Raw genomic sequence first — 62,365 nt, 5'->3', positions numbered from 1 at the left:
TGACACGACCGAAGCCTACAAGGTTTTGCTCCCAAGACTACCTGGCTGCAGCCACTAGGGTCCTGTTGAGGTCCACGGGAGACAGGAACCTCAACAAGTGGCAGGAAGTGACCTCACACCTCTTTCTTGCTCTACCCCATGGAGGTTAAGTTTAGGGTTAGGGGTAGAGTTGGGTTGTCTAAAAGATAACATGTACACATGTGCGGCTCAAAGGGACTGTAGTGCCTTGGACTGCAAGGCAGAGACGTCACGTGACCTCCACAAGCGGCATGAAGTCACTTGCGCACTGTGACTTCCTGCCACTTGTTGAGGTTCCTGTCTCCCATGGACCTCAACAGGACCCTAGTGTCTGCAGACAGCTCTTTTAAACGCCTGTTAAAAAGAAGTGGAGTCAACATAACTTGGGATCTGTGAAAACGAAGATAAAATGACTTCACCTGCACTCCTAAGATATTTTTTCATTCAGTGTACCCCTTAAATTTCACAGGTTTGCCCTATCCATTCTGCCCTCCATAAGGCCTCAGATTGACTTTTGTATTCCCTAAATTCCCTGAATATTATGGACACAAATGTAAAGTTCCCTTTCTTACTGGCTGACTGGTGAGTTTTACTGGTGTGTTTTTTTGCCTGACAGCGTTTAATATGACCTCCAAGCCACACCCTCGGTTGGGTGTTCAAGAAACATTTCCCAGCAGCCCATGCTCTGGAGAGCTAGCGCCATTCGTGCACAGCTTCTATGCTCTCTGTGGGTGCATGGTGGTCAGACGAGCAGAGATCTCATTAAGCTACCTTTTATCTACACAGACCAGGAATTATGATTCAACCAAAATTGTATTTTATCTGACGTTTTTGAAACATTTAAATGTCTTTTAGGACCGAGAGACAGCTGTTTGTATAAGTGAATGAATACAGTCCAGTCAGCACATTGCGATAGAAACCCTAGCTCTAGGAATGAAACCATTTGTTTATAGAAAGTCCTGTTAATAATAATACTATATAATATGAAAAGATCAATCAGTTGAAGCTCCATAACATCCATCCAAGTCCATTTACATTGTTGCACTTTTATATTCTAGTCATCCATTTTACATTCTACTAATTTATCTCTCTACTTCAACAGCACAGTAATGTTCAAATCCTAGGTCAGCGATATTACAAAAACACAAAAGGATTTGATCCTGGATCAGTAACATTTTAATGAACCTATAGTAAGGAGTACGTGGACCAGATCCTAAGAGAGGGGAGAAACGGGAGAGGTAGAAGAACAAATTTGTTATGTTTTTTTTATCACTTGCTCTCCCTCTCTCAGTGAAAACAGAATATTAATGTTATTCTTCTATATGATATGCTGTTATTATTATTAATGTTATTCAATATGATGTATGTTTTGGCGTGGTCATTTGATGCAAGTTGGTTAATGATGAAAAAAAAGAGAAATGTTTGTAAATATTATTTATTCTCACTTGTACAATCCGGTTGTGGGACTCACAGAGCTACTAATGGCTAGGCTAATGTTAGTTGTTCCCCTGGAGGTATATGCCTATGGGTTGTCCCTCTCCTTTGTGCAGTTTCCCTTACGTCCTACTCACTAGAGCCATACACAGTCAAGTTTAGACCATCAGAGTCTACACTGGCAACCATGTTGACTATCTTTAACTGGTGGTTTTATATTACAGCTGGTCTTTATAGAATGTTGTCCATGTCACTGTGGTGATGTTATAGAGAAGATACTGTTCTACACACAACACAGAAACTGGAGTAATTGTGTCTCTACATGTCTCTGGTATAACTTTGACTAGAAACTCTGCCTATATGGTTGTAGTCTGTCTGTACTGGGTGTGTTTACAGGGTAAACCAGGCTTGGGATGATCTGATAAAAAGGTTTTGGGTTCAGTGGCATATGGAAGGGTCTGACTCTGGACCCCATGGAGGCACTAGAGCTGAATTCCGTTGTGCTACCCTTGGACATGAATTCTGAAAGATAAGGTGAACATTATCCAGAACGTTTTATTTAAAACTCCCGGTGATTGATATTTTTTTCTTTTGTAATTTACTCTTTTCTCTCTCTCCCTTTTTTTTAATTTATCTCTCTGTCTGCGGCTTGGTTTGGGAACCAGGCTGAGCATGTGTTGTCTGGTTTTAACCATTTCAGACTGGTTCTGTGGTGTGCATGAAGAACAACAGTGTTTTTATGGTTACTTCTCGTTTCAATTTCAGCAATGTGCCAAAAGCCTACAAACACAGTTGTACAACCATTGCTACTTTTATCATTTTTTTTTTACATACCAACACATATCAGTTTATAACCAGTTATAATTGTGAGAAAGAAGACAAATAATGCTGAAACATTCTCCAGAAAATTCAAATTATGAACCATATATTAATTTCCATTTCCATTAACATGACCTTTTCCCTCTGGCATTTATGAAGTATAGTCTAATGATCTAATGTAATATAATATAATCTGGATTGTGTGTAAAATTCAGAAGCTTTCTCTTACAGTTGAAATCCGTCATTACAAGTGGCATCGTTTAAATGTTTTTATTTGTCTCACATTTTCTAATCTGTGGTTTTTACATAATTTATAATTTTCAATCTAAAGTATGTGTTTATTACAGTTTGATCTTTATTATAATTATTTTGTTTTGAACGCGTTTGTTTGATCCAAATATGGGCGTGTTTCCTGAATATGCTATTTTCCAGTGTTGATTTGAACTTGTCTGGAGTATCTGGGTTATTGATGTTATTTTGTGTTGCGTAAAAACTGATTTGGAGAGAAACTGAGCCCAAACTTCATGGAAGGCTGAGAGGAAAACAACCCGCCATTTTTAAAAGTGTAAAAATCCTTGGTTGGATCATTTTTAACAGTGTAAAAAGTTTGTATGATAAAAAAACAGTAGTGTTAGTATGTTTATGACCATGTTACAGTGGAGACCATATTTCCTACTTGGTACGAATATGAAGAAATTAATGTTATACGGGACAAACGTGCATGAATAATGTCAATATTAATATTAATATGAACATATTAATGTTAATATGAATGTTAATGAGGCCATCTAGTATTTTGCTAGTGTTGGTATGTACAGTATAAGGATGATACTGTGCTCACATGGATCACAGGCAATCAGAGGATGTCATCATCACATAGTTGCACAATCAGACAACAGAAGAAAACGTCACCTAGGCCAGTGGTTCTCAAAGTGGGGTCCTGGGACCCCCAGTGGTCCTTGAGAGGGTCCAAGGGGTCCCCAGCAAAATTAGCTAATATAGAATCAAAATCGGTTCAACAACTTTAATGTTGTGAACTACTGAGCTTGTAGATTTGCTATTTTTGAAAACTGGTACATTACACATATCCTTTCAAATGGGGGTCCACAGCCAAATGCATATCATTCTTGGGGTCCTTACCTGAGAACCACTGACCTAATAGGGCAACCATGAGATTCTACACTACCAGTACCTATGTAACCCTAACTAATGGGCTGTTTACTACAGTAAACCCTACCCTGTGTGTGAGTGTGCAGTTCTCATGTAGACAAGGAAAGGGTGGTATTTTAGACACCCTGATGACTTATTACTCATAAACAGGAAATCTGATCTGATCACTGAAATCTGATCACAGAGTCAAGACAGCCTGTAATGAACATGATCTCTGTATCTTTCTTTTTTTTTCTTCTTGTGAATATGGGAGGTTATTATAATTTTTTATTATTGTTATTGTTTAGTGGCAGGCCACTGGTTCCATCCTATCGATGTCCATATTATGATGATGATACCCTGTACAAAAAAATGTTTATGATGTATAACATCAAATAAAAAGAACGAAATGAATTCCCATCTCTCTGTTACTTTGTCCTACTGCAGAGTCAAACAACACAAGTTTACACAATATATCATATTTGTGAAAATGTTTATCTCCTGTTACAGAAGTAGTGGGTTTGTCAAGAAAGACTCAAGACGTACACAGCAAGCATAACAACACAACAAGAACAATAATGCTGGATATGATATGACATTACACTAATGATAATTTAATATCATTAAACTGAAAGAAATACTAACAACAATAAGGAATGTGATAAAGAGAAAGCCCTAGTAAGTTCCTTACCCTACCGTTCTACATTAGACAGTTAGACAAATCAGAGTAAAACTCATGGTCATATAAATTTGGAGTAAAGATATACAAGATACTAGAAAAGAAAATTTCTAAGAAATTTTAAGTGTGCCTGCAACTCGCTAAGTGTGTGCAACCTTGTATAGCAGTTGGTGTTAACATTAGCATTTTTGCATTAACATTATTTGTTAGCATTAGCATTATCGTGTTAGCATTAGCATTTTTACTATTAGCATTTGTTAGCATGTGTTAGCATAGCATTAGCATGTGTTAGCATTTGTTAGCATTAGCATTTGTTAGCATTAGCATTTGTTAGCATTAGTATTTGTTAGCATGTGTTAACATTTGTTAGCATGTGTTAACATTAGCATTTGTTAGCATTAGCATTTGTTAGCATTAGCATGTGTTAGCATTAGCATTAGCATTTGTTAGAATAAGCATGTGTTAGCATTTGTTAGCATTAGCATTGTTAGCATTTGTTAGCATTAGCATGAATTAGCATTTGTTAGCATTAGCATTTGTTAGCATTAGCATTTTGTTAGCATTAACATTAGCATGTGTTAACATTAGCATTAACATTTTTAGCATTAGCATTAGCAGTTTTAGTATTAGCAGTTTTAGCATTAGCATGTGTTAGCATTAGCATTTGTTAGCATTAGCATTTGTTGTTAGCCGTTGGGACTGTGGGACCACCCACCAAGTTTGAGACAAGTACCGTGTTGGGAAGTGGAGACATGGCTGTTTAAAGCCCAGCCAATAGGAAGGCAGAGGGGGCGGGGCTTAAGCAATTACAGATAATTCCTATTTGCCATGTAAGTACACACAGTGAGTTTCGAGACGGTACCATGCTGCAAACTGGAGATATAGCTGTTTAAAGCTAAGCCAATAGGAAGATAGGGGCGGGGCTTACGAGGGGCGGGGCTTAAGTAATAAGTCCCTATTGGCCGTTTAAGTCCAGACACCAAGTTTCAAGACGGTACCATGCTGTGAACTGGAGTAGTGGCTGTTTAAAGCCCAGCAAATAGGAATACAGAGGGGGTGGGGCTTAATCAATTACAGCTCATCTCTATTGGCCGGAAAAAGAGCAAAGTTGTGTGTGCATTTTAAAGTTTAAATCACGTTGCTTGGCAAAGGTATGGCAGAGTTATGTGGCGCCAAAGTTTCTGGGTTTTTTACCGAGTCCCCCATTCAAAGTCAATGGGGGCGTAGTTTTTTACGAATTACGTTGCCATGGTAACGCGGATCGGAAAGAAAAGTAATAGCACACCATTCCCGGCCGAGCCGCACATTTTGATATATATATTGCGGCGGTGGCGTAAATCGTGCGGCAGTTATTACGTGACGAAATTTCCCCCATTCTAAGTCAATGGGGTTTTTGGGCGTCGTTTTTTGCGAATTACGTCGCCATGGTAACGCGGATCGGAAAGAAAAGTAATAGCACACCATTCCCGGCCGAGCCGCACGTTTTGATGTATATATTGCGGCTGTGGCGTAAATTGTGCGACAGTTATTACGTGCCGAAATTTGTGGCGACATGACTGACTTAAGTATGGCGGATTTCAATAAGTGTTTTGCCATTGCATTGCATGGCAGGCACACTTAATTAAGTGTGCCTGCCATGCAATGCAATGGCAAAACACTTATTGTAATCCGCCATACTTATATAAGGGTAATAATAATAATAACTAGAAAAGAAAATTTCAAAGAAATTTTAAGTGTGCCTGCAGCTCGCTAAGTGTGTGCAACCTTGTATGTGTTAACATTAGCATCTTTGTTAGCATTAGCATTTGTTAGCATTAGCATGTGTTAGCATTAGCAATATGGTTTCTTGTTTTTAAGAAATAGGCTCCTCCCACAAGTTCCGCAAGGCGATTACGTTGTCCCGTCGCTCCCGAGATCGTTTGTGTTTCGTTTTGAGAGGGTCGTTCCCCCTGAAAAACACGTTTTGGCATGAAACGGTTACGTTTTGCGCGTTTGTGGTGCCCCCTATGGGTCGAAGTGGAAATGCTTTTGGGTATATGTTCAGTATAGCGCCTCCCACTTGTGGTTAAAATTTGGTGTTGACTGGATGTTTCGTTTGTGATTTATGGCTACTTCTTACAAAACGGGCTCCTCCCGCTAACTTTGGAACCCTGTTACGGAAGAACGGTATGGACTATCAAAATATCGTTTAAATATGTTTATCGCATGAGTCCATAGATCGTGTGTATCGATTTTTGTGACATTTGGAGAAAATATGTAGGAAAAGGAGCAAAAAGTGTTTTGAAGAAAATTCAAAATGGCGGAAAATCTATCCTGACGCAAATGGGCGTGGCCTATATGAGGAGATGCGTCATGACCCAAGGAATCCAGGGAAAAAGGAATTTTAATTTTCCGACCCACGGTTCAAGAGTTACAGGCCGAAAGGTAAAGTGGACTGTTATAGCGCCACCATGAGGCCAACTGACGAAATTATTTTTTATTTAATCCTTGATATCATTATAAATCTCCTCTCCAAGTTTTGAAACTGTAGCCCCTATGGTTTGCGAGAAAAAAAATATTGAATGTGAGTTTTGCGATTCCCATTATAAGTCAATGGGTAAAATTAATTCACTAATAAATTAATATCAATTAAACGATACAACTTTTCTCTTAGAAAAGTAATAGCACACCATTCCCGGCCGAGCCGCACGTTTTGATGTATATATTGCGGCGGTGGCGTAAATTGTGCGGCAGTTATTAGCGCACCAAATTTGTGGGATCATCATTAACTACCCTAATTAAGTATGGCGGATTACAATAAGTGTTTTGCCATTGCATGGCAGGCACACTTAATTACACTCATTTCCCATGTTTGAAACAAGAATTTGATCAACATCTTTGTGGGGTCAGTCACGGGAATATTCATCACAAATGTGTTTTTTCTTTATTGTATTATTATACAATACAAATATGTGTTTTTGTGTAGGCCCTATGTGTGAACGAATTTGTCACACACCTGTTTCTTTAATGTTTTATGAAAATTAAAACCATCCACCACCCCTTCTGGCACGCCCAGCCGACAGCGTCCGGCCAGTTGATTGGACAAATAGCCGAAAGCCCCGCAAGTTAATGAGGTCGGCTGATGGTTGATCCTGGGTGACGTAACTCGGATTTCCCCTTTCATTTCCCGTCAAAAGAGAAGAGAAACGGGGTGAGACTAAACTCTACTCCATTTTATTGTCAGCGCACCGAGCGGGTAGAGTAGAAGCTCATTGGCTGTCAGCCTGCCAACCCAAATCCCCATTGGCCCTGACGGTCTTGACATGCGCACTCACTCCTCACGGGGACATTAGATCCCATTGTTTGTAGGGACGGCGCGGCCTGCCCATTACTTTAATAGTGCCCATGCCCACTCACTTCTTTGATTTCACACAATATTTAGAGAATGTTTAATTACAGTCAGATAACAGACATTTTTATTTATCCATGGCTTAATTGGTTATTTTTTAAGCAAGGGGTCCAAAGTCATGTCATTTAGTCCAAATATGTAATGTTATTGCTTGGTGAATTTGAGGATGATGCAATTGTTCCAATTAACTCTGAAAAGGGCAAATTCAACATTTTAGGTATAGGCCTATAGTGACAGTGTATATACCTAATTCAAGTTCAGCCATAGGGGGAGAGTGGGATTTGTAAATCAGTGGTTGTAATAACGACTTGTTTATTGGTCAGTGGTCACGTTGACGTTGTCCATCTCACCAATTAACTGACCAAGGTCCCAAACACTAAACAGTATAGATAGACCTACCAGTAATAAGATACTGCCACCTCTATACAAGTTAAAATGAAGAAAAAAGAAAAGAAAAATCTAAAATTGCACATTTTGAAAATAGCTTGCATTATATTAAGTTGAAAATAGCAGATCTACAAGCTCACAATGTATTGTGAGCTTGCAGTGTATTCATGGGTTCAATTTGTAGTCCTACAGCGGCCATGTTGAGGACCAACACAGGTCAGGTGTTTCACTTGTCTGATTGGCATAGAATAGACCGTTTGTCAGCCTTCTGATTGGTCCCTGAGACTCCCTGACTGGCCAACCAGAAAAAAACATTCACTTTTTGCTATCGGGGGTGGAGTTTGTGCAGTGGAGAATGTTAAATGTGGCTTTCAAAACTGTCCGCAGTGCGCGACACGGCGATCGCCCGGTACGGCCGCGATCTCGGCCGTGATCTCGCTCATCATAATGAATAAGCTTCAACAAACTAGTTCACATGGACCATATCAATGGTCTAAGAGTCACGATTGGGTACATATCTATCTATAAATGCGACAAATCTCTGTCTGTTTGTTTGTTTGTTTGTTTGTTTGTAATCCGCGTATCTCGAGAACCGTTCGTCCCACCGGCTTCAGATTCGGCACGCGCGTTCCCCGCCGCCGCGCGGAGTGCAGTGCCGGGCCTCGACCCGACCCGACTCGCGGTTTTCCGAAACCGGCGCGAAACGTTCGGAATCTCCTTATGCGGAGCTGATTGTTGACATCAGGCTGTTCCGGAGGAAATCGGCGCAAGCACTGAGTCATTGTGACATCACTTCATAAAAGGCTCTGACATTGGGGTTTGCATTAAAGGGTGGGGCATTCATGGGGTTTGCATTAAAGGGTGGGGCATTCATTCCCTATTTCAAATTCGGCACGTGCGTTCCCCACCGCAGCAGGTAGTGCAGTGCTCGGCCTCGACCCGACCCGACCCGATACACGATTTTCTGGAACCAGCACGAAAGGTTCGGATTCTGATGTCTGACATCAGGATTTTCCGGAACTGGCACTGTGTCTGCATAGATCTCCATATATGGGCATAAAATGGATGCAGACAGACAAATACAGATATCTCCATATATGGGCATAAATGGACACAGGCAAACAGATGGTCAAAGATCTCCATATATGGGCATAAAGTGGACGCAGACAGACAGATACAGATATCTCCATATATGGGCATAAATGGACACAGGCAAACAGATGGTCAAAACGGGTCCTATGACAACAGGTATAATGGGGTTTGCATTAAGTTTGTCTCCTCCTCCATCTGTTTGTCTGTGTCCCTTTATTCCCATTATGGAGATCTCTGTATCTGTCTGTGCCTCCGACTGTGTTGCAGACACAGTGCCGGTTCCCCCTTTAATGCAAACCCCATTATACCTGTTGTCATAGGACCCGTTTTGACCATCTGTTTGAAAAAGCGACAGAAATCTCATATATGGGCATAAAATGGACGCAGATAAACAGATATCTCCATATATGGCATATATGGGCATACAATGGATGCAGAACACAAAGATCTCCATATACGGGCATAAAAGGGACACAGACAGACAGATACAGAGATCTCCATATATGGGCATAAAATGGACGCAGATAGACAGATATCTCCATATATGGGCATATATGGGCATAAAATGGACCCAGAACTATAACTGCAGTGATCTCCATATATGGACATAAAATGGACACCGACAGACAGACAGATACAGATATCTCCATATATGGGCATAAATGGACACAGGCAGACAAATGGTCAAAACGGGTCCTATGAAAACAGGTATAATGGGGTTTGCATTAAAGGGCGGGGCATTCATTCCCTATTTACATTGTTCCGAGTTGGCCAGGTCGCCGACTAGACGCTGGGCCGCCCGAAGGGCGGCCCAGCTTCTAGTATTTTAAATGGGCAGAATTACGAAAAGCCAGCCTATTATGTGAGGTTAGGATTATAGTTCTGTCCTCTTCCTACCCAGGATGCAATGCGCGGTCTATTCTCTTTCTGATCCAGAGGATTAAACTAATTAAAACATTTATTTTCGGGGGGAAAACTACTGTTTTGCTATGTAATTACTGTACCCTTTTCTTCCCTTTTTATTAATATCACGTAGATGTGTTTTTTGTGGTACTTTATATAGCTGTAATGAGGCTATGAAGGGAAAAAAAATCCCATTCACTGCCACTATAAAAACAATCTGCCCAGGGTCAAATGTCCTATCATAGTAACAGGGCAGAATGGGGCGGGATTTGCAAAAGGGCTTATTAATGTTATCAATCAGAACACCTGTGTTGGTCCTCAATATGGCCGCTGTAGGACTACATATTTTCAAAATATGTAGAAAGTATAAGACTGTAGCCTATATATAACATCAGTAGCCTATGTAGCCTATGTCAATATAAAAAAAGAAATATGGCCTGCCCTGGCTGGAAGTGGAACCCCCTGTGGAACCCCTTCAAGGACTCCATAGGGGTCCCCGGACCCCACTTTGAGAACCATTTTCTGCTCCTCCTACATTTCAAAGTAACATAACCAACATCATGGCATGGCAGCGCCCATGCATAAATGCTTCTCCAGTAGCGTCAGTTCAGAAAAAGCTAAGGTATGGCAACATGACTAGTGTCAATTGCACAAGACACAGTGATGTTGCCATACCTTAGCAACAGGCATGATATAGTTCTAGAAGTAGGCTACATATAATATATAATTATATATAATATAATTATAATACTTGTTAAAGTGACCATTTTGTTACATGGCATTTGTAGTTATTTTACTGTAATTTACCAACATAATAACCCACACAGATACACAAAGAGACATTCATGGATTCATATTTAGAACGAACTTTTATCTTCCCCCCTGCAACCCTGCCATACCCAATTGACGCCCCTGCGCATCCAGCTTGTTTCATCATATAACCATCCCTCCGGGCTATGGGATCTAGGCACTGAATTCCTCGCCGTGTTGACAGTCTGTCCATGTTGTCTCTGGGTTTTACAGGCTCACATAGCTGCCGAACGGACTCTAACCTGTGGCTTTCATTTATGATTTTATTCAAGTGTTCCGTGACTTCCGACAGATTCTAGGTTTATTTTGTCTCTGCCTGGTATCTGGTTGTTTTCGAAAACAGCGTTGTTGTTGTGAGTAGTAAACATCCTATAGTCGTTGACTGAGGAGTAGTTTTGACTGAGCCTACTTTTAGTTTCTGGTCTGAGGAGAGATGTCAGCTTTCAGCTCAGAGCAGAACGCAGCGGAGCAGAGCAGAACCGAGCCGGGGAATGGGAGCGTGATGCCGGCGGCGGCCCAGAAGCTCGTGTTTGTCATCCTGGACTCAGGACCAGACACTGCCAACCTTATCAGGTCAGAACCTCGTTTATTGGCCTGTTCTAGTGGACTGCTTCTCAAACTTTTTCATGTCAAGGACCCCCAACTTGACACTTTATTAGCCCGCGGACCCCCATTTGAAAAGATACGCCAGGGGGGACCCTCATAAATAGGATTCTCAACCATTTTCTGACATGCATTTGTTCCATTTGTACACTTTCTGAAGTACAGACTCATAAGGGTCCATTTGGTTCCTATCTATGATTTAGCTGGGGAGCCCCTGCTCAAGGACCCCTGTGGGTCCCCGGACCCCACTTTGAGAACCACTGCTCTATTGGACCAGTCCATTACTGTTCTGTTAAGAGAGAGAGAGAAATCATCAGACATCAGAGCTTCTTCAGAGTCTGATGTCAAATATGGGTTAGATTGATAACTGCTATTGATAAATGCTATGATTATGATCCACTCCTGTAGAAAAACCAGTACCACACAGTACACAGTAAGTAGGTCTAGAGAATGTGATCCATGTACTTCCCTTTAATGTTGCTGATCTGTGATTTGTTATAGCTGATGATACAGCACTTTCTGAAAATGTATGTTTTTTATAGTTTCCATTGTGATTGTTGCTGTTGCTGTTGTTGTTGTTGTAAATTAAAACACATACTGTAGTTGTTCATGTGGAGACGGATTAGACAGACAAAGAGACATGCAGACATGAGGAGGTGAGTTGAGGTTGTGACATTAACACACACACACACACACACACACACACACACACACACACACACACAGTGTTGTTTTCATTTCAGTTTTTCCCATGAGAAATAGGGAGAGGGAGAAAGATGTGCCCAGTCTTGTCTGTCTCTCTCCACGAGTCCCCTGGGGCTCAGTTCATAAACTGTTATTAGCATCAAGCAGCAGCAGCCCAGACAGGTTCATTACTATGTAATAACAAGGTGCGTTGGTAGTAGATATCTTGCTGTAGATGTAAGTTGGGGTGGGCGATATGGTGATAAATATCGTTGAGACGATACAATGTCTCCACGATACAATGTCTCCACGATACAATGTCTCCATGATATGCCTTTTCAGAGATTGTATTGTAGCCTATTATATATCGTGATACAATATGGGAATGTCACAGTCTCCCCTTAACTCTTACGGGTCCATTTGGTTTAATTTGTATACTATCAGAGTTACATACTTGTAAGGGTCAATTAAGACCTCCCAAAAGGAACCCAGAGAGTCCCTGGACCCCACTTTGAGGACCACTGGTCTAAATTACTCATTTTTCTTTACGTTTTTTTTACCTTGTAGGTGTGTAGTGTTAAGTAACTTGAAAAATAACCATAAAAACCAACATGAAAAAGAATCGTGATAAGATTGTGTATCGTGATACCGCTTGGAAAAATATTGTGATATTGTATTTTTCCATATCGCCCACCCCTAGATGGAAGCCTTGTATGTCCAAATCTATTACTTTTCAGGAAAATGTAAAAAATGAACCTGTGTTCCAATGGACCTATAATGTAGTTATAATTTAGTCAAAAGCTCCTGTTAATGCTTTCCACTGGTTCAGTATTTATGAAACCCACAGACAAACTTAACCACTTTCACTTCAAGAAAGAAGAAGCTCACCAACCAGTTTGTGAGCTTGAACATTATTCTGCTCCGGCAAGTTTTGTGTGACACTGTTCGGGATGGGACGATATGAAAATGTCATATCACGATTATTGTGACAAAAGAAATCGCGATTTACGATATTATCGCGATAATCAAAATCCATTATCCTGGGGAGGATAGACGCGTTGTGAGCTTGTAGATTGGCTATTTTTTGGCAAAAACACTTGATAGAGAGTGGAAAAAAGACTGTATCAAGTACGTATAGGCTATTATAAGTACTTTTTTTTTACCAGAGTTTAAAAAGTGGTACCGGATATGCAGCTAAAAGGTGAATTGATCCCAGTGTATGACAGAGGACGATATCACAATAAATTAAATCTCCACGATACGATTATCGTGAGTGTTTTTTATCACGATAAATGATAATATATTGCTTATCGTGATGCTGATAGACCAACATGACATCACAGGATAGACCCACAAGACATCTCATCATTATTGTCAAATCAGAAAAGGGACATACGGTTACATAACAAGTATGTGATGGCCTGTCCATCTTGCATGGACATACCGGTACACACAATTCCATGTATTGAAGAGGCTAGCACTGCTCAGAAATAAAGAAATACATCAAAAGTTTAAATGTAGAGAAACAAGGTTTCTGCCCAGTATATTATACTGGATACTAGGATTCCAGGGAAGTAGACTAGACAGAATGCTAGGCAGGGCTGAATTATGAAGTTCTTAGGTGGTTTGGATAAGGCTGGGTTGTTTTGAGCAAGATTGTTTACTTTTGGAATTACATATGTTTCCACTGAGAGAAAGAGAAAGAGAGCGAGAGAGATGGAGAGACGGCAAGGAGTGAGTAATGGGTTCATTTGGGTTACTGTTTATTTGAAAGCCTGTTTGTGGCAACCTGTCTGTCCGTCTTCCAGTCTGTCTGTCTGCCTGTCTGTCTGTCTGTCTGTCTGTCTGTCTGTCTGTCTGTCTGTCTGGCAGCCTGCCTGTGACCCTATGAGGTCAGTAGAACATGATGTAACTGTCATATACTGTATGTCCCATTGTCCCAATCCGGGAACGCATTCGATAAAAAAAAAGAGAGAAAAAACATTATTTTCCCGCTTGTTTTTACTTCTGGATGCACAACCTCCTTTTTTCTGTAAAACAGGAAAGCAGGTTTGGCTGAATTGGCTCCTCCCCTTTCTTAGTCCACTTCCTCCTCGGTGCTGTGTTTATTCGTACCAACAACAAGATTTAATACATGTTTAAGGCCGTGGTACTGACAGAGTATATTTTCAGACTCTATTTTCGCCCGTGCCTTTCCCCTTATACCTAAACTTCTTTGTCTTGTTTTACTATAAAAAAAAAAAAACACACATTTATTTAAATTTTAAATAGTTCAAATAGCTGATCTACAAGCTCACAACATGTTGATGTAGATCGGCTATTTGAAGTATTTTAAAATGTTTTTCAAAATAGTAAAAAATGCAAAGAAGTTTAGGGATAAGGGGTAAGGCAAGGACGAAAAAAATAACTCTATAATATGTCCAAGTTCCTCCTTCCTTCTAAATTTCACTGGAAGGGCACAAGGAAAGGTATTATTCTAAGGTTATTTTGAAAGAGATGTGGAAATGGAATGCGTTGTGGTGTTCCATGTGGACCTTGTATCTCACACACACACACACACACACACACACACACACACACACACACACACACACACACACACACACACACACACACACACACACACACACACACACACACACACAGAGGTTGCTGCTTCCTGTAGACTTGAGGATGTGTGGTTGTGTGTGTGCGTGCATGCATGTAGACAGAAATGCTGACTTCATTCAGTTCTTTAACACAGAAAAACAAAATGTGTGCCAGGTGTGGTGTTAAGGATGTGTAATATACAGGTCTGACCAGCAGGTAGCAGCAGCGCATTTACATCCTCATGAACTTTGAGCTATTGACTGATTGATTGATTGAAGACATTATTAGAAGTTTGCATAAGAAAAGGTACAGTTTCATGACGGTACAGTTCACTGGTACACGGTCATCTAAAAGGAGATCCTAGTAAGCTTTTTGGCTTATTTACACAGGAGCCCTTTATGTATCTCATATAGACAGTCCAACGGTAAAATAATGTTTGGATCCTAGATCAGCTGAGGGTTGTCCAGCACTATGGCCCAAATGAGCCAATTGATTGCCATGGCAACCACAGCTTAAGCTTGATTTGGCAAATTCCCCTCACCCATCGAATTCCCCTCTCCTGACTGCCGTTTGATGACTCACTTAGTCCACTTTCCACAGTCAGTTTGCACTCTTCAGACATACTCCACAAATAGCAGATCAAGCTCACAGCATGTGGTCAATAAGAAATTATTGTATATAGGGTATAAGTGGTTAATCAAAGACCTATTGTATAATTTCTCTATAATTGACCTATTGTATAATTTGTCAATTAACCTGATAAAACTCTTCTCGGACAAAATCTATGTTAATTCCTCTGCTGATCTCTGTTGCCTCTCTTGAAATCTTCAGCAGTTACAATATAACCAGCCAACCAGCTAATGCAAGCAAGCTACACACAGTGACTCTCATCCATATTAATATGTAGTGATTAATTGACCGACTGAGTGCACAAAAGTGTTCGTCCTCAGCGACAGTTGTGCGGATGACTCTCACAGAATGCCTTGCTGACATACCTGTGTGTGTGTGTGTGTGTGTGTGTGTGTGTGTGTGTGTGTGTGTGTGTGTGTGTGTGTGTGTGTGTGTGTGTGTGTGTGTGTGTGTGTGTGTGTGTGTGTGTGTGTGTGTGTGTGTGTGTGTGTGTGTGTGTGTGTGTGTGTGCGTGCAGTTTGGAGCCATTGTTACCAGAGTCAGGAATCATAGCAGACATTGAAGTTGACAGTCTGCTGTCTGCCAGTCCTGACTGCTTCTATCAACTGAAAAGTCAACCGATCACCGTCAGGTAACACACGCACGGACGCACATGCCGCATGTGTCCCCCATCTTCACCTAATGCAGCCCGCAGGAATACTGATATATTATTTGTTTCAGCTGTTATAATTCCAAACGTGCTAACATGACCAGCTTTAATTACTTCTGTCTACTGTATTAGTATCTTGATGATTAGTAGCCAATGTCCAAGTTCATAAAGTAAGAAGTAACATAAGATCCTGTACATGCATTTGAAATTAAATAAAAAAATACTTTTCCAATTAAAAAAATAGCTAAAATAACAGATTGGCTATTTTTGCTATTTTCGACTGTATATGCATTGTGGCCCTCTGGAGTGTGTGTGAAAATATAGTGGCCCTCTCCAGCATCAAAGTTGCCCACCCCTGCTGTAGGTAGTATACATGTAGTATACGGTATAAGTGGGTGTAAATATACTGTTACTGTATATGGATATGAATGATAGTATGATTTATGTGTTGTCTTCATCAGCCCTGTAGAGACCTCCTCCTCTTTATCATCGTCATCTTCACTGCCAGCAGCCATGACCTCCAGGTAAGAATAGATAATACCAACAACTCATCTACAGTACATGATCCCAGGCTTGTAAGACTCTATGTATCAGAATACTGTCCATATAACCCTATAATGTATTTCTCCTTGTCTCTGCTCCTCTTCTCAGGGTGTTAATGAGACAGGAGTTGATGCGCCAGCAGACAAGGGAACAGGAGAGAAAGGAGGCGCAGCAACAACTGCTCCGTCCCTCTGCTGACTCCTCGTCTCCCATCTCTGTCTCCTCTTTCACCTCCTCCACTCCTCCCGCACAGGTCCCTGTGGAGATTCTCAAGGTAACTCACACATTAAAGTTAGCATCATCCTGCTCATCATCATCGTCATTATTGAATATTAAGATAATATAAGATGAACCTTTTGGATATGTGGGGACGTTCCGGATGGCACAGGGATAGCGTTTCTAGTACCACCACTGGAGACTAAAGGGTTTGTTTCCTCTGAGGTCCATACAAACGCACTTGGCTTTGTTAGCTGCAATAGTGACTCCTACAAGTTGGTCAGGGCGACTGTTTAGCGAGGTGTGGAACTAGAAGAAGAACATTGTGTTCCTCCACATGTGTTCCGTCCTCCCAGTGAAAATCCTCAATGGCATAAAAGAAGCTGCTTGTGGGGTTGTCTGTACTCTCCCTAAAACTACCTGTAGGAGTCAATGTCAATGTGTACTAACAGAACCAGTTCAATATCTTCGTTGTCGGGTGGAAACCTTGTATCTCAAATGTGTACGTTCTGTACCTGCTTCATCATACAAGGCTGTCCTACAAGTAGTAGTGTAAACGGCAGATCTACAAGCACACAACGCCTCGCACCGCGAGGCGTTGTGTGCTTGTAGATTGGCTGTTTTCACTAGTTTAAATCATTTTTAAAATGATAAATGCAAAACTAACGGTTTTGGACATACAAGGTTTTCACCCGACAACGACGATATATTTGTAGATAGAGCTGCTCTGTGGTCAGATACTGCCTCCCAAAAGCCGATTAATGTATCTTTTGATGTGAGTTTGATCATGTTGATACCTAACTGAGATATCCCTCTGTCTGTCTCTTCAAATGTCTGTCTCCCCCTCTGTCTGTCTGTCTCACCCCCCTCTCTCTCCCTGTGTGTGTCTCTCTTTCTGTCTTTCTCTCTAGGTCCAGTCTCATCTTGAGAATCCGACCAGATATCACATCCAACAGGCTCAGAGGCAGCAGGTCAAGCAGTACCTGTCTACCAACAAACTGTTCCAACAGGACAGCCTCTCCCCCCAGCAGTCTCTATCCACCCCTGACCTGCAAACAGGAAGTATTCCCTGCAGCCCATTGGCTGTCCTCAGCCTCGGATCAAAAGAGGAGGTATACGCACGCGCACACACGCTCACACACGCTCACACGCGCTCACACACGCTCACACACGCACATACACACACATACACACACACACATACACACACACTCATAATATGGAAGCTGCAGCTCCAATCTGTCTCCACACTGGTTCACTTCCTCTCTGAATGTCAGCACTTCTTCTTATCTGCATTTACACACTCACTCACACACACACACACACACACACACACACACACACACACACACACACACACACACACACACACACACACACACACACACGTCAGTGTCATTTATTCTTATGATCTTACAGCATTTGTTCATTCATACTTTAGGGCTCACTGTGTGTGTCTGTCTGTCTGTCTGTCTGTCTGTCTGTCTGTCTGTCTGTCTGTCTGTCTGTCTGTCTGTCTGTCTGTCTGTCTCCTTCTGTATTTCTGTATTTTTAAATTGAATGGAAGTGTAATCTCCTTCATCATTTAAACTCCTTCCTGCAATTTACAGTGGAAAACAAACATTTATCGTAAGGATTAAGGAGGACTTATTTAACAGAACAATGGTCAATGGCCCAGAATACAATGCTGCCTCAAGACAGGTTGTCATGGCGACCATGGTCAGAAAAGGCTTGTCTCCAGGTCAGTCAGCCAGTGGTTTCCTGGGAAATGCAGGAACCCACCGGCTGAAGTGTGAGTTGACCATGAAGTTGAGGGAAACCATAAAGCACTGCTTCTCAAACATTTTCAAGCGAAGAACCCCCTAAATGATATATGTTTGGCTGCGGATCCCCATCTGAAAAGGTCTTTTGCCAGGGACCCCCAGAAGAGAAGATTTATGTAAAAGAAATGATCAAAGTGATTAAAAATGTGCCAAACATTTTCGATATTTGTTCAAATCTTTCATAAATAGCAGAAGTGACCGTACTATGCAGTAGACATAGTCAGGAAAAAAGGATATTTTTTTTTTAAATAGCATACAGATAGTTAGATTAATGACTAACTTTGATTTAATCTGTGTTACAGTCAGATTCATTATTGAATCAGATTCATCTTAACATGCCTGAGTTAGACAGACAGATAAGTGATAATGACTGAAATTTGAGCCATATTAATGTCTCAAAGTAATCTGATTTAATAATAGCAAACTACAGTACCAGCACTTGTTTTCCTTAGCAACAGTTTACTTACTTACACTTCCAGTAAAATGAAGAAGAAGTGGTCAGCAAAAAGTAGGCAGGAAAACCAGTCAGCGACTGGTTTGCGTGTTGGAATCTGCTGAGCTGGCTTCTGCAGAGGAACTGAGTCAGGGGAGGAAAACACACACACACACACACACACACACACACACACACACACACACACACACACACACACACACAGTAACTCATGTTTCTGAGGAGTTGAGGGCAGTTGCACAGCAGGAGAGTGTTTTTTGCAGGTCTTTCAGTCCGAGTGTATCAAAAAGGCAACTGGGTTAAGCACCGTTGGTCCGACCAGTTTAACACTCACCAGGTTAGCATTCACCAGCGTCAGCAGGTTAGCATTTCACCAGGTTAGCATTCACCAGCGTCGGCAGGTTAGTGTTTCACAAGGTTAGCATTCACCAGCATTAGTTTTACTGAGGATAGCTTTAGGGTTAAGGTTAGGTTTAGGTGTATCTCCGTCTCCCCGACTTTCGTCACCTCCGTGCAGCCAATCTCAAGCTTGCCTTAACCCAGTTGCCTTTTTGATACACTCGGACTGAAAGACCTGCAAAAAAACACTCTCCCGTTGCACAGCTAGTACATGGAGGTCTGAAGACTATTACAGACAGGTGTACTATATTATAATTAATTATAAGTAAGGGATAATCCATGACTAGCTGTGCAAGTATAAGTGAATGAATGATGTGCACATTATTACATGTATGAATCAATTAATGAATTAAAAGATAATTGAATTAATTAATGTTTTGTCTAGTTTCCCCTGTCACCAAAATGTCTGATGTGTGACTGGCTGTTTTCAGATGGAGGAGGCGGTGATTGATGACATCATCAGTTTGGAGTCCAGCCTCAATGATGACTTCCTGAATATGATTGAAACTGGAATACATCAGTCAAACACTGTAATAATCTATATATTATATAACAGTGATATTTTGTGTGTGTGTGTGTGTGTGTGTGTGTGTGTGTGTGTGTGTGTGTGTGTGTGTGTGTGTGTGTGTGTGTGTGTGTGTGTGTGTGTGTGTGTGTGTGTGTGTCAACTTTACCTCGTCATGCATTATGGCTTAGGCCTACATATTAATACTATATTCACACACTGTTTGGTACCATAATACTGTGTAATATTTGTACAAAACACATCATTTATAATTAAATAACTTGCATGGATAACTGTGAGGATTATCACCGATTAAGCAATACCACACAAGACAGGAGTGTTGCACTTTATATCAGCTGTAATTCAGTCATAATTATGTGTACAGGGGTTGACACTAAGTTCTCAGTGGCTTGCCCATCGGGCAAGTACAGGTCATGTTCTACTTACCCAAAGGTCATGGCCCACTTGCCCGAAAAGTAAATCATCCATTATAAAATGATAAATAGAATTTGGATTACTGTTCAGTTAAACTTTTTTTTTTTTTTCTTTTACTTTCTGGAGCTATTTATGCGGTACCGACATAGCTATGAATATGACTATGGGTTATATTTGTATCACTCTGGCCAGATTCAGGTGTTTAGACAGATGTTGTTGTGTTTATAGACGGTTGCGTCCCCTCTCAAGTACTTGTTCGGTCGGGCAACCTGCCCGAAAGTTATATTTACCTGCCAGGGGCAGGTGGGCAACCCTTAGTGTCAATGCCTGTGTGAGTAACGAAGATACAGTATACACACACATGCCAGCTGCGAGTGTGTGTGTGCGCGTGCCTGTGTGTGTGTGTGTGTGTGTGTGTGTGTGTGTGTGTGTGTGTGTGTGTGTGTGTGTGTGTGTGCGTGTGCGTGCCTGTGTGTGTGTGTGTGTGCATGTGTTTTTCATAATTAAATCTCACAGCTGAAGACAACTGAGCAACACTGACACTGAACAACTCATAGATGTCAGTGTAAAAAAATAATTGCGTCCGTGAAAATAGATTGAATTATGTTGCTGTGCAGTATGTACCCCTCTATGTGTGATTTAACAGTGCAGTTGTCAGTTGTAGCCTGATGACAGTAAATTATTCAATCTTCATTCTTCATTGTTAGAAAAACAGGAGATTCACTTCCTGCTTCAGTTCAGCCAGCCTCTCTGGGTGGAGACACAGATAGGACACACACGCGCATGCACGCACGCACACACACACAGTGTGTGTGAGTGTGTGTGTCCGTGTGTGTGTCAGAGGGAGATAGCTAAGTTGGAGGGTTTTTTTGTGCTTTCTACAGCAACTTCTAGGGAGATTTCCTCATTTTGTTCAACAGTCTTTCAGACAGACAGACTCTGTCCATGCCTGTGGTTGTGAGTGTGTGTTTGTGTGAAGATGAGGTTCATTTTGTTACTGCACGATCAAAACAGGAGAAGGATGAAGAACTTAGAGGTAAAATGTAACTTTTATAATCCAGAATAGATCTTAGAATTGCATATTTAATTTCTTGTATTGTCTGTATATATACAGTATTGTCTGTATTGCCCATGCTGCTAGCCTGGGAACCTGACAAATATGTGAGTTCACGTTTGACATTTTCAAATTAGTCTGGTGATGTCAGGCCACCATGTTGCTGATCTAGTTTCTGAACCCTGTATTCCTTACTATTGGTTGATTGTAAATGTACTGCACTGGGATTTGATCCTTATACTCCTTAATATTTGGTTGATTGTTGCCGATCTAGGATGTGATCATCATGTTCTTTACTATTTGATGGTTAGAGCAATTGAGTGGGGTTGAGCAAATCGAAATCCCACCGGCCACCGCACTCACAAGCAGGACTTTGACCTTGGCAGGAACTACTGTGCTCTAAGCATGCTCCATGGGGATATGCAGTCAAATTTGGTTCCTAGGACAGGGATACACTAATAGCTGAACCTGTGGGCCACATTACAAAAATGGCAAGGGGCCATTTGATAAAACACGTTTGTGATACTTGATAACTTCTGTCTTTCACTGGCGCCTTTTTATTGTCGATATTAACTGCTGAAACTGTTTTCTGGCAAATTAAACATAGTGGTATTGAATTTACATGAGATGGTAAAATGAAAGCGAAAGCATCCGTCCATTTTGGGTTAAAGCAATGGTTCTCAAGGTGAATTCCAGGGACTCTGTGGGTTCCTTTATGGGGGTCTAAATTGACCCATACAAGTCTGTAACTCTTGACAGTGTACAAATGGAACCAAATGAACCCTAACAGGTTCATTTGGTTCCATTTGTACACTGTCAGAGTTAAGGGGAGACCTTGAAATGTGAAAGTTTGAGAAACACTGGGTTAAAGTGCCGATTCTCTCCCACCTTTCGGGGCTTGCTAAGGCTCATCTTTGCTGCTGCTCTGAATGGGGTCAGTCCGAGGTGACTTGACGTTCTACTCCATGTTTTCTGCTGTGTTGAATGAGTGCACACAGTTCTCCCTTCCTGGATGATTATTCATGTAATAGTAAGTAATGTTAGATAAGATGAGATAAGATAAGATAATAACTTTATTCTGTCTTTTTTTATTTTTATTGATTGATTGATTGGTGGGCCACTGTGCCAGTCAAAATTTTGCCACGGGCCGAAAGTTTGAGTATCACTGCCCTAGGAGATTGTACTCCAGTAGATTGTAATGATGCCGGTCGAGGATCACGTCCTTGAATTCCTTGCAATTGGTTGTTTGTTGATGTTGCTGATCTAGGATCTGAACATTATTCTACTGTTGGAGAAGGACAGTCAATTTGAATTGAGTTTAATTGAATTCACTGGCTGTTTTGTGCCAATGTTTGTGTGTCACACGTGTGACTGTTCTCATCCATTCTCACCTATCGGGGATGACAGTACAACAGTAGTCTGGGAATTAGAAGGTTCTCAGCTCAATCCTCGCTCCTCTTGGCACTTCGCTGAAGTGTTCTTGAGCAAGACACTGACCCTTAAGTCTACGTGCTCCCGAAGCGAAGGTTGGCAGCCAACATGGCTGCTGTCTGCTAGTGAAATGGGTAAATGCGAGGTGTAATTGATCAAGCGTTTTGAGCGGTTGGAAGACAAGAAAAGCTGTCCATTTATAATCTATTCAGTTGTTCTGGTCAGTCTGACTGCTTGAACGCTTGACTCATTCTGTGTTTCCGATTGGTTGTTTCAGCTGCCAGCCTCGGGGGCCCTGATGAACGTCTACAGCAATGCTGGCATGACCACGCCCACCATCACCGTTAGCAACAGCTGCCCTGCCGACCTGCACAATGTTAAGAGGGAGCTGACTGGTGGTGAGCATAACATTATACAGTAATCTCCCTACAGCAGGGGACTTAAACGTTTTCAGGCCAAGGACCCCTTAGTTGAGAGAGAGATTAAGCAGGGACCCCCACTACCTATTGTGTTGCAGATTAAAAATGTTCATAGATTTCTTAGACAGCTTAGACTTGTTTGACAGCACTGTCATCATGTTGGAGTAATGTGCATTTTCAAAGATGTAACCACTTGAACCGTCAAATACTTAGTCTGCTCTTCTTTTCCCTCTACAAACCTCTTTGCCAAAAATAGCTTATCTACAAGCTTACAACGCCTCGCAGGCTAATGCTCCATTCAGAGTAGGGATGCTAGGGTTCAAATGGTTAATGTAAAAAACATGATCCTATCACAAAGATTTGGCGGCCCCCCTGTAGTAACTCTGAGGACCCCACTAGGGGTCCCGGACCACCTGTTGAAGACCCTTGCATTGTACAGTAATCACCCTACAGAGACCATCACCACTGACCGTCTCTCCTACAGAGAGAAACAGCACTGTGTGATTTTAAACTGATGCAAGTATCCGACATTGTATTAATTCGTACAAACTAAAAAGTGAGCTCCACGGAGCACAGGTCTCCACCTGTTCGGATCGCCTAACCAGAGCTCGCAAACTTTGGAAGGCAGTCACAGCCACTTGAATTGGACCAGAAAAATCTAACTCATACATCTTGATCACATGACCCCGAAGATAATGTGTACCGGTTTGTGTGAGCTTTGGACAAAATCTGTAGGAGTTGTATTTTGAAGAAAACGCAAAATGGCGGAAAATGTAATCTGGCACAGGTAGCCAGGGCCTATATGGAGAGTGAGATTGTTATTGTATGAGCTGGGGTTCAAGAGTTATTGTCCAAAAGGTTAAGTGGGCTGTTGTACCACCATGAGGCCGATGTGATTGTGTATGTGTGCACAGTTTCACGGAAATTCACGAGTTATTTTGTTCAAAACGAGCCACTCCTGCAAACTTTGGAAGGCAATCTTGAAGGCCATTCTCTTCTCACTGAGCACTACAACTATAAAAGTATAGTTTTAAAACTCATCAAGTGAATGGCAGTGTTCACACTGACTATAAAAATAAAACAATACAATGGTGAATGATATACAGTAGTTGTCTTTATAGTTATCGTGAAAGCATTGTCTCTCGCCTTCTTGCTTTCTCTCTCTTTAAGTCCAATTCAAAATTTTATATGGAAGTTGCAACCATATTGTTAGGCGTCTAAGCACCACTTTCTTTTCGATTTAATGCCGGTTTGAACTTTGGCTGGCTGTTTGTCTGATGTATGTGAGACTTCAATCACAAACAAAAACACACCCTCCTCCCATTAGGGCCGGGTGATATGATGACCAAGACAAATCAGTTCAGTTGCCCATACAAAGTCCACCAGAATCCGCGTCGAACCCTTGACCAATACGATACCCTAGCTATAGATTAAGAAATAAACTGAATAAACAAAATTAGATCTGTAAAACGAGAGGGATATAAAACGGAAAAAGAAGAAAATAAAAAGGAAGAAAGAAAAATGATAACAGATGAAAAATAAATATATACACATACACCTCCTTGGAACATCATAATGGTAGGATGGAAGTAGTTATGGCTGAACCGACGGTGGGAAGTGTTTTCAGGTTGTTAAAATATGATTTTAGGTGTTGCCATCTGACATAGAAACTGAATTTGATGTTTGTGTTGTAGGCATGGACACCAAAGCTTTCATTAAAGACAGACAGAAGAAAGATAATCACAACCTGAGTGAGTAGAAACCTTACAGACTCAACAACACACAGCTATACAAACGTAACTACAGTACACACTACACAAAATTACACTAACCTCTACACAAATACATGCAACTATACACAACACTAGTCAAAGGCACCTACAGTAAGGTACTGTACTGTATCACAGTTATACAGTACCATTACCAGTACCATTACTACTACTATTTATACTAATGCATGCTGATGTAAAAGGTGGGAAATGTAACTCATATTCTTTTTTTTGTGAATGTGGGTTGTTTGTAGTTGAGAGGAGAAGAAGATTCAACATCAACGACAGAATTAAAGAACTGGGAGACCTGATCCCCAGAACTACTGAGCCGTAAGTCTCTGTCTGTCTGTCTGTCTGTCTGTCTGTCTGTCTGTCTCTTTGTCTTCAATGTAATGTATGGTAAACTATAATATGTATAATATATATAAAAGGTTTGAACTGTATACAATTCCAATGTCTGTCTCTGCAAACTATTTTATAATAATTTACTCTGACTGACTGACTGACAGTATCACACAGTACATATATTGTCCAAATAGAGAGTCAACCCCCCCCCCCCCCCCCCCCAAAGAATGAGGCAGTTAAGAGTTAAATTTATAGTGGTTCTGCTTTGGATGAACACATAGTTCTCTATAATGAAAACTGTTACCTATGCCGGTTTCATTCCTTATCTCGGAAAGAGACCTTGAACAATGAAAGCGCTCTTGTTTGCAAAGGAGTATGACTCTGTCTCCAGATAAAATGTTATTTTTAAACTTTTGATGAACTAAATCTCTTTTAAGTGACACATTCAAGGATGGGGCCTGTATAAAATAATTTAAAATATTTTTTTATCTGCACCTCTAACATTTGATTACACACGCACTCTTTAGCATACGGTTATACCACTCTTCTTTATGTATTAACTTTTATAGCAGTAAAGTTATTACTGTATATAAGGTGGTCTATCACATGTTCCACTTTTTACATTAACCATTGATTGTGTTCTTGCCTGCCATCTACTGGCTTAGAAACAAAATGGCCAGATTTACTTGCTGACCCCTGATTTACAAAACCTGTTGGCATTTCTCTCTCCTGCCTTATAATCACTCTGTTGAGTCATAAACAATTTGTCAATATGTCCCTTTCAACCAATTTACACAGTGTCTCAATACTGCCATTATAAGACAAAAAGTACTCTGTGTCTCAATACTGCCATTATAAGACAAAAAGTCGTATGACAAAATATAAATCAGGTTTAACAAATACTCTGTATTATGTGTCCCCTTTGACCTGCCTGATCTTTGTGTCGAGTTGCTTCTCTGTTTTTTCTTTACTGTCATATCTTTCTACTCATTCATCATAGTAAACGCTTCCTCAATCACAGTGCAACGCATACTGTCTTGAATTTCACAATCAATTTCTGAGCTCAGACTTACAGACTGAGTGTCATCTACCAAGACTAGGAAGGACTTATTTAAATTCATTTTGGATTAATTTTGCTCTTAATAATTCTTTTGGGAAAAATAAATGAATACAAAATTTTACAAAAATTAAAAAAGTAATTGAAAAAGGAAAAAAGGAAACGCACCCTCATGCATTAAGAGGGCAGTATGAGTCAGTAGAGCCAAGGATGGGTGGTTTGATGAATCTATCATAGTTAAAATTGAAGTTGGGTTTGTATAGGAAGGGTGGCGTGTCTGATAAAATGAATATCAAATATCTAAATACTGAATCGAGCGACTGCATTTTTTAAATGAAGAGTTGTCTCTCAGTAGGTAATCTCTCAAGACAGATTCAGCTCTTTTTCTTTTATCGCAGATGGGTTCCCAGATTGCTCAGTAGGTAACTCTGCTCTCGTGACACTGAGAAATTGATTAGTGATATTAAAGGCAGCATTTGTTCCACTGTGAATGACGAAGCATTCAAGTTCAAGCACACAACTGACCAAGATCAGGAAGTTCAATAGGGACACGGTAGGTTTCAAGGACAACAAGTCTATCCATGGAGAACCCACACTCTTTCTGTCACCAGACAAGAAACAGGTCCGGTTCAGTAACCATCTCATACACCACAGGCTCCAGTACATCTGAATATACATCAGACCGCGACCATGATTTTAAGATCATATTTTCCGTGAAAGTGAGATTCAGTAAAGGTGGGAGAGAAATGGCATGCAGCAAAGAGCCTCGGGTCAGATTCGAACCCGGGCCAGCTGCAGGAAAGCCTGGTTATAACCTTAATTATGTGGTATGTGCTCTTACCAGGTGAGCTACTGTACCAGCTCACCTGGTCATAACATTGTTGACTATCATGCAGGGGTCTCCATATATGGGTAACTGGTCAGATTTACATCACTGGCCAGATAGCCAAGAATTGGCGCGACCTCGCCCTTTTATGTCACCCTAAGGTGTCTTACTAGCAATTGAACTGTGTGTGTGTGTGTGTTTAGGGGGGACATGCGTTGGAACAAAGGCGTCATTTTGAAGGCGTCTGTTGATTACATCAGAAAACTGCAGAAAGAAGAAAACAAAAACAGAGAGATGGAGAACAAACAGAAGTCTCTGGAAGTCATGAACAGACAGCTGCTGCACAGAGTCCAGGTAAAGACACATACCGTACATACTGGACAGAGACATAGAGGCTGACACAGAGACAGTGGGACAGACATACTGTATCAAGACACAGACAGACACATTGAGCAATTTTACTCAGAATACAGGCAGACACAAAGTCAGAGAGAGACAGAAAAACAGCAAGGTACGTATTCCTCGGAATGCATGTAGACACACAAACATACAGAGGGCAGACAAATGGACACAGACAGGGAGATTATACAGAAGCCATTTGAGATTCTGCATGTTCTCTGTTTGGAGAAATATGGATATGAACAGTGTTGTAAAGTAACTACCGTAAGTACATTTACTTAAGTACTGTACAATTTTGAGGTATTTGTGCTTTAATTGAGGTATTTGTACTTTAATTTTTTTCCAAGTATTTCCTTTTATTTTACTTCCACTGCACTACATCTGGGATCCAAAAATTGTACTTTCACTCCACTACATTTATTTGAAAACTTTAGTTACTTTTCAGATATCAATTATAATATTATAAAATATACATAAACCACAATAGCCATATTTTATACCTTGGATATTTGAATATAGCCTTAGATCTGCTATTTTACTTTTACATTTAGTACTTTAAATACATTTTGATGCCAATACTTTTGTACTTTTACTCAAGTAATTTTTTTTTCTGGACATTTACTTGTAACAGAGTATTTCTATATTGCAGTATTGATACTTTTACTTAAGTAAAACATTTAGTACTTTTTTCACCACTGAATATGAATGATGATTTATATTTTATTTATCAATTGATTCCACAGCTTTCTAGTATTGATTATTGTCGTTCTGTCTTTCTCACAGGAACTAGAGTATCAGGTGCGCCTCCACAGTCTCTCCTCGTCCTCGTCTGACCTCCAGGCCTCCCCCTCTCCCCCCTTTGCCTCTTCCTGCCCGCCCCTCTCTTCCACCATCTCCATGGTGACCACGCCACTGGACCTGGAGGCCCTGGACGACCCCCAGGGGGAGCACAGCGTCTTCTCTCCTGGACTGCTGTCTGACATCGCTCTGGGAGGACTGGGAGACGAGCTGGGAGACATCCTGATGATGGAGGAAAGTGGCTTAAAAGACCCCATGCTGTCCACGACCAGCAGCATGGAAGAGGATCTGTGACGTCACAACCAGATTGTGATATGCAAGGAAACCTGTGCGAGGTAGACTGGGATCAATTAGCTTTTGCCAGTTTGCATACCCGGACTAGAGAGAATCAGATGGGATTCTCTCTAGTCCGTGTGGAAATGACCAGACGCATATTTGGAATAGGCAGGCCCTGGATCCAATAGCACTGGTTAAAATTCGGAAGAGAAACCAGGCTTTACAAAGGTACTGCAGAAAGCCTGGTGAAACAAGGTTACATGCGAGGAGAGGGGAAATGAGGAATGCACACATCCGTTTCTGATTACCATTATATTCACTGACATAACCATTGCATCGCTCCCTGCTACATTCATCACCGCAACACAAGATTTCACTGAAAAAAAGCTAATTTATGGTTTACAGTATATCAGTGACAGTTTGGAACTTGAAATTAGCATATATGTTAATACTTACACGATACGTAAGGCAATGCTGTACAATATACATTACACACTTTGTTAGTGAGGTTTGTTTATAGCACAACAAAGCGGGTTGTGGATGAAATAAACGTAATTTAGGTTAACGTTACATTAGGGAGCTTAAAATAACGGGCACTTACTCTTGTACTGTTTCTCTGCCATCTCACACACCATGCCAGATGAAAGGGCAGAGTAATATTAACCTCATGGCGTTCAGCTGATAGTCTTCTGTGAAGGCTGCTCTCATGACGTGTAACCTCACTCATAGCTCGTCCGAGATCCCTCCTCACTCCTCGAATCTCGCTCCTCTGAGCAGAAACAAGAACTTTGGGATGAACTGGTTCAAGCAAGGCTCAAGTAATGAGGAAATATAAATGAGAAACTTGAGATTTACCTATGGTTTTCAGTTGTAGGTCGAACTGTGACAAAATCACCTAGAGACACAGTCTGATTTGGGGGAGTGGCTCTGACATCATCAACCGCAGATGGAAGTCATCACCCAGAGAGTCTTGTTGAAGGATGGGCAGGGTTCTTTTTGTGCGCATTTGAACTCCTTGATTACAGGAAGTAATCAGGTTATTGATACATTTCCATGCTTTATAATTAGTAGGTTAGGAAGGCCATTAGAAAGTCAGGGTTGTTTGAAGAGGTCACAGAGAACATGATCTCTGTCTGACGTGTTTACTAATTTGCCAAAAGACCTGAATACATACCGTTAAGTAGAAATATTGATCTACGATTATCCCTTTCCCCTCATTAAGATAATGAAGGTAATTTTTTATAATCTGTACATTGCCTTAAAGCTGCATTGTGTGATATTTTGAAGCCATGAAAAATATTATTAGCTGAAAGTGAAAGTTGAAGGTTTCACAGAGACAACACTACAGACCAATACATGTAGATTCTGGTCTTCCATGTTTATTTTTTTTACAGTTCCTTTAACCTTTTCCCTATTTAGTCCTTTTGCAATTCCCACTTTCCCATGTCCCATGTCACTGCTTTGCCGACCACTCCTGGTTTGTTCGCCAGGGATTGGTTTGCATCCGATTTGATACACGTGAAGTCATCAGCTGGCTTCCCTTCCTCAAACAAAACGTGTTTGTTGGAATGCCCGGCCAAGCCGGAGGCACCATGGAGGATTCAAAGGCCTTGGCACCTCCATTGCTGCTCATCCCCTTCTATACCGCCATGGAGGATTAGACAATGCAAGCAGTAGTAACTACTGTAGGTTTGTCTCTGTTTGGTTATTCTTTTGGGCACATTCTAGCTCTGGTCCAGTGGGGTTAATATTATAACAGGCTATTATTATTCACCGAAGACAGTTTTACTGGCAATAGTCTTTCTCAATTCTCTTTTGTCTAAAATGTAGACTTTAGCAGTAATTATTCCATCACTACGTTTTCACTCTGTGTGTGTGCCTAATTTGAATGTGCCGAATCCGGCACTTTGGAATCTGCTGCAAGTCAGAAATCGGTGACAGTACAGTTCCTAAAAAGGGAAAAAGCAACACACAGCAACTAGTCTGTGAGGTGGACACTCAGGCGAAACTATCTGAAAGAAGGAAGTGTCCCGCACTCTAGTTCCACATGTAATTAAAGACTACAATTGTATATTGTTGAGACCTTGATAAAGGATATGGCTAAAACTGCAGGAGAACACATACCATTGCCAGTCAAAAACAATATTTACATTGTTGACTAATGAAAGTATATTGAACAAAGTCACTAAAGTACAGACAGTGAGAAATTCAATATACAACATACCATACTGGTATGACTCACAGCTTTGCCCATAGATTATACATAAACATAGTTTATGTAGTCTGTTTATCATTTCGTCTAGAATTTTACTTGAAAAACGTATGTGTTTACCAAAACTGAATGGTTACTAAGTTTTGGCTAGACATTTCAAATCAAGAGTAATCATACTTGTTTATCAGTACAGGCATATCACACAATGGAGTTTTAATCAGGATGTCCTCAAGTTAAGCATAATTCCTTTATCTTCATCACTTGCCTCGGCCAAGTGTCAGAACATGTATGTACGTACGTATGTATGTACTTTTGAAATGTATGATTTCTTTATTTCCCTTTTTTAAAGCTAAGAAAAATTACAATTTAAGGCTTTCAGTGTGTCACTGAAGAAAGTTTATGATCAGACATAATGATTATGTCTGCCATTATGTTAGGGCCAAATATTGTTTAAGATTTACTGTGAGATTTTGTTGCTTTTGTTCCATCTGTAGTGGATTTGTCCAATACTCAGCCTTCAACCTTCAAATCCTCTATACCTCTGGTATTTAGTCATTCTAAACCAGTGACTCCTGCAGCTCACATGAAGCTTCATAGAGGAAATAAAGCACAGACGTAGGAGACATTATACATTGATGGAAGAAAAAATTACAATCAACTATTATTTAGGAGTAGGCTTGTAGTACACCCAACCATGCAAGCTTACGTGACAAACTTTACAATCAACAGATATTAAACACAAGGAAAGTGATTTGATTCCAGATCAACATTCAACAACAGAAACACCGGACAGATACTAGACAGACAGACTGTCTAGTGTCTAGTATGTTGGTTGTGGTGTTTAAAAGGGAGCCAAGTCAGTGTAGACAAACATCTTCAACTTGTCTGTATATGTATCTACAGTATCTATCTATCTGTCTGTGATGCTGAATTCTAAGCTGTCGGTGTTTGTTCGTAAACATGTTCTGCGCCAATTGACAGAGTTTAAATAAGGGACTAACATAGCTACTGTAGTACCAGTCCTAATTTAATACAGGGTTTGTATTGTTGTTTATTTGTACAATTACGAATTGTATGTCTATAAACCATGAGGTGGAAGAAAAGCATTTATTGTCAGATATCTTTAGTGAAATATTAAAAACTGAAACATAGCTTATACATGTCACATCAAATATTAATTGTCATTCATTGATTCATTCATTCATTCAATTCACATAATTGAATGATATTCATTCAATTATGAATATCAGACTTTATGTGAAGTCTGATATTCACATAAAGGGACTTAAAACAATTTGATTACTGTTATGACTTTGTTTTACATAGATTATGTCATTAAGTTGTAATGATGTTTATATTTTCTACTCATTCCAGATTGTCTTGTTTTGTTTTATTTTCAATAGAATGTACACGTTAAAGGCAAATGAAAGAGTTTATATCTATAAATAAACAGAACCTGAATAGACAGTATGTGTCTTTCTTGCGAGGATATGATGAAAGACTTGGACTCGTCCGTGGCACTGGCACATTTTAGATTTTGTTTTTACACACCATTATAATGTTCTTATTTTCATCATATAAGACCCAATTACTGAATGTCAGTCTCCAGGTTTTCTTCAGAATATGTATGACACTGATTAACTATGACACTATGGCACATTGGGAGTCCACTGGAAGTGGTTCTTAAATGTTTTATTTTCAAGGACTCCCATAACTCTGAGAGTGTACAAATGGAATGAAATAGACGTTCATATGTACTCTCAGAGTTAGACCTGTAATGGTCATTTAGGGCTAGCTCTTAATGCGTTTGACTATTAATTTTGTCCATGGCAAAAATAAAAATAAATAAATAATAATAATAAAACCTCAAGCCATGGCGATTACCGCTGCCCTGGTCATCAGTATCAAATTAATGAAAGTGTTATGGAACATTTAACTTAGAAAAGCATAACATTTCATTTTCATTTGCTATTCAGATTTTATATATTTTTTATATTTCAACATAGCACTTTCAACATGTGATTTGTCCTTTTCTGCATTTTGTATCAGACAATCCTCCAAGTTCCCCAGAAAATATTTAGAAACCACTGTAGTCTCACTTAATGGTTAACCCAAATTAGAAAAGGGAAAATGCCATGCCACAAATTCCCCTTAAAAAAAGAAGAAAATCTTAAATGATTAAAAGGTCTACTGAGTTGAGGTTCTGTCAGTGACCAGTGGAGGGCAGCATTGACATTCAAGCAGAGGTGCTAGAGTAGAGGTCAGAGGTGTCCACTCCTTAAACAGTTACAGGAAACAGGAAAATCACATGGCGCACGCACACACACGCACGCACGCACGCACGCACGCACGCACACACACACACACACACACACACACACACACACACACACACACACACACACGCAGATATAAATATAGATACAGTATGTGCAAATGGCATTCTGACTCAGGGTCTGCCGCCAGGGACGCTGGCCCAGTTCATCTTCTGATTGGTTCCAGTCTGTCTTCTGTTCCATTCTATATGCATGTGTGAACTGCCCGGTATGAATCTTGTTCTCTTTGATGTCCAGTAGGGCTCACAGGGTCATGGGTTGGTTGCGGGGGCTGACATGCAGTGTTGTCATCTCAGTGAATTCCTGTTTCCTGTTTGGATGGCCCTGGCACCTCCCTACAATAAGCAGACACTTCCTCTCCTAGCCAGGGACACTTCCTGTCCGGCTCGACCCTGCTGCCAGCTGTCATTCAAACAAACAGCTACCATAAACCCACATTTGAAAGGAAAAGCTAAAGCTAGTTTTAGAATACAAATGTAGAAACCTAGGCTGTTTGATTCATGGCAGGTTATCTGTATCTGAAGATAATGAAACATTATAACTTGACTTCTGTTGAGGGTGTTATTGTGAGGAATTACAATAGGCTCTGTGCAGCGCGCGGGCGTGTGAGAGCGAGATAGAACTGTTGCTGTACAATCATCAGAGGAAATGACATCACTTATTCATGCTGTTTCTCTGGGAAAATATGTCTGTTGGAAGTTGGAACCATCCAGCAACTAAACGGCACATCTCTGTTTTATATTTATATATCAAAATACGAAGCCTTCAGTCTATTGACACAACAATCTCACAACTAAGTCTGTCTCATCTGATTTGATGGCCAGCCTTATAAATGCTCCAGCATTGATCCAACAAACACAACCAAATCACTACCAATAACATTATTATTACAAGGGTAATACTAAATAACACTAGAACTCCATTATTTTACAGAAAGATGCATGAAATGTCCTTATGCCTATCTGTCTCATACAGTATGTTGGCCCAACTTTGCACCACATTTGTGCCGCTGCAAAAATACCAGTGGTAGTGTGCATAACAGAACATTCTTTTACAGACATTGCACACAGTATCTGAGCAGTGCTTTCTCATGAAAACAAAAGCCACATGGCAGAGAGGACCATTCTTGGATATATACACAAAACAACTGACAAATGTTCCAAAAGAATTGTTCATGTACATAACTTTTTGTCATGTCTTGAGTTTCAAGATCCATTTAGTTTTTATCCTTGATGACTGTGAGTGTGACTAGATTCCGTGATGATAAACTCTGTAGGCTACTGTACGTTGGTAATGCGGATGACATCATTTTAACTTTAACTCAAACTTTCTCAAAGTAACTTACATGACATGTTGTTTTTACAAAACATAAAAGTCTATATGGTCCTTCAAACTTTTAAACTTTTGAGTTGCAATTACATTTTCCTGTCAGTCATCGCCTCTGTAACACCATTCTGTAACACTGTCCTGATTGGTCAAGACAGGAAAGCAGGTGAAATCCCTGTGTAGGCCAGATGTTGCAAAGCTGTCATTAATGAGAAGGAAAGAAAACTAACAATCAAAGAAACAAACAGAAAAGCACCTGCAACAACTTTATCTTTGTTTTTTATGTTTATTCTTTTTAACCACTTCACAATTTCTACAAATTCTTTAGTCGTCATACCTATTCTCAGTAACTCCATGTAGTCCATGTCATTGCTGACTGATTGTCTTTGGGAGTGTATGGACAATACTCCAAATGCTCCAAAACGTCCCCAGTCGGTTCTCACCTGACAGTGAGGAGTTTCCGTATACGTGCTCTGACCAACCTGTCGGAGTCGCTAATGCAGCAACAGAGATCACTCTCCCCGCCTCACTTATTACCTGTGAACATGGCCAATTCAGCCATTGTCAGCCTTCTGATTGGTCCATTATCGACCAACCAGCAAACTCCTTACGTATAACAGCGGTTGTTTAGGCTGAGTTTGCTAAACATGATTACAATATCCAGTTTTTGGAGAAAATATCATGTTATGTCCAGTCTCTGTGTTGTTCCTTTTTACCAAGATCAAGTTTAAAATAAAAATTGAAGACAATAAATATCAATATGAGAAAACTGAAAACCCTCTTTTTTCTCCCAACGTAGTGGATAGAGAAAGAGGATTTTTGTGCAACCTACAGTAGCAACCATTGGGCGGGAAATGACAAAGGGTGAATTGAGTTTTACCTCTGCCCCACCCGGATTCTTAATTTAAAATGCTTATATCTTTTAATTCTTAAGGTTGAGCCAACCAGCATTAATTAATGATACTATACTGAAAATCTTACTAAAAAGTTGAAAAGCAATCTTGAGCTTGAGAAAACATGCCCAAGAGCCTGACTAGGAACTCCAATCTAAGGGGCTGTTTCATCATTTACTTATTTTCTGGTAGTTGTGGAATCCCGGGTTCCAACCTATAATGGAACCCATGGGGTATACATCTAGTGATGTGATGACAACACCCTGTGATCCTGCTCCGATTGGCTTAGGCAGGGAAGCAGATGGAGCAGCATTCCAGACAGCACTCCAAGCAGTCTGATGAACCGCAGCAGTCCTCCATTATCCCACAATCCAACACTGCCTGACATGCCTCCTCGGTGCAGGCCATGTCTCCCACAGCTTCGGCACAGCAGCAGCAGCAGCCAGCCGCATCACAGCATACAATCCCACTTCCTCCACAGGCCAGACAGTCCCCCAGGACAGAACACATGGACAGGACCTCACAGAACAGACAGGCCAGGACACAGTGGGCACAGCAATCTGAGATAGAGACAGTAGAATACTGTAATATGTAGTAGACTATAATGAAAGATATGTATATCTTGGGGAATTTTAAAGGAAGCATCATATGTATATACATTTACAGTATACAGTATATATCTGTGTGTGTGTGTGTGTGTGTGTGTGTGTGTGTGTGTGTGTGTGTGTGTGTGTGTTTGATTGATTGATTGAAGACTTTATTAGAAGTTTGCATAGGAAAAGGTACAGTTTCATGACGGTACAGTTCACTGGTACAAGGTCTACTAAAAGGAGATCCATGAAAAGACTAAGCTTATTTCCACTGGAAACCATTGAAGTATCTCATATACCGGTAACATTGAATGACAGACAAATAGAACACAGTACTATGCAGTAGATATGTAAAGAAAAACAAAAAGAAAACAGTAAGTCTAAACAAACAGTATATACAAAGAAGGGGCAGGGTGTGTGTGTGTGTGTGTGTGTGTGTGTGTGTGTGTGTGTGTGTGTGTGTGTGTGTGTGTGTGTGTGTGTGTGTGTGTGTGTGTGTGTGTGTGTCTTTGTATGTGTGTGTGTGTGTGTGTGTGTGTGTGTGTGTGTGCGCGCGCGCGTGCGTGCGTGTGAATGTGTCCATGTTTGTGGAGGAGAGAGACAGTCAGGTGGTGAAGGGAGATAAGCCTGCTGTTGAAACAGTTAGATGATACGAGGGGAGTATACTGTACACAGTAAGTAGAGTAAAGCCTAGTTTATCAGTGAGTTTCAAATAACCCTAACTAGAATAATAAAAAAGTTCAGAATACAAATATTTTGATGCCCTCTCTGCTTGCTGGCTCAATCTATGTGTTTTTGGAATTGGGTGAAGGAGTGTGAGGAGTCAGGGTTAATGGACAGGTTTGGTCCAGGTTGGTTTGGCCCAAATGTAAAAAGCTAGTTACTGTAGCACTGGCAGCTAATCTCAGGCACCGCTAAACCACTCAGCATGAAACTTGGCAGAACCTCTGCGGTCGCAGGAGGGAATGCATTAAATAACATAAGACAACTAGAAATACTGTTCCTTCGAAACAGTGTGGGCTCGCTTCCAACCCAACAAATAGGATACTTTAAGGTACTGTAAGGTACAGTACCTTACAGTATTGTACTGTACCTTACTATACTGTACTGCACCTTACTGTACTGTACTGTACTGTACTGTACTGTACTGTACTGTAACTTACTGTACTGTAACTTACTGTACTTTACTGTACTCTACTGTACCTCACTGTAAATTACTGTACTCTACTGTAACTTACTGTACTTTACTGTACTCTACTGTACTGTACCTTACTGTACTTTACTGTACTCTACTGTACCTTACTGTACTGTACCTTACTGTACTATACTATACTGTACTCTACTGTACCGTACTGTACCTTACTGTACTGTACTCTACTGTACCTTACTATACTGTACTTTACTGTACTCTACTGTACTTTACTGTACTCTACTGTACCTTACTGTACTGTACTTTACTGTACCTTACTGTACTGTACCTTACTGTACTATACTATACTGTACTCTACTGTACCGTACTGTACCTTACTGTACTGTACTCTACTGTACCTTACTATACTGTACTTTACTGTACTCTACTGTACTTTACTGTACTCTACTCTACCTTACTGTACTTTATTGTACTTTACTGTACTCTACTGTACCTTACTGTACTCTACTGTACCTTACTGTATTGTTTTGTACTTTACTGTACCTTACTGTACTGTACTGTACTCTACTATACCTTACTGTACTGTACCTTTCTGTACTTTACTGTACTCTATACTGAACCTTACTGTTCTTTTACTGTAATGTACTGTACTGAACCTTACTACATATTCTATGTGTTCTAGAGGTGTATATTGAGTGCATATACTGTAGGTTAACAATCCCAGATCACATCTGTCCTCCACTATGTCTATAACCAAGGTGTTCTTCTATGTGGCCACTCCAGACTGAGGAGTGGAGCATGACTTTTATTGTGTTTGTGGATCTGATTTGAAAATGCATTGGTTGTGATATCCCCCTGACAACCAACAACAACCACTAATACGGCTGAGTGTCCCTGCGGGTTCTAGGATATATACTGTAAATCCCATTGCCCGGGATCCTAAAACCTTATTCTTTTTAAGTAAAATTTCTACAAAACATGTCACAAAGACAAATACAAGCAAACGTCTCCACAGTAACACAGTAACAGTGTGTGTGTGTGTGTGTGTGTGTGTGTGTGTGTGTGTGTGTGTGTGCGTGTGCGTGTGCGTGTGCGTGCGTGCGTGCGTGTGTGCGTGCGTGCGTGTGCGTGCACATTGTAGATCAACTTCATAGCCGTATTAAGTGGTCCATCTATGTTTTTTTATTAATAATAAAATCTGCAAAGTAACAAGTAACTGAAGCTGTCAAATGCTGTATTTATAGTAGAGTATATGTAACAAAAATGGAAAGTAGAGTAAAAGTACCTCAAAAATAAAAAAGTACTTGTATATACTTGAGTAAATGTACTTGGTTACTTTGCAGCACCACCGAACAGCCAATGACAGACAGGCCTTTAATCACAGCTGTCTCAATCAGTAGAGTGGAGAGGGACATTTATAGATATTTGTAGTTTTAACTCAGAATATATACATCACACAGCTTAGATATTTGGATCAAATCAGAGAGCAGACCTGTGTGAACGCATTGATATAAATAGCATATCTGAAGTGTGAACATTACAGCCACAGCGCCTTAACATAAACATGGGTCCCTTTCCTCTGTCTACACTCTCTCCCCACTCACTAAACCCATTGGAAATGCATTGGGTGCTTAAAGTTAAACATTTTTATTTTTTTATATTAATACTACAAAACATTTCAAAACGAAAAATACAAGCACACGTGTCCTCAGTAAGCTGAACACATAAAAATGTGAATGGTGTTGAAAGGTGTAAGCGTTTAGGAGATGAATCGCGCCAAAGTTTTGAGGAGATACTGACTGACTGACTGACTGACTGACTGATAGATAAATAATGAAGATAACATACGTGTGCTCGCCTTCCAGGCGAGCCCACAATAAGTGTTATGACACTGTCTCCACAGGAACACACTGTTCATGTTTGAGAAATGTTGCTCATATATATATTTGTGACACTTGCACATAGTCTATAAATTGATATTATTCCTTTGTACAGTACATCTGCACATGGTCACTTTGCACATTTGGGTGAACATTGATTTTTGATTTGTTTGATTTGATTTGTTTTATCAGAATTGACTGCACAGGGACACGTGCCTGTCTAAGACAAGTCCCTATAAGTATTAGTATATAGCCCTATCATTGCATATTTGTATTATTTTGTAATTGTTTTTCACACCTTTCTTTGTTTGGTCTGACAGGCCTGCACAATTGTAGTGTCAAACAAAGTTCAGCCTCTTGTCTCTGGCTGATTCCTATTGTCAAGCTAAGTCCTAGGACCTGAATCTCTGTCCAAAATGATGGGATTTTGATGGGCAGGAGGACAAGAGGAACCTTGTCATATAAGCCTTAATTCTTTTCATCCTTCTATTTTAGACTGTGCGGGAGACATACTGTAGCAGCTTCATCGACACGTTGTGAGCTTGAAGATCAGCTATTTGAACTATTTAAGAATGTTTTTCAAAATAGTAAAAAAAGGCAAAGAAGTTTAGGGATCAGCATTGACGAAAATAGGGCTCCACAATGCCTCTTTTGATCAGCTTTTTTATAAGTTTTATTTGAAGTTAGAACATATCAGGTATATCCTACCATGAGAGGATCAAGTTCCATATTTGATTCCAATGGAACCCATTCCTAGGGCAGGATTTTTGATAAATATTGGATAAATATTGGAATTGTCCTTACTCAATTTATTGCGTAAAATGCACTACATAATATGTGAAAAACTGTAAATAAACCTTAAACTACATGATGCGACTCACCGTCTCTCGCCACTTCCTTGATGTGGTGGGCAGAGTTTGTCTTCAAGGACGCGTGGCTTTTAGCTCCAGAAGACAGGCGCTTCTGATTGGCTCTCTGATGGTGATGGTGAGGAAGGTGTCTGTTACAAGGTGTTGACTGGAGAGGAGGGGAGGAGGAGGAGGGAGAGGAGGTGACAGAGTCTTCTGGACATACAGAGGGAGATAGAGGTAGAGGATGGAGAGAAGGAGGGATGGAGGGAGACGGAGGAGTGCAGACAGCTGGAGGTAAAGCTCTGTCTTCACTGATAGAGTCTGATAGAGAGAGAGAGAGACAGACATTGTTTTCTTCAACATTTCCAAGGGATCCATTCCAAAACATTAATGATTGGATTGATTTTAAAGATTAGCTGGAAGTTAGTCTATTAACTGACAGCTTGCAGTCACTGTATTCACTGGCAGTTAGCTAGCTGTATATATTAATGGACAGGCAGGTGATTAATACCTTTGTTCTTGCTGGGGTGGGATAATGGGAGGAGTCGTGAGATATCATCAGGGTAAGGGTTCTCTATTAAACCTTCGTCGCCGCTGTCACCTTCTTCCAGCCTATCAGAGCAAGGAGGGCTTTCTTCTATTTGGCATAGAAACCAGAGAACAATGAAATAATATGTTTTTTTACAAATACAAATTTAGTGTTAAGTGTTATACATAATATTGCATAATTCTAAAAGAAGTGCTGTTTGTGTGGTATGCATTAATGTGTCTCATTGTTTATGTTCATCCTGTTATGGCGGCTCCCGTTCCCGTGAATGCAGAAAATGAGACGTTATCCCGAAACGCCTGAGTGTAGGAACTCCTTGTTCAGAATTGAACCATAGCGTTTTCCCAGATGTGAGTCGATCATTACAGTTGTCACAAATTGACTAAACAGTGGAGTGTTTAAAGTTTAAACCATCAACCGTTTTACAGCCGGCACATGTGATGCGCGCGAACCCCGCATATAAATGCACACAAGCATATATCCAATCCTATTTTAATGTGAGGCTTGCATTATCCACATGCCTGGTGTAGCCGCTATCATTGACCTCAATTTCATTGACCAAACGCGCTGTACGTGCACAGTTAATTCCATGCATATTCACTCTTTGAAAAACCTGGTGTAGTCTGGGCTTTAGACATTCTCACCTGAGTGATTTGGGAGCATCCCATTGGCCTTTGGCTGATTGGTGACACATTCTGATTCGTCCAGGGATTTATAAGCCCCACCATCGCTAACATTAGCACTGCCCTGTGATGTTATTTCCATTTGGCCAAATCCTCTCTCCCACAACTGTCAGTCAAATTGAACACTGCAGAGAGAGGAAAGAGAACACTGTGTACAGTGTGTGTGTGTGTGTGTGTGTGTGTGTGTGTGTGTGTGTGTGTGTGTGTGTGTGTGTGTGGTGTGTGTGGTGTGTGTGTGTGTGTGTGTGTGTGTGTGTGTGTGTGTGTGTGTGTGTGTGTGTTAGACCAAACTGATCTGATACATGGATATAGGCTATTGTACATTTAGCTTTATTGATGTATTATCAATGTGACAATGATGTGAAACGAAAAATGTAAGCAAAAGTTGTAGTGTTCCTAAAGCTCTCAAGCTCTGTTGTTGAATTTTAAAGGGTTTACTCTTTAATTCCATTAGGCTATCTCTCCTGTCTGTTATTTTAGCTTGGGTTGTGTAACATAAACAGAAGGGTCATTCTTATTTGATTAAACTATAAGTAGGCCTATATTATAAAGAATAGGCCTACAAGTAGGCTACACCTTTGGGTTTAAATGGGTTATATCCTGGGAACATACCGGCTACATAAAAGTTTCAGTTCTAACTAAAAGTTTCCAAAATAAACATGAAAAGATAATCGACATTTAGCCTTTCAAAATAAAATATAAATACAATTAAATAAAGTCTTACCTAGCCGTTAACGCTTCCCGACTTTCTGTTTATTTTTGTCTAGCATGGTCAACTTTTCACCGATCCTCGATCTCATCCATGTCATGATAGCTTACTGACTGCCCTGCCAATGCCATTACACCGCGTTCGTGTGTGTGTGTGTGTGTGTGTGTGTGTGTGTGTGTGTGTGTGTGTGTGTGCGCGCGTGCGCGCGTGTGTGTGTGTGTGTGTGTGTGTGTGTGTGTGTGTGTATAGGGGGGACTGCGTCTGCGTCATCAACAATGACCACCCACGACCTCCGTTTCCTCCAGTCCACGCGCAAAATCCCCCATCTCTGGACTGGACTGTCTGTCCCAATCTCATATTTGCAATGCAAATTTAGAAACCTCGTAAAAGATGCAAATTTTGCATCTTTTACGAGGTTTATGTATTAAAGGCTGATTTCCCAATCCATACATCCATGGAATTGTTTTTCCATTCTATTCCATTACTATTATAGGCTTATAATTATTCATTAAGTAATTGTTTAATTAATTATTATATATTTTTGTTCACGCAATAAAAACATTAAGGTAACAATAAAAAAAACTGAAATAAGTGCAGGTGAGAAAGGAAAACAAGTACAGAGTAAGTCAACAGAATTTTCAAATAGATTATTTGATTACATTTAAAATGTAACTTGCCCAGAGCTGCAATGAGGGATCTAAAATCTAACATCTAAAGTGTTTTTTTTTCTTCTTTTTTCCCCCTATTTTTCCCCCCCACTGTGTTCTTCAGAGGGAAACATGAAACCAAACGAAACTTGATAATAAACATTCACACCCATGATTGAGATAAACAATTAACAGCATGGAATAGGCTATATAGAATTATGACGGTAGGGGGCAGTGTAACATCGGCTACCTACTGTAGCGTAGTCTCTTTCATTGACATTAAGTGAGAATTATTTTCTGTTGATCTTTTGGTTGTATTTCAATAATTAATATTTCTCGGTTATTATTCCTATTCTTAACAACAGACCTCCAGGTTGAAGGGATATCCCAATCGCCTTTATGATAATTTCTTTGCCATGTTTGACTGGGTGCATTTGTATCCATTTCCTGCAAACTTCTAATAAAGTCTTCAATCAATCAATCAATCAATCAATCAATCAATCAATCAATCAATCAATCAATCAATCAATCAATCAATCGATCAATCAATCATTGATGCAGGGATGGGCAGAGTTTTTCTTCCTGGCCAGGGGTCCAAGTTCCAAAAGCCACACAGAGGTCCATTCCAGGATATACACATTGAATCGTTGATTGATTGATTGATTGAAGACTTTATTAGAGTTTGCATAGGAAAAGGTACAGTTTCATGACAGTTCCCTGGTACAAGGTCAACTACGGATTCCTCAAAAAGCTTTTGGGTTTGTTTCAATTGGGGTCCCTTTTGAACTCATATAACATAAAATGACAGACAAATAGAACACAGGCCTGTGGCCTAAAAAAAAAGAAAAGAAGAAAATGTATATAAAAACAGTCATAAAACACAATGCAAAATAAATGGTATTTACAATAATTTTATAGATTGAGCAAATTAGCAAATGATACCATACTGAAAATCATAATAAAAAGTGACTGGGAACTCCAATCTGTTTCATTAAAACAAATGAGTAGTTGTGGAATCCCAGGTTCCAAGTTCTTCCAACCTATAATGGAACGCAGCTTGATGTGATGACAACATTCTGTGATCCTGCTCTGATTGGCCTAGTCATCATCCACACACTCCACTACAGCTTCAAGACAGCAGCAGAGGATGTCGCAGATATCTATATTTTCAATGCAGCAATCTGAGATGTAAGCGCAGATATCTCCAATTCCAGTGCAGCAGCAGCTGCAGCAATCTGAAATATAGACAGTAGAATAATGTCATATTCAGTATAATCCTAAACCTAGAATAAAAAGTTAAAGAGTAAAGGTAAAGAGTGTGAGGAGTCAGGGTTAATGGACAGGTTTGGTCCAGATGTGAAAAGCGTACTGTAGCAGCTAATCTGAGGCACCGCCGGACCACAGTGTGCACTGTGCAGATCTGCTTTGTTCCTTCTGTGTTTGTCTTTGGATGTGCATGGCTACTTTTTGGTCTGACAGTGCTGCCAGGCCAGTACCAATTGTAGTGCCAAACAGGGACGTGCTGGCCATTGGGAAAAGCGGGACAACTCCCGAACGGCCATTAGGAAAAAAATAAAAATGAAATGTCGGCCTTTGTTCCATTTTGGTGGCTGGGCGGCCAACAAAGTAAATCGTCACTGTCGGGCAGAAACCTCTGAACTCCAAGTTTCAAATTTAGAGAGATCTCTCTCTATAGCGCGCAATGAGGGCCGCTCCAACTCTTTTCCCGGGCTGAATCAGGGGCCCAGCATGTCCCTGGTGCCAAACACATTTTGGCCTCTTGATAACTATTTTCAAGTCTGTGGGACCTGATCTCTCTGTCCAAAATGATGTTATTTTGATGGACAGGAGGACAAGAGGAACCAATTCTATCACATCAACCTTAATTCTGAGTCCATCTCTTGTGGAGCATGACATGTTATGTGGGATGGCACAGATGTTAGGCTACTTTAGGCATTTAATTGGAGTCAGAGGTTAAACAGTACACATAATGCCTCTTTTGATCAGCTTTCTGAGACATTTTATTTGAAATTAGAAATGATCAGGTGTACCGTGAGAGGATCCAGTTCCATATTTGATTCCAATGGAACCCATTCCTAGGGCAGGATTTTAGATTACAATAACTGTCCATTTCCTTACTCCATTTATTGTGTAAAATGTTAATGTACAATTAATACTTAATGCATTCTTTAATTTCATAGTTTGTCTGTGAACAAAAAATGAATCTTATACTACATGATGCGACTCACCGTCTCTCGCCTTTTCCTCATTAACGTAACAAGGCGTAGAGGGAGATGGAGGAGTGTAGACAGCTGGAGGTAAAGTTCTGTCTTCACTGATAAAGTCTGATAGAGAGATACACCGACAAGGAAAGAGAGAGAGAGAGAGACAATGTTTTCTTTTCTTTTTGTCAACATTTCTATGAGATCCAAAACATTAATGGTTTTAAAGATAACTGACTCTTATAGTAGTCTAAAAAGGTGGACATTTTAAACCAAACATTTTTTTTTATCTGCCCCGCTGTGTGCAGTCTCACTGTCAGTTAACTGTTTATTAACTGACAGGCTGGTGATTTCTCTATAACTCACACATGGGCAACATATAGCCCAGGGGCCGGATCCAGCCATTTTACCATCTCAATTTGGACCGCCACATCCTCTAACACAAAATGACTGAATTTACATCCTATAAGGCTGCCATATCAATAGATCCTATTCACGGCCCGCCACGCACGCGCACTCAGCAAATTTCTCAGCAACTTCCTGGTGCTGACGTCAGCTTTGAAGGGTAAAGTAACACAGAAATTGCTTAAAGCCAACAAATCATTATTTCGAACAGTAAAGTAAATTATAACACTTTTTGCCTTTTACTATCTTGTGTTCTTGATCATGCTAGCCGTATTTTATACTATACTATTCGGAAATTGCATTAAATGTGTGATTTCTGTGTTAACTCTATGGGCTTTTAGTAGGTTTTCCCCTTCAACCGTGAGGTCCGCATCAGGAAGTTGCGTAACGTGAATTCGGTCAATTCAATCTTTTCGTTTATGTTCATCCTGTTATGGCGAATAACAGTGAAAGCTGAAACTGAGACTTTAGTGTAGGAAGTCCTTGTTGAACCATAACGTTTTCTTAGATGAGAATCGACCAACACAGTAAATGTCACATGTTTAAAGCTTTTTGACACTCACCTGTGTGATTTGGCAGAGTCACATTAGCCATTGGCTGATCGGTGACGCATTCTGATTCGTCCGGTGATTTATACACCCCACCTTCGCAAACATTAGCGCTGCCCTGTGATGTAATTTCCATTTGGCCAAATCCTGTCTCCTACAGCTGTCAGTCAACTTGAACACTGCAGAGAGAGGAAAGAGAGGTGTGTGTGTGTGTTAAGGCCAGTCCACACTCCACACCAATGTAATCTGAGTTCCCAGAAGTCAACTACTTTATTAATTTATTATCACTGTACTTGTTTCAACAACACTCACTTAATTTGAAGAAATTGCAGTGTTTGTATCACTACCCCACTCTTCCATAAGCAGAGTCAAAAATGACCCCAACGCTTATTTTGGATTTTGGCTTTCCAATTATGTAGAAACTGATTTGTAGCTATATTTACAGACTGCTTTAAACATGTTAGGTTTCCAGGTTAACTGAAAAAAGGATTCATTCATGTCTGTCTGTTGTTTGTTTTTTGACACAGACAAACTGTGGTTGAGTTTCATTAGAACGACGGTATACAGTAGGCTATTAAAAATAGGCTAGCGGTAGTAGTAGTAGTAGTAGTAGTAGTAGTAATAGTAGTAGTAGTAGACTAGTAGTAGTAATATTTTGGGGCCTCCAAGAAATGTGTCAAAAATGAATATTTTCTCTCATATTATTTTGATGCTTTAATCAAATGCACTTGCTAGCCTCAGGTTCTGTGTTTTATTTTGTAGTGTCATTGGTTCGTGTTTTCTGTTTTGTACTTTTACTTTACACCTGTATACTTTTATTTTATACTTATCTCCATAGTGTTTCCTGTCTGTCCTCGTCTCACGAGTCTGTGTCCTGTTTGCCCCCAGCCAATCCCTGTGTTGATTGTCTTTGTGTTCACCTGTGTTTAGTTAGTCCTGTGTCTATCTAAACCTTCTTCTTGCTGGGTGACACTATGTTTTTGAAAATTGACAATCTACAAGCTCTGTTTATCTGCTATTTTCAAAATATTTAGCTGTGGAGACAAACTAAATGTAATGGCTTAACTCATACACTTCCAAATGCCTATCAGAGTGGGAGGTCCCAAGTTCAGATTATTATTTTTTATTATCTATTTGTTTATTAGATTTTTTTTTGGACTGCCTGAAAATGGGTTAATTAATTAAAATGGGATAATTACTGAGCTAGAAGAATACAGGACATGCATTGTAAACTCACCACCCAGAGTTTCAACATACAGAAACAATATGGAACACAGACGTTTGAGTTCACCTGGCTGCTTTATATTCATGGAAGATAAACAGGTCAGTAGTGGACAGTTAATTGAAATTAGTGTCAGTATCGGTTACACTTCACCTCTGCAAACAATAGGGCTACAAAAGTTACTGAATCAAAGACATCAAGTACAGCAGAATGTTTTATTTTATGGAGAAAAAAAACAGTTGTGTAAAAAACAGTATTTACAAAAAAAAAATTATACATTTCTACAGTTCCCTATATTTACACGAGAACACACAAAATCCAAAAGCTGGCTGACACAAGTGTCATGATGGTGTTGTAGTTCACTTGTCTTGACAAAGTTTTGAATCCAGCTGACAAACTATGTCAGTCATATCTGAACTCGTCTTAAATAATCTGACAGGCTTTGTCTTTCCTGCCAATTTAGTCTCTGACTGTCTCCATTTCATCATGTTGATATCCCTAGACAGAAGCTCGTCCAGTAGAGCATGCAGGTTGGCCTCTGAGATCCCTTCAATGAAGTCACACCTCACAGCCCTCAGCTTCCTGGCGCTTTCAGTTGGCACATTTGGGAGGTTTGGCAGATTTGTAACATTTTCCAGAGTTGCACCAGTAAAATGAGGAATTCATTTTATTAGTAAATCTATGACAACACATTTTATTTGTTATATTAATATTATATTTACTGCATGGCCAGCGCCTTAATTAAATCCATGCCTCAAATATTTCATGAGCACTAACACGTACAATAGGTGTGCTAAAATTAGTATACATTACTCCCATAGTGTTCAAAATACAATTGTTAATAAAACAAAACATGAAATATGCTATAAAAAAGGGATGGAAAAAGTGTTTGATCTTAATCTCACGAGGACCACCACAGCTGGGGGAATAATATGATATGATATGTAATATCATTTCATTAAATTACCTATGGTCAAAAATCTGACCCAGTGTTTGGGAGTTTCCTTGCCAAATCATTCCTATGGATTTTCTTCAGAATCCCTTTCGTGACCTCCAGAACTTCATCGTCATTGTATGTTCCCTTCATTGCATCTACTGTTTGCTCCCTGTCTGCATTGTCCAGCTTGGCTCTTTTAACTTTGCCCTCGTTGCACAGTTGCCATTGGAATCTCTCGAATTCTGTAGCACTCAAATCCTCAAAAAGATCTAATAGCAAATGTAATTGTCCTCTTACCTTTGGAAAAGAAGAACCATGTCGCAAACGCCAAGTGAAAACCCAAGTTTTGTTAAACCTTTGGATAAAAACCTTGAGTCTGAAAAATGCTTTTTTTTTTTTATCCCACGATTTTTGCAACCCATTTTTCTCACCCGGTGACTACCTAACCTGTAGTCCTGGTTTCCGCTCTCCCCCTGCCGCGCCAGGGGACATTGGGGAGCACCCAGCTGGCTAGGGGGAGGTAGTATAGAAACCAGGACTACTGCATGTTTTTGTGTGAGGGCTTATGCCCAAGGAGACACGGGGAGAACATGCAAACTCACCACAGAAAGGCCCTATCGCCAACCCCACCTAGGGTGTGGGTGCTGATGACGCGGGTGGAGGAACACGCCCCCAGCGCCCACAGCTTCCCCCGGCGGGAATCGAACCCAGGACCTTCTGACTGTGAGGCGAAGTGCTAACCACTGTGCCACCGTGAAACAATGCTAAGTGTTGGCCAAAATAGGAGAGGGATTACAAAGTAACAGCACCTGGTTTATTCAGAGATATGTCCAGAATACAGCACTCCTCCATATACAGCATTCCTCCAAATACAGAGAAGACAATATCTCCCGAACACAGCAAAGACAAAAGTACATATAGGCTCCTGGAATTAAGACCCTCCCTTCAAGGAAGCGAAAGGTCAAATTGCTTGAGGGACACTTCCTTCCTTCCAGGGTCCACTGTACAAGCAGGAAGTGACTGGGTCCCGGGACAATCAAATTTATTAGATTACTCAGCACTGGGTGATGAGACAGTTGAAAGTCATTGTACTTTGAGTTAATCACAGGGTTAGCCTCCTTTCCTATTGTGAAGTCCTGAGATTCTCATTAGCACAGCAGGATGTGTCAATAGATGCAGAGACAGCAGAGGAGTGGTGGTGAAAGTCTGACATCTTATATTCCAATATTTCCTTTTAGTGGTTTCTTCTTTCCAACATACGATTAAACAAAATACATATGTTAAAAATAAAAGCACACTTTAAAATCATTTTCTGTTTAGCAGCAGACCACTCACCCCAGGTCACCCTCACCCTCACCCCACTCGCCACACCGGTGCTATTTTTAACAAATGTATGGACTTAAATAAAATAAGGCACATCCGGAAGGCAAAATAATCGGGAGCATGTCGCTGTTACTACGTTCATCTTTTCGACATCCGACTCTAACCCTCACCCTAACCTTAACCTCCGTGGAGTGAGTCGCTAACCCTCCGGTCGAAATGACGGGCGTTCGCAAAAGCAAGATTTCCCTAAATAATATGCCGCGCGGCCAATGGATGCGCGCAATGAGGGCCTCTCCAACTCCTTTTCCCAGCCTGAATCAGGGGCCCAGCACGTTGTAAGGCTGGATATCTTGGACAAAATAATGTCCAATCAAGTCAGACATTTTTTAACAACGAATTATATATTGTGATGTCAAGTAAAGCATGACTAATCGTGTCTGATTGGACATTATATTGTACAAGATATACAGTATCCAGCCTTACAGCCCGGATAACATCAGTTAAAAAGTTTACAAAACAAAGATTCACTTTGCTAGCAAAAACATTTCAAACCGAATACAATAGTGTGTTGCCTATAGGAACCACATTAATAAAAGCTTACCTCTCCGTTAACATCTGGTCACGGTCAACCTTTCACCGTAGATCCTCTAGTCTCTGTCCTGCCATTAGCTACCCTGGCATCAATACCAATAGGAGTTCTGTGACTAGCATGAGAAAACATACGTTTGAGAAAACAGTTGAAAAAGGGGAACATAAATAGTTGGATGGAGGAATGAGGAAGAACTACAGCAGGAAGGTGAGGCAATCATAAAGATTTTCACAGAACATCATAAAGATTTTCACAGAGGGAAACGTCAAACTAAACGTGCCAGTATTTACAACCATGAACTGCCAACCGATCATCTGGTGGTGAGTTAGTTCAGATGGCGGGGGAAGCCTCTGGACATGGACCTGACAAACCCAAGCGGGTAGTGAGGGTGAACTGGGAACGCTTGGAGGAGACCTCTGTCTGGAAGGAATTTAACTCGCACCTCCGGCAGGACTTCTCTGGCATCCCTGTGGAGGTTGGCTGTTGGGGACTTGGAACAGGAATGGCCAATGTTCAAATCCTCTATTGCTGAAGCTGTGGTCAGAAGTTCTTATGTGCCTCAAGGGGAGGTAACCCTCAAACACCCTGGTGGACAGAGGTGGTTAGGGTTCTGTTGGAAGTGCTGCCTGAGTATGGGGTGAGAGGGACCTTGTTGAGGGCCATCCAATCTCTGTATGCCCAAAGCGAAAGCCGAGAGCTGTGTCTGTGAGCTCGGTAGCACCTATCCTTTTTTATTTTTATCCTACGATTTTGTAACCCATTTTTCCACCCAGTGCCAATTCTGGGTGCTGCTCTAAAATGAACCATTATTGTCTGATGGAAGGTTTGAAGTGTAGAAGTCGAAGGTAGGGTCAGTACAACATCTACCAGAAACACTGTAAATTACTTTTCATTTATATCTTGTGTCAGTATGACCTCTACTAGACACAGTGTAAACTTAAATCCAGTGTACAACATTTATCAGAAAGCACTGTTCATTTTGACACTTATTTCTGTTGCAGTAGCTTACAATCATCAGAGGAAATTACACCACTTCTATTTCTCTGGGAAAACATTCGGCCTGCCTGTCTTTTGTAACCATAAACGGCACATTTCTGTTTTATATTTCCATCCATCCATCCATCCATCCATCTTCTACGATAATATAATAATAATAATAAGTGTAATAATAATAATAATAAACGTTTATTTATATAGCACCTTTTTAAACAATGTTACAAAGTGTTTAACAACTTAAAATCAAAAACGTAATCATAAATCATAAACAATTACACAACAAAAAACAACACACATATATAACAACAGTATCAGTGGGAATAGATGCTGTTAGGGGGTTAACGTTAATGTAGGTAGTGGTGTTATGTCCTTTTGATCAATGCGTATGTATACACACGCACGCACGCATACAATCCTCAATGCTAACCCTTTGGATGCATTTGGTTCCATTTGGCACATTCTCAGGGTAAAACACCCAGAATTACAAATACACATGGCATGACTCAATAAAGGGGAAACTTAAAAATGACACAATGGTGACATCTGGTAGTCTGTAGCCTATCTTGAAGCGGTAGAGGGACATACAGTACAACTCAAATGCCAGCTCTCCCCGGCACCCTCTGCTCAGAGCATGGGTTCCTGAGGTTAATACATCTAGTGATGTGATGACAACATTCTGGGATCCTGCTCTGATTGGCCTAGTCAGTGAAGCAGCAATCCAGACAGTCCACCACGCATTCCACAGCTTCAGCGCAGCATTCCACAACTTCAGCACCACAGATGCAGCAGCTGCAGCAATCTGAGATAAACAGTAGAATAATGTAATATTCAGTAGACAATACAATATATTAATTGCGACTGAAGGTCACAGCTCGTCTCTGTGAAGCCATGTGTGTATACATTTTTACAGTCTATGCCATGGGTTGGTTCCCTTGACACATCACTGTGACATCACATATGTAAAAGTCCATATATAGGTATTCCCCAGAATCCCTTTTATGCCCATATATGAAGATCCCTGATGTCATCTGGTTGTGGCTGGTTCAGATAGGGATCTTCATGTATGGGCAGGGCATAACATATATCGTATGTTGTGATGTCATGGGAACCACTCTAACAGAATCCCTTTTATGCCCATATATGGAGATCCCTGATGTCATCAATATTAAGCCCATATCTAACAGGACTTCATATGGGAATGCCCATATGGAGGAAGACAGCCCATATCTGTGCGACTGGTTCAGACAGGGATCTCCATTTATGGGCATAAAAGGGATGTACTATACAGTTCATGGATCTCCATATATGGGTAACTGGTCCGATATACATCACTGGCCAGATAGTCTCGTGTAGCCAGACAACTATTCCACAATCTCTGAATGCTATATAGAGTCTGGAACAGCAGCTCCCTAACGGCGAGTAATGGAAACGGGCATTACCGCTCAAGAAAATATATTTTAAAATGTAATTTCTACTAAGCAGCAAGCTAAACATGCTTATATGATTTTTATTTATATAATGATAAATGTGTGCGATGTGAGACTGAAACGGAAGTGACGAGGGGGCTTCACTTCCGCTTCATCTCGCACTCATCGTTTCTATTTCCTTTACCAGACTGTATGCCGGGAGCATTTGACCAAATCGCGGAGGCAACAGTCTGGCCACGCGAGACTACTGGCCAGATGGCCATGAATTGGTGCGACCTAGCCCTTTAGGGCAAGGTCGCATGTCGCCCTGAGGCGTCTTACTAGTTATACATACATACAGTACATACATACATTGTTGATTGGCTAGTGTGGGCGTCACGTGTTCTGAGAGTTCTCAAATTCTGCCCAAACCCGACCTGACATTTGTTTTTAATTGTCAATTTCCGTACTCAATGTATTGCGTAAAATGTACAATAATTATTTAATGCATTCTTTTCTATTATATTGCATATGTGAAAAAATGACAAGAAATCTTAAACTACATGATGCAACCATAGGGATGCGACTCACCGTTTCTCGCCACTTCCTTGTTGTGGTGGACGGGACCTGAGAAGACAGCTGGAGGTAAGATCTGTCTTCACTGATAGAGTCTGATAGAGAGATACACCGACATACGAGGAAAGAGAGAGAGAGACATTGATTTATTTTTGTCAACATTTCTAAGCGATCCAAAACATCAATGCTTTTAAAGATTAGATTACTGAGTGTTAGTAGTCTATTAACTGAGCCTAACCTTATTCCTAAAAGTAACCTCTGTAATAATTTGCCTAAACCCAACCTTATTCCTAACCGTAACCTCAGAAAACAAATACAAGAATACTGGGGCGAGTCTTCCGAATACATTGGGAATGCACAATATAAAACAATATACTATTGCATATTCTATTCTATATCAATAAAGAAACACATTAATGCATTAATGTGTCGCGCTGTTTATGTTCATCCTTTTAGGGAGGCTTCCGTTCCGTGAATGTTATCCCAAAAAGCCTGAGGACCCCTTGTTCGGAATTGAACCATAACGTTTTCTCAGATGGGAATGGATCATCACAAAAATGTCACAGTGTTTAAAGCTTAAACCTTCAACCCTTTTTGACATTCTCACCTGTGTGATTTGGCAGAATCACATTGGCCATTGGCTGATCAGTGACGCATCCCGATTTGTCCAATGATTTATAAGCCCCACCTTCGCTAACATTAGCGCTGCCCTGTGATGTCATTTCCATTTGGCCAAATCCTGTCTCCCACAACTGTCAGTCAACTTGAACACTGCAGAGAGAGGAAAGAGAAGTGTGTGTGTTAAGGCCAGTACTCTACACCCATGTAATCTGAGTTCCCAGAAGTCAACCACTTGCCACTACTCACACTACTCACAACCATTATCCCCAGCCAGTTGCAAGGAAAAAACAGGTGCTTGCAGGAGTTAAAAGAGCTCTAGGTTACTATAGTTAAAAGAGAAGATGGTGCTCACTGCTCACTGCTCACTGCTCACGGATCAAACGGGATCAAGATATGAAAAAACAGAGGCAATCCGTGTAGCAAACCCCAGCTGGAACAATGGTTTGATTGATTGATTGAAGACTTTATTAGAAGTTTGCATAGGAAAAGGTACAGTTTCATGACAGTACAGTTCACTGGTATAAGCCAAGGTCAACTAAAAGGAGATCCTAGTAAGCTTTTCTGCGCAGCTGCACAGATCAGGATCTTTGAACACGGGCACATGGGGATATAGAGAGAGAGAACCAGGGGCACGGGGCCTTCGCCGCATCACTTGCATCTGACTTTGGGGTCTCAGCCTCAAACCGACCAGTGGCACGCATGCCACTGGCTGTTCGCCCAGGGCGTCTATCCGGTGTAATGTTAAAACGTTAACATTAAAACCTACGTTTTTTTTTTTTTTTTTTTAAACAATATATTTATTGAGTTTTTTTTCTTTTAACAGAGAGCATCAAACAAATATTTTCTTTTAAATAAATGTAGTGGAGTAAAAGTACAATATTTGGATCCGAGATTTAGTGGAGTCGAAGTGAAAGTATAGCAAATTGGAAATACTCAAGTAAAGTAAAAGAAAAATACCTCAAAATTGTACTTTTGTACAGTTAAGTACAGTGTAGTCAGCGAACGGCCAAACGGGCAAAAGGATCTGTTACCCCTCCAGGTATCCAATGCGATATAACAGGGGATATGGGGATATAGAGAGAGATAACCATGGGCACGGGACCAAGTGGCACGTGTCGCGGACCACCTCCGGGGACCCCTGGCGGCACCGCACAACACCCTGTGGCACCCTGTGTAGCCGGTAAAATTACCCGTCTAACGGGGTCGCTCATGGACGGCCACTCCGGGGGACCATGTGATCGCGCCACCTGGTGGAGGACCCCCGCCACTGCAACCCACTTAAAAGGCCGTAGCTCTGCCTCCGAGCGACCAGGAGAGCCTTAGCCCCGCATACGCCCAGATCTTTTCCCACGCCCATTAGAAGATCTTTTCCAGGGGTCCCCGGAGGTGGTCCGCGACACGTGCCACTCGGCCGTCCCATGCCGAGGCCCCAAAGTCGGATAGGAGTGGAGCGGTGGCCGCCCCGTGCCCCCGGTTATCTCTCTCTATATCCCCATATCCCGTGTTGTATCGCCAGGTGTAGCTGGAGGTGGTCCGCTGCACGCATGCCACTCGTCAGTCCGAGGCCGAGGTCCCAAAGTCGGATGCGAGTGGAGCGGCGAAGGCCCCGTGCCCCTGGTTCTCTCTCTATATAACCCCATGTCCCCGTGTTCGAAGATCCTCTCCCACGCCCCTTTGCAGATCTGTGCAGCTGTGCAGAATCTGTCACAGATCTCTCTGTTTGTCTGTCATTTTAGCTTGTGTTGTGTGTAAACTATAAACAGAAGGGCAATTCTTATTTGATTAAACTAAGAATGTTATAAAGAATAATTGCGTAAATCTTTGGAATCACTTCATGAAGTGGATTAATTCCACTCAACATGGGATGATGGGACCATATGTGTGCGTGTGTGTATGTTTGTGTGTGTGTGTGTGTGTGTGTGTGTGTGTGTGTTACGGACAAGAGCAATGATTAAAGCCATAGTGCCATTTGGGTTGGGATCTGTACTGTTATGTGCACTCTTTGTTTGTACAGGTTGCTTGTTAACTTAGTTCTGTAAATACTCGTTCTTGTATGGTGAGCAGGGTAAGTTAGAAGGTACACTTATTGCGACCGTAGGTCGCATTTACTACCAAAACCTCCACCGGCTGTCCGTGGGTCAGTGAGTCAGTCAGTCAGTCAGTCAGTGAGTCAGTCACACTTTTGCCCTGCTCATATCTCCACAACCGTTGCCCCCATCCATGCCAAATTTTGCACACACGTTCCTTGGCTGCCAAACTACAACCTCCAAGGACCCCCGGAGCTCCAGGGACCCCCAGGTCCCTGGGGGACCCCCAGATGTAAAAAATGACCAAATGTGCTCACACGTCACACGTCACACTTTTCCCCTGCTTATATCTCCGCACCCGTTGACCCGATCCATGCCAGATTTTACACACACACTCCTTGCCTGCCAAACTACAACCTCCAAGGACCCCCGCAGCCCCAGGGACCTGGGGGTCCCTGGGGGACCCCCAGATGTAAAAAATGACCAAATGTGCAAAAATGACCACCCCAACGGGGCTGCTCACGGGGAATTCCCGGGGACCACCGACTCCTGGTGCTCCAGAACGGATGCAAAAGTGGTGGCGCCCCCAGTGGAGGACCCCCTGCCACTGCAGCGCACATAAAATGCCGTAACTCGGGCTAGGAGCGTCCGGGAGAGCCAGGGCCGGTACCTATTCGTCCGCCAAGGCAACGCGGAGACCCCACCCCTCATTTCTCACATGGCCCTATTCTAGCGCCACCTTCAGGCCGATTTTTAAAACACATTTTTGGACACTGCTCCTACAGTTTTTGCCCTAAAATCACGAATATCACTACACAGCATGTCTACACTCATGTCATCGACATGGATCAGGAAGATTTTGGAAAAACACATTTTTGCCCTATTTGTGGAGATAAGCCACCTACGGTCGCTTATCTCCCGATTAGGGAGTCTTACTGGTAGATCTGTGCACTCAGCCACTCATAGGGGCAGGTAACCTCACTCCTTGTTTTGAGTTTTGGTTAGGAGAAGCTTTGGGGGTTACGTTTAGGTTAGGGTTCAGTTCTTTGTATCTTTTCTTTTATGTTCCTTTCAATAGGTGCCTGCCCGGCCCTGTCTCACCTTGAACCACTGACCATGTAAAAGCAACCTAATTTGCATACCTTGTAAAGTCCAATACTTATCAACTTTGCTGTAATAAAACTACTTTTGGCATTCAACAACTTGCCTTTGTTACCCCGCAAACACCTCTAGGCCTTGTGGGTGTAACAGTGTGTGTGTGTGTGTGTGTGTGTGTGTGTGTGTGTGTGTGTGTGTGTGTGTGTGTGTGCGTGTGTGTGTGTGTGTGTGTGTGTGTGTGTGTGTGTGTGTGTGTGTGTGTGTGTAGCTAAGTTTCAGTTTTGTTCGAACTAAAGGTTCCCAAAATAAACTACAATCTAATATTCAACCTTTCTTAAAATAAAATAAAATAAAGGCAAAAGTAAAATAAAGTAAAATAAAAGGCTTACCTTGCCGTTAAAGCTTCATGTCTCTTCAAAGTCGTCCATAAAAAGTTGTTTTTGTATCCTTCTACTTTGAAACTATTACGCTACGGCGACGGGCGCTGATTCATAACCAGCTCTGATCCATAATGAGTTCTCCTTGATGCTATGTCACCAATGAGCCCTTGCGAGGCAGGAAAGGCTGCGCACCCTCTCATCCGTAGTAAAAATAAAATATACAGTTTCGCTACTCACCAAAACAAAGACGGATTTAAGGAGTTGAAAGCCTACTTTCCTTAGTGGGAATCCTCAGATCCCCCCACCCCACGTCTAAAATACACTTTTTGGCCAGAGAAAAAAAAACTTTTACCGGAGGTTTTAGTTACTCCACACCGCCCTCTACAGATCTTGTCAATAGAAATGTCCATTGACCAGATTTTGCCTTCCGGTGAAATATTATCTTCTCTGGATAAAAAGTGTATTTTAGACGTGACGTGGGGGGCTTTGAATGTTCCCACTAAGTAAAGTAGGCTTTCAACTCTCTAAATCCGTCTTTGTTTTGGTGAGTAGCGAAACTGTATCTTTTATTTTAACCACAGACGAGTGGGCACACCGCCGCTAATGCGAGCACAAGGGCTCATTACAGTCATTAGTGACATAGCGATCTGTAATCTCTACTCTCTGTACGTGCTCTGTACGTTAGCACGTTAGCTGCTAACGGCTAGCTAACACTTGAAATGAATGAAGACAAGTAATGTACAAATTGATGAAGAAGGGGGGAGTGTTTCTTACCTCTGCCTTGTCTGTTTTCCACACTTCTCATATTATATCCCCAACCATGGTCGCCGTTACATTAGCTTAGTGCCAATATGGACAGAATAGCACATCTTCGTCCCCCCGACTTTCGAGTTAAAAAAAAAGAGTCACATGGCTTCACGTTGTTCTGTTTTATTTATCACAAGCAGGCTAGCCAGCTGCAGGCCTACTGTACATACTACGTTTCAATGAAGGTGTATGATTCTCTCTGTATCATAAACATTTGGTTGCATAACACAAAGAATGATAGCCGATCTACAGCTGCAGAGTCTTTTCTCACTGGCTCCCGTTGCCGTTTGTAACCCATAGTCTGGAGGAGCGTTAAACTCGCCTGCGATTGGCTCTAATGCAGTTCTTTTCCCCCCTTCCCCCCCATTGTCTGGGGGGCCGCGACAGCCAATAGGCAAATAGGTCCCCTGTATGTGGCGCCAGAACAACAAGGAAATGTTGAAATCTGTTTCCAGATTTAAAAACAGGTCATAAAACAAAATGCAAAATAAATGGTATTTACAATAGAGAGGTCAGGGGAGGTAAGGATATGCTTTGTTTTCTTTTACCAGTTTGGAGTAGCAGCCACCTCTAAAGTGGCTTTTCAGTGCCGTTTTAAAGGCACTAAAAGGCTTTAAGGCCTTCGGTAGGACGTTCCACATTTTAGCGGCATAGCCATTCCTGGATATACCGGTAGCCCGTAGCCTACACACAGGAATCAATGACCAAATGTTTCAAAAGAATTGTTTCAAGAAGCAGTTTGTTTTGACCTTGATGATGACTGTGAGTGTGACTAATGTACATTCCATGACGATAAACTCACTGTAAGATAGTAATTCTACCTCCCACACGGTCGTGGATGACATCATTTTAACTTTACTCTAACTTTAACTAAAAGTAACTTTAAATAACTTTTCCTCGTTTATTTGCATTAGAAACATATTGGAATCCTCAGATTTATTATTAATTAAATCTATAATATCTAGATCATTCTAATGTGCTTATTGTGACATGACACTGTTGACCCATATTTGGCAATGCCTGTTGTGACATCACATTGTTTGGCAATGCCCAGATGATGCCCTGTTAGGGGAACCACACTAACAGAAGTATGCCCATGTACTGACAGGAGCCAGAAGAAGAACCAGTCTCCCATGGTCAGACACCATGAAATAGACACCAAGTTTGCGTTTCTAGCTCATCTGGTTCAGAAGTTAGAGGCAAAACCTATTTTCTGGGTCCTTACATTATGGTGGCCATATTGTGGCGGCCATATTGGATTTCATGGAAACTTGCAATACAAAAAATGTTCATATGTATACCATTGATCAACCTGTGAAGTTTCGTGGAAATATCCCTCAGTTTAAAATTTTGCCCTATTCACCCCCCATTAAAACTAATAGGGGCTAATATTGAGGCGGCCATATTGGACTTTGTTGTACAAATTGACCGGGTTGTCCATATAGGTTGTGATCCTACTGGGTCATAGATAATATTTCTGGTGGACAACTTTTTATGTCGGGGCAAATGCAGGTTTCCTAAAAAAAGGCTGGTTTGCCCCCTGGGTACATGTTTTGTTGCAAGGAGTTGCGACTAGTAGCATTAATGCGGTTTGGCCTGACCAAACTGTTGATCTGACACATGGATAAAATCTATATATACATTTAGCTTTATTATCAATGGACTTGGTTCAACAACACCCACTTAATAGACAATGATGTAAAACTAAAAATGTTCCTGTATCTGGAAAAGCTCTGTTGTTGAATTTAAAGGTTTCACTCTGTTAATTCCATATGTCTGTCTGTCTGTCTGTCTGTCTGTCTGTCTGTCTGAGTGTCTGTCTGTCTGCCTGTCTGTTTGTCATTTTAACTTGTGTTGTGTAACAAACATAAGTATAATTCTTATTTGATTAAACTATACTATAAGAATATTATGAAATTAGTAAATGAAGTGGATTAAATCCACTCAACATGAGATGATGGGAGCATATATATATATCTGTATACACGGTATATATATAGTTTCTGTTTTAGTTTTTTTCGAACCAAAAGTTCCCAAAATAAACATGAAAAAAAAAATATATATATATTTAACCATATTTAATTAAATTAAGGCTTACCTCGCCGTCAACGCTTCCCGCTTTTCTTTTTATTTGAGTCCTCTGATCTGGTCAACTTTATACTTATTTTCAATGGAATGCGTTCTGAGGGCAACATTCGATTTCATTGGTCCTCGTGCCTGCCCAATCTGTAAGAGTGGGAGGTGGCCGCGGTGGAAGGTGAGGTGGGAGGTTCAATGAAATTCTTAATTGTGCAGCGGCAGCCATATTGCATCACTTTGCTGCAGCTCCAAGCCTGCTCCTCCTGCTACTTCTCAGCTCCTGCTCAATTTTGCACCAGATCAGACAGAATTCATATACATATCACAATACCATAAAGAATCATACATACATTGGCTGTCAATCATCAGCATAAAACAAGACAATAAATGCATGGTACATGCTAAACTAATAAAGATGAATAGGGTGAAAGATTGAGGTATAGTATAGAGACAGATAGAGAAAGGGAGAGATATAGGGAGAGAGAAAGGGATAGAGACAGAGGGGGGGAAGAGGGAGGGGGAGGGAGTGGTAGCGGTCCAACAGGCCCGCGACCACTCAGTATGTGTGACCTTACGCTAAACTGACCAAACAAGATATAGGCGGAGTGCAGTAGAAGTATCGCTTCAGGCTGAACAGTTGAATGAGTGTGTGTGTTAGGGATGTGCGGGCCGACCTGTTGATCCGCAAGTGGTTGGTCAAGATTTCAGACTCAATTGGCGGGCGGCGGTGCGGGCGGGTCATCACCACTCTCACATGCAAAAAGTTTTCAAATTTGCCAGACCAGCTTGGACTTGGAGTGAGTTTTTTCCTCTGCTCCTTGAAGCGAGACCTGTCCTCCGCTCCAATTCCGCTCCTGTTGGGGCAGCGCGTCTGTATTTCCCCTTGCACACCACGCGCTTACACTCTAATGTGTCTGTCATGCACACAAGTCTGTTCATAAATACTTTGTGTTAGTTAAGTTGATTTCTCTAATTTCATTAATAAATAAAATACAAATCTAATAATTTCCATGAATTAGAAAACAAATGTTTAAGAAGTAGTGAAAATAGCCGATCTACAAGCTCACAACCCGGGCAAACGTCTAATTTCTCTTTTGGTTCAAGAGCTAAAAGGTTTGGGAACCACTGGCGTAGACCTTCTGCAGAACTACGGCACAGAGGAATTCTCTTTCATTGACATTACATGAGAATTATTTTCTGCTGATTATTTCTGGGTTATTAATATTCCCTTCTAAACAGCAGACCTCCAGTTTGAAGGGATATCCCATTCCCATTTGTCCATGTTCTGTCAGTTTGGTTATTGCTCTACCAGATGGGCAAAGTTTGTCTTTCTGGCAGGGGACCGACCTGCCAGAATAAGCAATGAGAAGCAGCTTTCTCATCAACAGTAGTATCGACCACTGTAAGAGCAAAATCATTAAAACATGTTGAATGAATTTGTGACCAGGGGGTGGCGCAGGGTCAAGTTCATGGGACCTTTGGGAGGTTTTGACCCGGAAGGGCAAATGTTTTTGAATTGTTGTTTGAATTTATGCAGCGCGTAATGTTTATATCAATCATGAATTCGATCTGATCTGTTTATGGAACCCAGAAGATAATGTTTTGCATGGTGAAGAAAATAAAACTATATTATGCATGAAGACCTGCCTGCATCTTAACATTTGAGCATTACCATCAGCGGACAGTACGGTATTAGACCTTCGGAGCGTCAGCCAAGTCCAACCCCGTGTTCAACTCCTCGGTAGCTCGGTATGAGACCGAGCTCCCTTAATAATTACTTCTTCTATATCAAACCATTTAAAAGTAGCACTATGAGGCTGAGTGTCCGCTGTAACTGTGTGACGCGTTGTCCCCCCCCCCCCCCAAAAAAAAATGTTATGCTGAGAATAAACTGCAAATTTATTCAAACCTTTATTTATTCTCGAAAGACATTGAGTTTGCCCTCATTTGCAGTGTTGTCGAGATCACAGTACAACATCAATAATATTCATAAAAACAAAACAAAACAATACAAAACAGTTGCAGACACTTGTGGGTAGAAAATAATTCTAGCAGTTCCAACCTATCATTGAACGCAGGGTGTACACATCTAGTGATGTGATTATCGTGATGACGCAGTGGTGGGACGCAGCACGTCAGACAGTCCCTGTGCATCCCTCTCCATCAAACATGCCACTATTTCAGCGCAACACAGGCAGCAATCTAAGATATCTCCAGCTTCATTGCAGCAGCTGCAGCAACCTGAGATATAAACAGTAGAATAATGTAATATTCAGTATACTATAAAATATAATAATATAACACACACACACACACACACACACACACACACACACACACACACACACACACACACACACACACACACACACACACACACAGATATAGGAGAGAGACAGACAGATAAACCTGCTGTTGAAACAGTTAGATGATAGGAGGGGAATATACTGGAGTAAAGCTCATCAGTGAATTTTAATTAACACCTAACCCTAGAATAGTAAAAGGTTCTGGGGTGCCCACTGGCCTACTGGTCTGGGCATTCCCAATTCGATTCCCAATCCGGATGACCTTTGCCGCATGTCACTCCCTGTCTCTCCCCCCAGTTCCTGTCAGTCTACTGTCCTATCAATAAAGGCATAAAAGCCCAAAAACAAATCTTTAAAAAAAAGAAAATAAAAATAGTAAAAAGTTCAGAATACAAATATTTTGATCCCCTCTCTGC

At 41.0% G+C, this 62,365-nt stretch overlaps 2 protein-coding genes and 1 long non-coding RNA gene across 4 annotated transcripts; 1 reads left to right on the top strand and 2 right to left on the bottom strand.

Annotated features, from left to right (window-relative positions):
• The first annotated feature begins 10,916 nt into the window (after positions 1-10,916).
• Positions 10,917-32,171, top strand: tfe3a (transcription factor binding to IGHM enhancer 3a). Of its 2 annotated transcripts, none has more exons than XM_080733447.1 (11): positions 10,917-11,252; positions 15,703-15,816; positions 16,296-16,358; positions 16,486-16,651; positions 17,505-17,705; positions 19,701-19,799; positions 22,972-23,089; positions 24,808-24,864; positions 25,137-25,212; positions 27,314-27,464; positions 28,293-32,171. In XM_080733447.1, exons 1-11 carry the CDS (start codon positions 11,113-11,115, stop codon positions 28,599-28,601), a joined length of 1,494 nt encoding a protein of 497 aa, XP_080589573.1. In that variant the 5' UTR covers positions 10,917-11,112; the 3' UTR covers positions 28,602-32,171. The 2 variants fall into 2 exon arrangements, with proteins under 2 accessions (XP_080589573.1, XP_080589572.1); XM_080733446.1 differs by having other exon boundaries at positions 22,972-23,092.
• Positions 32,172-34,895: 2,724 nt separating this feature from the next.
• On the bottom strand, positions 34,896-39,956 carry LOC308291894 (myoD family inhibitor domain-containing protein). The gene is made up of 2 exons (XM_080734034.1): positions 39,852-39,956; positions 34,896-35,910 (listed from the first exon to the last, which is right to left on the bottom strand). The coding sequence occupies exon 2, from the start codon at positions 35,858-35,860 to the stop codon at positions 35,636-35,638; it is 225 nt and encodes a 74-aa protein (XP_080590160.1). The 5' UTR covers positions 35,861-35,910; positions 39,852-39,956; the 3' UTR covers positions 34,896-35,635.
• A 74-nt stretch (positions 39,957-40,030) lies between these two features.
• LOC308291927 lies at positions 40,031-41,870 on the bottom strand. Its single transcript, XR_013962371.1, has 4 exons — positions 41,776-41,870; positions 41,013-41,199; positions 40,333-40,458; positions 40,031-40,142 (listed from the first exon to the last, which is right to left on the bottom strand). It is a non-coding gene; the product is annotated as an uncharacterized lncRNA (long non-coding RNA).
• Between the last annotated feature and the right edge of the window lie 20,495 nt (positions 41,871-62,365).

Source organism: Nannobrachium achirus (assembly GCF_963921795.1).
Source record: "Nannobrachium achirus genome assembly, chromosome: 9".
In the NCBI taxonomy this organism is placed as follows: Eukaryota; Metazoa; Chordata; class Actinopteri; order Myctophiformes; family Myctophidae; genus Nannobrachium; species Nannobrachium achirus.
This window is presented reverse-complemented; position numbering and strand designations above follow the sequence as displayed.

What these genes read in the sequence shown, in the direction of transcription:
- tfe3a (XM_080733446.1), top strand. Translation starts at nt 11,113, where the DNA reads ATGTCAGCTTTCAGCTCAGAGCAGAACGCAGCGGAGCAGAGCAGAACC. An exon ending in GAATACATCAGTCAAACACT is followed by an intron (nt 19,800 to 22,971) that starts GTAATAATCTAT and finishes TGGTTGTTTCAG; the next exon opens with CTGCCAGCCTCGGGGGCCCT. An exon ending in GAAAGATAATCACAACCTGA is followed by an intron (nt 24,865 to 25,136) that starts GTGAGTAGAAAC and finishes GGTTGTTTGTAG; the next exon opens with TTGAGAGGAGAAGAAGATTC.
- LOC308291894 (XM_080734034.1), bottom strand. Translation starts at nt 35,860, where the DNA reads ATGTGTTCTGTCCTGGGGGACTGTCTGGCCTGTGGAGGAAGTGGGATT.